At 36.5% G+C, this 72,089-nt stretch overlaps 2 protein-coding genes and 1 pseudogene across 7 annotated transcripts; all 3 read left to right on the top strand.

The window, feature by feature from the left end:
• Window positions 1-693: 693 nt before the first annotated feature.
• On the top strand, window positions 694-3,284 carry LOC149233031 (caffeoyl-CoA O-methyltransferase-like). Of its 6 annotated transcripts, none has more exons than XM_089376646.1 (6): window positions 694-915; window positions 1,472-1,623; window positions 1,740-1,819; window positions 2,373-2,517; window positions 2,615-2,746; window positions 2,830-3,282. In XM_089376646.1, exons 2-6 carry the CDS (start codon window positions 1,582-1,584, stop codon window positions 3,121-3,123), a joined length of 693 nt encoding a protein of 230 aa, XP_089232772.1. In that variant the 5' UTR covers window positions 694-915; window positions 1,472-1,581; the 3' UTR covers window positions 3,124-3,282. The 6 variants fall into 6 exon arrangements, with proteins under 6 accessions (XP_089232772.1, XP_089232769.1, XP_089232768.1 ...); XM_089376643.1 differs by having other exon boundaries at window positions 694-936; window positions 1,461-1,623; XM_089376642.1 differs by having other exon boundaries at window positions 695-936.
• A 32,062-nt stretch (window positions 3,285-35,346) lies between these two features.
• Window positions 35,347-43,900, top strand: LOC149233030 (caffeoyl-CoA O-methyltransferase-like). Its single transcript, XM_089376641.1, has 6 exons — window positions 35,347-35,493; window positions 35,610-35,689; window positions 37,137-37,281; window positions 37,391-37,456; window positions 43,450-43,521; window positions 43,607-43,900. The coding sequence occupies exons 1-6, from the start codon at window positions 35,452-35,454 to the stop codon at window positions 43,898-43,900; spliced, it is 699 nt and encodes a 232-aa protein (XP_089232767.1). The 5' UTR covers window positions 35,347-35,451.
• Window positions 43,901-53,622: 9,722 nt separating this feature from the next.
• LOC149233029 (caffeoyl-CoA O-methyltransferase-like) lies at window positions 53,623-54,751 on the top strand (annotated as a pseudogene).
• The last annotated feature ends 17,338 nt before the right edge of the window (window positions 54,752-72,089 follow it).

Genomic DNA, 72,089 nt, shown 5'->3' with positions numbered 1-72,089 from the left:
GAACCTTACAATTCTGATCTAATTTCAGTTAAAACTAAAATTATTAAGGAAAAAAAAAGGGAATTGTTAGTAGTGCGATTTTTTGGAAGCTTTTCTGGCTTTTTCCGGTCTAATTTCTCTAAAATCTGGGAGGAATTCATTGAAATCACAAGCTTATGGGTAAACCATGCACAATAGAAGTGCCCTATGGGTTTTTCATCGTGCTGAATCTATATATATAGTCAAAAAACTAGTTTAAATAACACAAATAAAGATTTCACCTCAATTTTTTCCACTGAATTCGGGCACCGGAACTCCAAAAATGGCACTATAGACAACTCCAATTTTTTTTTTTCTAATTCTATATAGCTGTGTCAATAAATGTGACAATAATTGTGACAGGAAAATAGCTGAATACATTAATGATAAGAAAAAAGGAATACATCAATCAGACAAAGAAACAATCTGTCTTATATGCTACTTCAAGCTATTTTTATTTTAGTGAACATTAATTTTTTTTTTTTCAATCACAGAAATACCCTCACATATCTCACTACGGGTTGCTGTGTGAATTTGACCTGTTACAGGGATACCCCACATATCTCACTACGGGTTGCTGTGTGAATTTGACCTGTTACAGGGATACCACACATATCTCACTACAGGTTGCTGTGTGAATTTGACCTGTTAATTGCATGCACGGATTTCAGAGTTAATGTGTGAATTTGACCTATTACTTGCATGCACGGATTTCAGAGTTAAGTGACCAAGTAGCTGTAGGATTATAGGGAGATAGAAAGCCTATTACATCCAAACTAACAACCCGTACTGCAGTAGGGTTTGATGGTTTTGTGGTCAATTACTATTCCACTTCACATTTAGATCCACCAGTAATATTCCACTACACATTTATTGGGGCGAATTCTTTTCTCAGAGGTGTGAGATTTGCGTTTTAGGGTATGCTGACTTGTATCTTTACAGCAGAATTTTAATGTTCATGTGTTTGATCTGATCCGGCCACTGTTTCGTTCATCGGTTAGGTTGTCTGAGCGATTTTGACCGAGGGTGGATGCATTTTGGCTTAGGCCTTTTTTTTCTTTCATTTCTGGAAATGCTCTGTAGAGGAAGTTACAGTTGTCATTTGGCTAAGGGTATGGACTATTAAGGGTATTTCTGTACAATAAAAATCAAATAGAACATGCACCAGGTTCATTCGTATCCAGTGGGTAGATGTGGGGTTGGGGTTTCGAAGCTATACAAACTTAATCACGTCGTAACTTCCAGTCAGACCACCTGGAAGTTAGACCACCTGTAGGCATTTTCATGTAGATTAGCTTGGATAGTTGGATCTTCAGTGTCTATTATACATACAATATCTAATTTGCAGACCAATTGCATAGAGCCGATTGGGGAATTCCGATGGAATTGTTTTGTTGAGTTTAATTTTATATGGTTTTAGTTGTTATTATATCTGTTTTCAGCTGTGTTGCAGGTGTAAGGAAATAACGCAGGCACAGATGTTCATCACCTAGCTGCAGCAGACGTGCAGGTGGACTTAACCCCCTAGGACAGGAGCAGAGTAAGGTTGGGATCGATCAGAAAATGGATCACAAGAGTCTGTTACAGAGCGATGCCCTCTATCAGGTTACTCTCACCTTTACTGAGCTACATAAATTTAGCAGAGCCATTGATGGATTAAGTTAATGGATTGTATTCATGTACTTGTCATGCAGGAATGGCTAATAATGTGAATATTGCAGTATATATTGGAAACAAGCGTACACCCTCGTGAGCCCGAGCCCTTGAAGGAGCTCCGGGAATCGACTTCCAAACATCCTCAGTAAGCTCCACCTCTCTATTTTATTTTGTATGGAATTTTCTAAATAATTTATTTTATTTAATATGGAGTTTTGGGGTTTGGAATGGAATTGCCAGTGGTTTTAAATGTGTTAAAATTTTTGGAAGCATGAACCATACATTAGTAGTCTAAGAGGATATAATATGAAAGCAAATTTTATCACCAACTCCAGTCTCTGAAATTTTGGTGTTTCCAATTGCAAGTAGTCTTACTCTTCTAAATTCTTTAATTGTTCTAAATTCCTTAATTTATTGGGTGAATTCCTTAATTGTTTTAAATTCCTTAAATTTATTTCTGGAGACATGACCCATACACCAATACTGTAAAAAGATACAAACAATATGAAAGCAAATTCTATCACCAACTTCAGTCTCTCAAATGTCTCTCAAATTTTGATGTTTCGAATTATTAGCTAGTCTCACTATTCTAAATTCTTTAATTGTTCTAAATTCGTTAAATCTAGATACAAATAGGTGTTGTGCTATCAAACCAGTTTTCATGGTGTAAAGCAACTATGGATTGTCTGTTGTGACAGGCATATGATGGCTATTCCTCCGGATGAAGGTCAATTTCTGGGCCTCCTGCTGAAGTTGATGAACGCCAAGAACACCATAGAGATTGGGGTGTACACTGGTTACTCACTTCTCAGCACAGCCCTTGCCTTACCTAGTGATGGAAAGGTACATTTATATGCCTGTATTAACAGTAGATATTCCCAAACAGGGGAATTTAATGTTTGTATGTGGGCCAATTAATTAATGAAGGCTGGCATGGCAGATAACAGCGTTGGACATTAACAGAGAGAATTATGATATGGGGCGACCGATCATCGAGAAAGCTGGAGTTGCCCACAAAATTGATTTCAGAGAAGGCCCTGCTCTGCCAGTTCTGGATGAAATGCTTAAGAATGTACGTAAAATATGAGGGACAATTTAAGGGTTTGGGGATAGCTGATTAAGGCTTAATAAAATGATGAAATGGTTATTGTGCAGGAGGAGATGCACGGATCGTTTGATTTCGCGTTTGTAGATGCTGACAAATGCAACTATCTGAACTACCATATGCGACTGATAGATCTGGTGAAGGTGGGAGGAGTGATTGCGTATGATAATACTCTGTGGCTGGGATCCGTTGCGCTTACTCCAGAAGCTCCCATGAGCGAACTCATGAGATATAGCAGAGAGCATACGTTGGAAGTAAACAAGGCCCTTGCCGCAGATCCTCGTATCGAGATTGCCCAGATCCCAATTGCGGATGGAGTGACGCTGTGCAGGCGCCTTTCCTGAAATTATTTCAGGGATATCATGTAAAATTCGAGGTCACAATTTCGTTCAGAAGATAATCGGTCACAATTTCGCTCATAATTGTGGTGAGATTTTGACAAAATTTTATTATTATTTTCTTTTGATATTTTGATTATATTCATAAATTGTAAGAGGTCACAATTTTCACAATTTCGCTCAGAAAATAATGATAATTAGTGTGAGATTTTGAAAAAAATTAATATTTAAATTATATTAATAAATTTTAAAAACCGATGGATTATTATTTTTTTTATATATATAAATTATACCCCTAAGTTTTAAGATTTTAGAAGTCAAGGGATTCAAGATTTTTTTATATATCTAAGTTATACCCGCAAGTTTCCTTTCCGGAGGGATTCTTGATTGTGCTTATTCCTTTCTATCATTTAAAAAAAAACAATTCTAATACTCCAACCATCAGATTTTCCAAAAAAAATATCCCTAAATTCCTAAGAAAAAATTAGGATCAACGCGAAATTGTAGCCTTAGTACGCCTCTAAAATTGAGTGCATATTAGACTTTTGATACAATATGTTTCCCTTTGTTAATGATTTGGATTTACATTAATGTTCTTTCTGAGCTGGTATCATTTCACGTGATCTAATTTATGGTTCCTATTTACATTAATGTTCTTTCTGAGCTGGTATTATTTCACGTGATCTAATTTATGGTTCCTCTCTGATATCAAATTATATCAATTTGAATGGTAGTTAAATCAAAATAGATAATTTGTTTCTTTAGGTTCGATAGACCATTATTTGGTCTCAGCGGACGTTAACCATCATCATCATCATCATCAGTTAAAATTTATTTAAAGTTGGTACAGTTTCAGTTGTTATCAAGTTTTAGAAAGAAAAGTAATATTAACTAAACTAGAAAGCAAAGTAATGTCAACTAAACTGAGAGCAAAGTAATATCAACTAAATGTTAAATAATATGTTAAATAATCTTAAATAGAAAATACGTTACATAAGTTATTTTAAAAAATATATTTAACATATTTTTTCTTCAAAGAAATTTAGTATAACAAATAAAAAATTATTTTTTGTATTTAAGTTTTTATGATTTATAATGAGTTAAGTAAAGTTTTTCAATAAAAATCATATAAGAGAAATTTTTGATTAACGCGTTTCGAATTAACAAGTATGGTTCATTACCAGGACCATTCTCTGATGGGGTGGTGGAAATTTGGAACTCATCAATGTGCGAAGTATGACATCTCACATTTCGTATGGGTGGAGGATGGCAGGCAATCTGCCTTCTCATTATGCTACAATTAATGATTCTGCCTCAAAACATGTGAAACATCAGCACTTGCTTGTGCGAGAGGGAGTAAGACGACCTCAGGTATTCATGGCGTCCGTGATAAGGTGGTTAAGTAGCGTTGAACATGTAGCATTCCGGATGGTAGTAGGCTCTCTATGGGATGCGAATTTGTCTGTGTTTCCCTCTCTTTGGGTCGTGTGGATATGGTGGAGGACCTCCAACCGTCACTCCTCATATGGGATTATTAAGGTAACAAATCTCTCATTGACATTCTGGGCGAAACTCTCTTTTTCATTCTTTAGTTGGAGGGTCTACTGGTTGGAGAAGTGGTTGGTATTGGGAGTAAATGTCTCGGGCTGGGTAGATTCTGGCATTGGTATTTCAGGTGGTGATGCTTTGGTTCCCTGTGTAAGGTGGTTGGCACTTTTGCTAGTGGTGTCAGGTTTTCTGGTGGCAATGATTTTGCTCGTGCTGAGGCCCTGGAGCAAGCTATATATTGGTTTTTCGTGATTGGCGTTGTCTGGTTTTTCTTTCCTGGTGCTGCTGGACAAAGAATTCCTTCGGGGAAGCCTAGTGGTTTTGGCGTTGATTGATTTTCTGGGAGTCAGGGTGTTTTGCCTTCTCCGTGTTTAGCTGGGCGGTTTTCCTTTAGACCCTCCAAGTTAGGGGTCGTTTGGCAGTGTTAGTCTAGGTCTTTGATATATTTGTGGAGAATTCAAACAATGGAGACTTGTGAGGTTGGAACATTTTGCTTATTCTGGTTGTGGCGTGGAGTGAAGGGTCTCAAGTGACAGCCCGCTGGCTGGTAGGGTGTGTAGTTATTGGTGGCGTGGTTCAGGGCTTGACTAGGTGGATGTTGGCATCGATTTGGGTTCGTTACAAGACTCTAGATTCAACAAGGCTACCAAGATGAAGTCAGTTCCATGTTCCTCACACGCTTCTGTGTTGGATAAGTCAAAATTGTCCCGGCTGGGAGAGGGGACCACTGAGCTTGCTAGTGCTCGGGGTGGTGTTGTGGAAGTTGGTGCTGATAAGAGTAGTCAGGATGTGGAAATAATGTGAGGCAAAGCTTGTGGGGGTCATGGAGTTTGCGGTGGGAGAAGATCGTTGGTTGTTCTTGTGGGTGGCAGGGGTTGCAGGATCCTGACACAGGGCGGTCATGGAGTAGGCAATAGGAGCAGGGGCATAGACCGTGGTCAAAGTTCGAGCTCACGAGGGTGGAGTGGCAGGATGAGAAACGTGGGGTTAGTTGGACGCGCTGCTGCTGGTCGCAATAGGAGAACTTCGACACAACAAGAGATGTTCCAACCATCATGGACACGCTAGAATCTCATGATAGGGTTCGGAAGGAAGAACACGAGGCGGTTATGGCTAAGTTGGAGCAAATCCAGTACTTTCAATGCCACGTTCATGAATGAATTGTGGTTTTTTGGCATGTCCAAAATATGCTAATAGAGAAGCTCGAGAAGTTGGAAATTTGGCTTGCTCACTTTGAACAACATGTCCATTGTCTATACCCGTCCTCCTCCTCTAGGAACAGGGCCAGACAATCTTGCTTCTGTCACTTCTAATAATTGATTATGATAATTGTTGTCTTGATAGTTCTTTTTGTTTCTTGATGTGTAAGACCTATAAAATTATGAACCTCTCAATTAAATATTTTATTTTTTGTAGGTAACATAATAATAATATTAATCAACAAACTCAGTCATAATAAAGCCACATACATTTTGACTTCTCTATACATATTTTTTGAATAATGAAAAAACTTTAACTTAAAAAAATAATAAATTTAAATTAATTTTTAAAAACTATATACCTTCACTAAACCAATTACCCCAGATTCATTCATTACAAAAATAAATGGTTGATGTTACTTAGAAAAAGCTACGAAACTTCGTATTACATCTCATGATTTTGAGGGACTTTCCATTACATGGGCTTGGGATGTTAGTTGAATATGTTTTCTCAAAGTACGTGAGAATTTGCCAACATAATTAAGATTCATAATTTGCCAACATAATTAAAATCCATATTAGATATTATAAATGAAATGGGAAATTTATTTATATGGGAAATATGTTAATGTAAAAAAATTAGAACGTGTTAATTTAAAAAGAACATAGAAAAAGGAAAGGAATGAGACTCAATATAAGTTATTGTGCCGTTCTTTTCCCAAGCACGATATAAGTGTGTCACAACAACGAAAATAGTGAACTTAAGTGATGCACGACGAAAATGGTTATATGTAATTCATGTGAAGTATTTAAGTACTAATATATATGTAAGTATTCAAGTATTATTATATCTGTTGTAGTGATAGGTATGTTTTATGTGGAATGTTTATTTGTTTTTAATCGAAGATTTTGTTAGTTATTTATAGTTTAATATTGGAATTCAATTTTTGTTATTTTTTATTACTATTTAAATTTATTTATTTACAAGGTAATTAGTCAAAGTCTTATAATGAATTATTTAGTAACTTTTATTTTTATTAGTTACTATTTTTTTGTTTTTAAGTTTATTTAACTTTTTTAGTTTGATTTTTTTTCTTTTTTCTATTTTTTCATTTTCATGAATTTTAGTTTTTCCTCCATATTTTCAATTTAAGATTCTTCTTATTATATTACAAACATATTTTAATAAATTTAATTATAAAAATTATATATATATATATATAAAATAAACATATATATTCAAATGTATATATGTTAATATAAACAATATTAGTTAATCATATTTCTTAGTTTTTGGTGATGACATTCAACAGTGCAATATTTTATTAGTTGTTTTATTTTTGTGTTGAAATATTTTTTTTATTATTATTTAGTTTAATTAAGCTATATATAAGTTAAGTGGCAAGTACTAGTTACTATGTAGCCCTTGTTATGAAGTGAGCTCTCACGTTGAATTTATTATAATTTAAAAGATATTTTTTTTAGGTTTATTTATTTTTTTTAAATATTTTTATTTGAAGAGATTTGATTCTTTTAATGTTTAGAGGATTCAAATTTTTAAGTTGCTATTTTTCTCACATATTTTTAATTAAAGAAAGTTTTCATATTGAGTGACTTATTCTATTTTAAGTTTTTCTATATATATAAATGCATGTTGAGTACAAAATAAATTATGTATCTTTATCATATTGATTACACACTATTGAAATGTTTTAATAAAGATCATTGTAACCTGAATCTATCATGTTCTTTACAAGTTTCCATTATATTGAGTAACACATTATTAAAATGTTATAACAAAGAATTATCTTAATATTTAATTTATCAGGTGTTCAGAGGGATCAAAGCTCTCAAGGTGCAAACCGTTCTTCAAAATTTTTAATCTAAAAAAAAGTTTCTACCTCCATTGACTTGATCTCTCTCAATGCATGAAATTAGGAAGGAAGTACACAAGTCCATGTTAAGCAAGAAATACACATCTCCCTCATCCTAAACAACACACCACTGAAATTTTTTAACCATAATTTTTTCTTAACTTTCACTTTATGGATACATATAAAATTGATATTAAAATATTTTATGTATGGTCCATACTGATTTTTTTTTGTTATCAACATTTTTTTAAATTCCATGTGTCAACTTCATATTAGATGTTAAAGGAATTACACATCTCACTCATTATGGAAAGGTGAAAGTAACAATTGGTTTAACTAGAAAATTTTTACATTGAAATACCTTATCTCTCTCTATAAAGTTGATATAAAATACTATGCTGGAGATTGAAATAGTCTATTTATGGTCCACATTGAAATATATGGTAAATTTTGTATTACCTTCTAAATAGGAGTATACAAAGAAATTTTAGATGGCTTAGGCTAGACACTCACTAGGAAGACCAAATCATAACCAGAGGTTCACTCTCTATAGAGAGGCATACATAGGATAATGTAGTATTAAAAAAGACCAAATATGACCATACATACACTAAAAATCAGGCCAAATTGGCCATGAAAAGATAGTAATACCAAAAAGCAATAAAATTATGAGCATATCAAAAGAGTAAGTAACAGGATCAAAATATGTAGTTACGATTTGGATGGGGTCCTAGTTGTTGTTGGGATTGCCACCAACTAGGGGTGGAATGTTGAGGTGCTACTCTATACTATGATGACCCCAACTCAAGTTTCCCTCATGCAAATGCAATGTAAATATTTATACAAAAAATATTAAAAATGGGCTGAGTCAAAGGGACACATATTCCAGAGTTGAGGAGGTTGCTTGCTTGGGATGTATGAGGTTTCTTTGCTGCAAGAAATCTGAACTGTTTTGGAAGCCATTAAAGGCTGGTTGGTGTGTGTGTATGTTTAATGGATTGGTTTTATGAAATTAATGGCACTGAAAGAGAAGGATTAGGACCATGTTGCCTTGGGAAACAATTGCAAGGCAAGAAGGACAAGAAATTTATGATGATGGATAGTGCTATCAGCAAGGACAATGAAAGTCAATCTTTTCGCATGAAATAAAAGAGAGGGCATAGGAAAATAAGGGTTTCGACCCCCATTCGGGAATTTGAACTGGATTCAGACACAAAACATCACAAAAGAGGAGGAACAAGGAGTTTTGCAGAAGAGAAAAGAAGATAGTGATACCAGTTCAGTTGGAAAGACTGGCATGATGAAGGGCTCTCCTTAGTGAGGAACAATGACCTATCGATTCCCTGTATATCCATATGGTGGAGATGGGATTTCTCTGGATTCCCTTGATGGATAGGGTGGAGGCTTGTTCCTTGGATTCTTGGATAGAGGACCTCTAAAACCTTTCTTGTTGTTTGATTTTTATAATGAGTTCTGGATTACCCAAAGTGGGTGGAACCACTGTGTTTTTCTTGAAGGGTGGAGACTTGCTTCTCTAAACAACCTTGTCATTCTTGGGTGGAGGAAGTTGGCCTTTGGATTCCCTGTGTGTGCTTGGGTGAAGGAAGTTGGCCTTTGGATTCCCTATGTGTGCTTGGGTGGAGAAGAAGCCTCTATATTCGTTATGTATTTTTTTGAAAATGCAACAAGAAAATCCTAATTTAATTTTGTCCTTGAATCAGATTAGGAATAAAATTGTAATTCCACATCACAAGACAACTTCTATGAGTTAACTAAGTTAAATTGACTTAGTTGGATAAGTTAATTCGAGTTGAGGGTCTAACTTGAATCATGTAGAGTGTCTCCTACATTATATGAGCCCTAGTTGAGTTTATTTTGAGTTGTAATTAATTAATTTAGTTTAATTGAGTTAAAGTCAGTTAAACTAGTTCCAATTGATGGAGGAACTATAGGAGGTCACACCGTAGGGTGTTGCTTCATGTGTTCAACTAGTTAATTGATCATTCAATCATAAATAACTCATGCATGTCAGATCTGAGAGTTACTCGATTGAGATTGGAGTTCAGGGACAATGTACTATTAGTTGTATAATCATCTAAATTGTACACGTGATGCATGCAGTCAGAGGAAGGCCTATGAGGTTTTCGCAATTCATATTGAGGAATTTCCCTAGTTAATAGGGGGCTAATTCCCAAGGAAACAACGCAAGGAAATAGGGACTTGGGCAAGCCAAAATTTGGTTAAGTATTGACCTGAGATGTCTAAGAAGCGGTGAGACAGATAGAGGTAGTGCAGAGGTTGCTTGGACTTGAGAAAAGCATTGTAATCTTCTCATATTTTCTAACTAATGCAATATACAGATAGCAGGGATTTTTTGTTGTGGCTTTCCCCAAGAAATCATTGTGTAATGTGTTGATCGAATTATTTCTCTTGTATGCTTTGTGATTTCGTGATCGTTGAAATGTTTCGGTTGATGAGTAGAGTAGATTCAAGTCTATTGCTTTAGTAAATTACAATTAGCAGGTTGAATCTACAGAGAATTTCTACATGGTATCATAGCACAAATCACTCTAGAAGAGGAGAATACAAGTTAGTTAAATTGAATTTGCACTATCATTCTTCAAAGCTAGTAGGATGTCATTCTATGGATTGGGACTTGAATATGCCCTCACTAGGGGAATTTTGGGGTCTAAAATGGGCCTCCTAAGAAAAATGTGCAACCAAAATAAAATTTATGAGAACCAATAGAATTCAAGGTGATGATGTCAACCATGGGGGATGATTCACTATTTTTGAGTAAAAAAGAAAAAAATTTAAAAAATAATAAAATAATAAAACTACTTTTTCAACTTGTATTTTCAACTTATGTCCCTAAGGTTTCACTCAAATTTCGAGCAGGAGTACTCGTTGGATGCAAAATTTGATTCCTCATCCAAGGATTACCCATGTTGCATACTTTCTATGTACCCTGCTACACGAAAAATGAGAAATACATGAAAAAATGTGATTGCATGTTAGGTCCCTATAATACTAGTGATTCTTCCATTACTATTGTCATTGTAGCCCTTATTGTTATTGTTGTGCCCCTAATGTCCCCATATTGTTATTATTGTCGACCACAATATTAATGAATTCCTCCCCCTCAGCCTGATGTGGTCCCTCTTCGCTTATTATAGTGTTGCTGATTTGCTCTACTGGCTCTATGGTTGAGGCTGATTCTTGAAGGACAGCCTGGGTCGTGGTTCTAGTGGCCCTTTCTATATTGGCCCCTTGCTGCATCACTTATTCTTCCATTGGTTCCGAGGTCGAGGATGGTTCTTGTGGAGAAGCCTCAACTGTCCTCCCTGGTTCACGCCTCTGATTCTGTTCCAGCTCTTCAAGTTCCATCTCCATTTCTTCTGGTTCCTCTTGATCTATGTATTCATCCTCTGCTCTGGCTCCTTCCTCCATCGCTTCCGGATCTTCCTCTCTAGCAGCTCTAGTAGCCATTATTTCTTCCTTTGTAGAATCCTAGAATGTTTCCCATGGGATTTGAAATCATCCGATTGCATGCATGACTAGTAGTCGGACCAGACCATGGTTAGTAATGACTACTGCCACTTGTTGCGAAAGTTGAGCAGAGTGCGCCATCAGCTGGAGACTTCTTAACAGGAAGAAAGGAATATTTAATGAGAAGGCTTCCACCTGTGGGAACCGGAGGTGAGCCAATATTCTGAAATGGTATTTAAACATGGTGGTATACCTCCCCTCGTAGGTTATGTATCTCATTACAAAACCTGCTACCTCACCCCATGGGTGTGGTAATGAATTTCAGTCGTACCCCCGACCTTTCTGAACAACATTTTCTCCAGCCTACAAGAATGCTTCGAGGAACTCCAGAAGGGCGGTTCTTCGTGAAAACCATTTCTGCCCCTACTGGGGTAGCCCGCTGACCTCTGCAATGGTTTCTTCTGTAACAGGGATTTCTATCCCCCAGACCTGAGAGCTCTCTTCCTCTAAATTGAGTGTGAATTCAATCGAAATTGCCTCATTAAATCCTTGCAACCTGTCGAAATAGATGTTCCATCCTGCATTTCGAAAACTTGCCATACTTCTGAATTGTTTTTGACCATTATCGTGCCCTCTAGCTCATGGCGTACAGCCAGTCCACCCATCGTTGTAAGAACTGGATCAACATGATGGGTACAGTCGGCTGGTAGGGGAAGAGTAACAACGACCCAACTGACGATGACAATATCATTAGCATGGTGGCCGCGGGGTGAAAGGATGATAATAATGACTGGCATGCCTTGAAAAACACAACAATTAATGGCAGGGTGTGGCAGTACAGGTGAATGATTATGGCAATTGAATATAGCGTATTGGGGAAATGACCGGTAAAGTTCTTGGCGTATGATTTCAAATTCCAATGCATGGGAATCATGATTACGAAATCGCACAATTTTTTGGTTTCCATTTTCATTGGATTTGGTAATGATGTGATATGATTATAATTTTAGGTACGTCGTCGTTTCTTTATGACGAGACCCCCCCAACTTAAATGCGGCCGTCCGCGGCACGTACTAGTCCCTTCTTTGGAATATTTTATTTAAATCTGTAAGAGTCAATGAAGGCATATCTGGCGGTGGAGTAGCAACAAAGATAACCGGTGAAGTAATGGCAATAGCGAAGTAATAGCGTCGATGGAGTAACAACATCGGTGGAGTAACAACATGACGGAGTAACAACAACCACATAGTAACAACACCAATGGAGTAATAGCAATGGCAGAGTAACAACAATAGTGAAGTAACAGCACTGGTAGAGTAAAAGCACCGACGGAGTAACAACAATCAGTGGAGTGACAACAACAGTGGAGTAACAGCACCGGCGAAGTAATAACAACCAGTGGAGTAACAGCAACAGTGGAGTGACAACAACAGTGGAGTAACAACAATAGTGGAGTAACAGCACTGGCGGAGTAACAACAACAACTGTTACTTGAAAAATTTCTCTGTCTCTCCTTGTCATAATTCAGTTCTTATTCCTGCAAAAAGACAAACAAGTAAGTAGTAATAGCATATATATATATATATATATATATATATATATATATATATATATATATATATATATATATATATATATTATTTTTTTTAAAAGGCAGAGGGAGCATTCTCTACACCAACAACCATCAAACCATATGTATTAGAAAGATGTTTTATGAAGGCATCTTTAGAAGTTGGACGGTGGTATAACTTCAGACGGTGTCCGTTCACTAGGAAGGAAGTACGATTTTCATCTACTGTAACCAATCTGACTTTGCCATTGGCGAATACAACATCCACTTCATAGGGTCCCATCCAACGAGTGTGAATCTTTCCTTTAAAATCTTTGAACCGGGAGTCATATAACAATGCCCAGTCCCCTATATGAAACACCTTATTCTTGATAAATTTATCGTGCCATTTCGTTCTCTGCTGTTGGAAAACAGTAGTTCTCTGGACAACCACTGAACGAATCTCGTCTAATTCATTGAGTTGTTCCAGCCAGTGTTTCTGGGCCTCTGATAAGTTTAATCATACTTCCAAAGCTGTTCTGAGAATACTGATCTCAAATTCAACCAGAAACAAGGGAGATTTCCTGTAGACTAGCTCAAATGGTGAAAACCCGATTGTATTTCACCATGTCATCCTATACGCCCAAAGAGCTTCTGGGAGTTTCTGTGACCAATCCCAGCGATGACTTGCTACAGTTTTTGTCAAGATATTCTCCAATACCTTGTTTGTACTTTCTACCTGTCCATTCGCTTGGGGATGGTAAGGAGTTTTCACTCTGTGTTTGACCCCATATTTATGCATAAGCCTCTCTATCATGTGGGATGTGAACTATACTCCTCTATCTAAAACAATTTCTCTGGGGGTACCATATCGGGAAAAAATCTCTTAAAAAAGAAAGTTTGCCACCACCTGTTATGTTGCTTTCACAACCGCTCTGGCTTCCACCCACTTAGTCACATAATCAGTAAAGACCAAGATGTGAACCTTCTGATGGGAAGGTGGGTTGATGGGTCCAACAAAATCGATAGCCCATTTCTCAAAAGGTTCCAAGACTATATGGGGCTGTAATGGCATTTCATCTGATTTCCCAGGTTGTCCCATCCGTTGACAATGATCACAGCTTCGGACATAATCTCTAGCATCACGAAAGATAGAAGGCCAGTAGTATCCCATTTGCAGCACCTTGTGGCATGTTCTTTAATCTGAAAAATGTCCTCCACAAGGTCAACTATGGGCGACCTTCAATATCTCATAGATATCATCCTTTGATACACATCACCAAATCTGTTGATCCACCCCCGTATGAAAGAGGTATCCTGCCATCCATGAATATTGGGTAATATGATGAATAATTTCTCGTTGGTCCTTATATGACAAATGACGAGGTACCTTTCCTATAGCAATATAGTTAGCAATATTTGCATACCATGTTGTTTTCTAATCTAGACAAAAAATCAGCAACCACGTTGTCCTTTCCTGGTTTATCTACTATGGTAATATCAATTTCTTGAAGTAGCAAAAGCCATCTTGTAATACGCCTAAGACTAATGGGTTTATTCATCAGATACCTGATGGCTGCATGATCCGTGTGTACAAAGGTGGGGTAACCAGTGATATAGTACCGGAATTTGTTGATGGCGTAGATGACAGCAAAGAATTCGTTTTCAGTCACTATGTAGTTTAACTCAGCAGGGGCCAAGTTCTTGCTAACATAGTAAACTGCATATGGTACCTTATCCATATTCTACCCCAAAACTGCCCCAACTGCTATCTGGGAAGCATCAGCATGAATATGGAATGGTAATGCCCAGTCTGGTCCTCTAAGGATCGGAGCACTACAAACCAGTTCCTTGATCTTCACAAAGGCTGCATCATAGTCATCTGTCCACACAAAGTCTGCATCTTTTGTCACTAATTGAAAAAGCGAATGTGTTGTTTTAGCAAAATTTTCTATAAAGCACCTGACACAACCGATAAATCTACGTACCTGAGTGGGTGTTATGGGTATTGGAAAATGTTGTATTACCTTTATCTTGGCTGGTTTTATCCGGATTCCTATAGCCGAAAGCAAGTGTCCCAGGACTATTCCTTCATTCATCATCATATGGCATTTCTCCATACTTAAGGGGACATGCGTCTGCTTGCATCTGTCTAGAATTTTTTCTAGCTTCCCCAATGCTTCTTCAAATGAATCTCCATATGCCATGAAATCGTCCATGTAGATTTCAACACTATCATCCATCAGACCAGAGAAAATCCCCAAATTTCCCTTTGAAACGTTGCAGGTGCATTACAGATACCAAATGGGAGGAATCTGTATGCAAACGTTCCCCAGGGGCATGTAAATGTGGTCTTATCCTGATCTTCGGGAGATATCTGGATCTGGTTGTACCCACTAAATCCATCCAGGAAGGAAAAAAACTTCTTCCCTGCTAATGTATCCAAGACTTGGTCAATGAATGGTAACGGAAAATGGTCTTTCTGAGTTTCCTTGTTTAATTCTCTGTAGTCCACGCATATTCACCATTTACCATTTTTCTTAGGGACCATTACCAATGGGGAAACCCATTGGCTATCTAAAATGGGGTAGATAAATCCCACATCCAGCAGCTTTTGGAGCTCTTCCTTAACAATGTTTTTCAGGGCAGGGTTCATTCTTCTCTGGGGTTGCCTTACAGGACGACAATCCTCCTTAATGTATATGTGATGAGTGCACAAATTAGCAGGAATTCCCTTCATATCTGAGTAGTCCCAGGCGAAGGCTTCTTTGTGTTTCCAAAGAACATGCAAGAGTTGTTTGATAGCTGTGGATTGATATTCAGGGTTTTTCCCGGTTCTATTTCCATGGAAACATTGTCATGGGATGTAGCTGTAGGTAGCTCCTCGAATCCATCTACTGTTCCAATACTTTCCTAAGTCTCACAGCTCAAGACAAACTCCAGGATTTGCTGATTCGAATCTGAAACAGAACAAGGGTCACTGATAAAGGTAGTAATTGCGTCATCTTCTGTTTCATCTTTCAACTGGAGGGCCTGCCCAATAGTGAGAATTGGTCTTAACTCCTCATTTTCTGATTCAGACTCTTTCTTATTTACAAATTTCTTGTGGCCTGCTGATTTTGCTAATGGGTTAGGTTCTGCGAGAGGATATAACACTAAATTCTTAGTGTTTTACCCATTTTAGATGATCATATGCCCAAACCGACACCCAATATAAGCGTCTGCAGTTGCCAACCACGGTCTTCCCAAAATCAAGGGATGGCCTCCAGTTGGGGATTGCATTTGGAGTACTAGGAAGTCCACAGGGTAGTGCCATGAATCAACTGAAATCGTGACATCTTCTAACTTCCCTACTAGTTTTACTATAGATCGATCTGCCAGTTCTAACACCGTAGGTGTATGTTTCAAGTTACAAAGTCCTAATGCATGCATGGTTTCAGCAGTGATGACACTTATGGTAGCGCCCAAATCTACCAGTACATTTGGAATTTCTACCCCATTAATGTGCATGGTCAAAATTGGGTTCCTAGGATCCCCATTCTTTACAGGCATGGTCCTTCCCATCATGAAATCTGATAGTTTCCCCATTACATGAATGGTGAGCGGGTCTCTTGATTTATTTTTAGGCTTCTTAGCACAATATTCCCTAAGAGTTTTTGCATATATAGGTACGTCCTTCATGGCTTGCAGCAGGGGAATCTTGACAAATAAATTTTGTAACTCCCCTAACAAGTCAAACTTAATTTGAGGGTTTGGTTTACTCACAACCAACCTTTATGGATAGGGCGGGTCGGCTTGGTGTTTTTCAGTAGCTGACGGTTGAGGAGGTGTATGATTTTTGTTAACTTGGTTTCGTTCCTCTCCGACCATTTTTGGTTCCTTCCCCTCACTATCAATCTGCTCAATGATAACTGGTGAGGGCTGAGTGCCGACAGGCCACCCAGATTGTAAATGCATCTCATAGAATTTTGCGGTGGAGATGTTGTATGAAGGCAGGTTGAGGGTGTAAGCTTGTTGAGCCCCTTTATTGTTAGGATTCGGATTGGGTTGGATAGGGAGTTGAGGACGAATAGGTTCATAACCAGGGGGCACATTAGAGGGCAAATGAAGTTGTTGTTGTGGCATTGATTGGGAAAACTGACCAGGAGGGGAAGGTCCCCGCCAGTTCGGAGCCCACGAGGAGCTTGAACTAGCTTGAGGAGCCCACTACTGCCAAGGTGGAAACTGGTATTGGGGCCATATGGGAAGATAAGGCATGGTCTAGGGACCCATATTGAAATTACTAAAATATTGAGATGGATATGGAAACATACCTTGATTTCCCATTGACGGCCGAGGTTGCCATGGCTTTTTAGGTCCCATGAAGTACAACTACTCCATATCTTCTCCCGTCCCTTGAAAAACTGCTTTTAGCCCCTGCAAAGATGGACATGAACTTGTCGCATGCTTCAGTTCATAGATTGCACACTCCTCTACAGAGTTCAATGGACATTCCCTCTATGGGTGTTTCTTCCTGCATGTGGGGCAAAATACGACCATAGTTCTTTCCAATTCTAGTTGTTTCTGTTTTACCTGTAGTGTGTCTATCTGTTCAGACAAGGTACTGAGGATATCAGTCCTCAGGCTGTCTAGCAGGTTCCCAATTTATGCTTTTGTAACACCTCCGCCAAATACCTTCATTGATCGAATCCCTTGTTTATTTCTTGCAACTCCTCTTAAGCACTGAATACACAACTCACAGATGGTATCAAAGTCCTCCTTTGATATATCTCCCTTTCCGACTATATTCAACAATTCCAAAGAGTCTTCTCAGAAGGCCCGAAGAAGGATAATTTTCAAAATGTCTTTATCCAGGTTAGAGTGACCTGACCTCTGCAATGTGTATTTAAAGCGTTCCACACAATCTTCCATATTTTTGTCCTCTTTCTGTATAAATTTAAAAAGCTCTTCTTTAATATCCCGTGATTTACAGCAGTCTTGGTATTTCTCCAAGAAATCAGTTCTCATCGCTTCCCATGTGGTGATAGACCTTCCCCCAAGACCCATAAACCACCGTAGGGCTAGCCCTTTTAGCATAGCAGGGAAGATTTTCAATTTCTGAGCATTCGTTATGTAATCATACCCTCGACACACAATGTCAAATTCAAACAAAAGCGTGTCAGGGTCTTCTAAAGTAAGCCCATGGAAACTGGGTAAAGCTGTTAAAGGGATGGGCTTTGTTGGTGTACCAGTCCCCAAATCCCCAATTGGGAATTCAATAGTAGAGGTTGTAGGTGCCATGAATATCCTCCAATACTCACTAGGGACTTCAGCTGGCTCCGCAGGAAGGGCTTTTATCACAAGGGCTCGAGTTTCCTTAATAGCGCTTCCTCTATCTTTTGGTGATAGAAATGTTTCTACAATCTCTTCCTCCCTGTCACAGTGGTTGAACCCTTCGGATCTCCTCTCTGCAATTCCTTCTTCCCTACTGGGATGGACAGTTCCTCTGGATGCTTTACTTGTAACTTCTTCTTCTTCTGTTACAAGCAACGGGATCCCTTTAGTAGGCGTACTGTTGCTTGTCTCTCTGGCTGCTGGAAGGGTCTGTTGTATTGAACCGACAGGGGGTGCTGTGAATAGCACTGGTTGATCTACAGATTGTCCCTCCGATTTTTTTCATGCACCTGGCCTCACGGCTGCATGGGAAGATGCCTCCAACTCATCTTTTGCAATGATTTGCTGGATGTAGGTGTTCCTTCCCAAATCCTGTCTTCCCTTCTTTGGGGCTCTCCCTCTGCCCCTTTTATTTGGCTCTCTATTCATACAAGTTGGTGTGGTGGCAGAAATCAAACCACAATGCTCAAGGCCTGGAGTAGGGTGTCAAAAGACCATTCCCTCCCCAGGACAAGAGATCACGTTGAAGAGAGGGCAGTTAACGAAAGAAAAAAAAAAGAACACAGGAACCTAGGGTTCAGGACCTGGAGCAGGGCGTCAAAAGACTCCTCCCTCCCCAGGACAAGACCCCAATCAAGAAATAACACACACACGAGAAAACCTTAACACTTTAAGACCTGAAGTAGGGCGTCAGAGGACCCGTCCCTACCCAGGGCGACAGATTGGGTTTCTCGAAATCAAAACAAAAAAATGCTAGGGAAAATCTAAGCTCAGAGCCTGGAGCAGGGTGTTAAAGGACTCCTCCCTCCCCAAGGCAAGAGATCGACCCTACTAAAATAGGAAAACAATAAAAGCTCAAAATAAATGAAATACCTACGCTCAAGACCTAGAGCAGAGTGAGAAATCTCGTTCTCTCCCCAGGATGAGAGATTGACCCTCTGGTTAACACAGATCGTGTCTTGCACCTCGTTAGCCTCCCCGGAAACGGCGCCAAAATGTTGGTGTCCAGTTAAGAACAAATTATCGACTCCTTTCCCTACATTAATGTATCAATCCGGGTGCGTATTCTTTTCAAGGCAACACGCAAGGTATATGTAGGGGCAAGGTTATGATCTATCCTCAACCAAGGGTTTGTGATTAACAATCAAAACATTGTTAAAACATAAGTAAAAACTCAACTGTAGAACGTAAAAGGGTATTCACAGTTATATAAGAGATCTATAACAGTGACAAGAAATAGACACACCAATAGAAAATACACACAGCACCTAATCAGAAGAGCGGGCCCAACTCTCTGATCAGGGTTGCGTTACTCACAGCTAGCGATAGATCAACAAAAGGGTTTATATCTTATTAATCTGAATAATGTTGTTACAATACCATACATGGTCCCCCCTTGATGCAGGAATGACCCGTCTTTTATACAATACAAAGGAGAGTAACTCTCCCTCAAAACCTGGCAACTATATGCCCAAAGATATACATCAAATCTATCGCAGCACTAACGCTGAGAGAGCAAGAACAAGAATGGTCAAAACTAATTTGAGAGAAGCTGCAATAAGTTATGTTGTTTCGTCATGGTCGATGAGTTGCTGTGAATTGCAGAACTGTTGCGATATGCTGTGCGGTCAACACCTGCTCTCCATGATCTGTGGTCATCACATGTTTTAGTGGTTCGCGTAGGTAGAAACCTTCATGAATCTACTTCACTAATTAAATATCCTAAGAGACGATAAAGGGGAATTACCACATAGTGTTACACAATAAATATATGCGAATGAATGCAAAAAGGATGAAAAGAGGAGTGAAAATGTAGGAAAAAGATAGGTCAATTTGGTGCCCAACACCACCTACTCTAATCGGTTTTCTATTTTCGATTAACCCTTTTCAACTCAGTCAGGTAGAGTAAAGTGAGGGGAAAAACCTTAACAAGTATGTCATAGGTATATATAACATCCTTCTCTAAAGGGAAAACCTCTTATGCTCTCAATAAGTCGAGATCGCTCTTCCGCCTCATGAAATAAATAAGTGCCTATGCATAGTTCTTTGAAAAATGAAAAAAATGAAAAAAACAAAATAAAGTTGAAAGAAGAGAAAAGCTTCCTACGCAGAGAGGGGAAGCAAGTAACTCCACCAGGGTACTGTCCAGGCTCACTGGCAGCGGAGTGATGCTTTTGTTCCTGAATTGACTCCCTCGAGGTATTGTCCAGGCCTGCTGGCAGTAGAGCAACACCAGAGATGAAACTTAAACTCTAACAATCTATATTACTTGTGCATCAATATACCCCTCAATCCCAAATTGAAACAACTAATTTGACTTGGCTTGGTATGTGTGCTGACTGATCGAGAGAATGGTAGGAACCGTATCTTTAACTCAAGCTAATGAAGGAACCATGATGATCAAAGAATCGAACAATACTTCTGGAGGAGTTAGACTCGCTTTACACAAGACAAGGTCCATACAGAGAGCTGAAGTTCTACCAGTGTGTCACCAATGTTGTAGCGGCTACAACCACCCTCCAAAAAAATTCCTTCGCTTCGTTTTGGAGCCTCCCTACTAAAATATCAACAACGTGTATTACACTTCCCATGTACTTGTGCTTTCATTTGAGTTTTATCTTTCGTTGTACAACTTGTGTTTTCTTACTTTGTTTTTTGTCTAACCACAAGCTAACCTCCTTTCACTTGGTTGCAAACCGGTTCTAGAACTTCTTTTCTAATCTGTGTAGTCCTAGAGGGAAAAAAACCTTGCTCTCAGGAAATACACAGTTCAAGCCAACAATGATCTTCGGCTCCAGAATTTCGTAGGCCCCGCTGGCAATCTGTCTTCAACTAGGAAACTACGCAAAGCAGTCCAAGGCAGCAAGTGAGCCTTCAGCTCCAGAATTGCACAGAGCCGGCTGATAGCCTACCTTTAGCTACGAAATTACACAGAGCCTAAGAGGCAACCCAGAGCCACTCAGCCTAGAAATTGTGCAAAACATACTATGCTCAAAAACTGCTCAGTGCATGAACCAGAGAGTTGCCTAGTCCTTCCCAAAATTGTGCAATCTTTCTGGGCAGTGCATGACAGTTTTCTCAAAAAATAAGGAAGCTAAGAGGAAAAGCATCCCTAGGAAGTAGGGATCTATTATTAGTTTCCTGAAGGTGACCCATTGTCATCTTTAAAAGTTTCTTCCAAGTGGCTTTGTTGTCCTTGATCTCAAGCCTACGAGTCATGGACTCCATTTTTATAAAATATATGTAATGGACACCTCTAGAGCTCACCTATACATTCGATCATCAAGCTCTAGATTTCCTAGGAGATCAAGGAGCCTTCGAGGCGTTATCATCAGTTTTCAGGGTGAGTTTTGCTTTTATCGCCTTTTGCTTCTTTTTCTATTGCTTTTGTTTGTTTAGTTTGTGAGAATGTTGTTTCACTCATTTTGTTGAACGATTGCTAGCATTTCAACTTGTAGAAGTGTTGTTTAAAGTTATAAATTGTCTTTCTCAAGTGTCGCATGAGTTTTACTATTTTTTCACCAACGGTCGTCGTTGCGGCGACTCCCTTCAAATGCTTCATGTTCCTTCTATTTGATCCATTGTTGCACTTGTTTACATGCATACATCTACACTTCGTCAGATATGAACTCATCCTCACATCATCCTTCATATCTACTTGTTTTCACACTCCCCATGAACCGGTCTAGGCTCCCCTGGCCCAGCTCTCACATTCACTTACATGTACTATGCAATCTGGCAGCTCAAGGCCTCTGCCTTGGTTTCTGGTATTGCATAGAGGTTGTCCTGGGCTGGCTCCAACTGCGCACTATGCAGTTCCAGGAGCCAGTCTCCTAGCTTGGTCACTAAGACTGCGCAATGTGCAGTCTCTCCGAGGCCTTGACCCAAACTGAACTACACATTGTGCAGTTCCAGTCATCAAGCTTCCACATTGACTATCGGGACTACGTAGTGTGCAGTTTCCACAGTCAGTTAGTCACCCCTGTCAATCAAAATTGCGCAATTCCTCTCATTAGATGCCCTGGTTGTTGCTTGATCATAATGTGAAGTTATATTTGTAAGAGCTAATGCTTGCTCTCCATGTGTGTCCTTTCCGTCCAACAGGTACCACACTCGTGAAGTACTTCTCTCTAGTAGTCATTGTACCATGACACCAAAGAGAGATGATTCAATAGAGACTACCGAAAGAAGTACCGAGGAAGCAGTTGACAAAACAACATTTTACTTGCCAATAGATGTAGATGCCCAACTGTTTACATAAAAGGAATCAACACTAACATGGTAGTAAAACCAACCGCAATGGCAAAAGGCAGCGAGCCAATACAAGATCAGGGAAAGAGGAAATTGTTGATATAATAAAGGGAGAAAAAAGTTGTAGAGAGAAAGTGAATTCATCCTCATGCAAGCAGCTTTGAAAACAAAAGCAGAAGGAAACATAGGACATAGATAGAAGAGCAAAGGAAGAGAGAAGAGCAGATCTTACAGGTAATAGAAATGAGATCACAACAAGAAAAACAAGAACTGAAGGAAGAACAAGAGCCGAGAAAGAAAGGACAGGGAAAGAAGCAAAGACGGGAAGAAGAAAAAGGCAAGGCGCAATGACAGAGTAAGTAACGACAATACAGGTTGATGAGCTGGAACAACCAATCGCTGAGGAAGAGAGTGAACAGATGCAGGTTCCCTCACCAAAGTTAAGCACAAGAACCAAGTCCGGTTAGAGTTCGACAGGTACATGGAGCAACTAAGGTGAGAGGCCACCAAGGATGACTTGGAACTGAGCGCAGCAAACATGCAGAAGCACACTGGTGTTCCTGCCATGGTCTACACCACGTTGCACATGCTTCAGGACGAGACAGACATAGGTTCCAAGACCATATACTCGGGTGCTATGAACGCAAGAGTCTGCTACCAGGAAGACACCATCAAGCAATTTGGGGACATCATTTCGCAGTACCAAGCTTGGCATCAGTACATGACGGAGTAGCATCAAGTGGAGGTTGCCAAGTTGGTCTTTCCCTAAACTCTGCATTCATATTATTTTTTCTTCTTAGGTTGTCTCTATCCTATTTTGTCTCACATGGGTACATGTGCAAAATGTATATTATTAGTAAATACGTTGTAAGTGAAATTCCAAGTGTCACTAGTGGATTGTGAACAATCACTATGTAATGTAAAGAAGTTGAAGAGTCATGAGGGTAGTCAAAGAGTCAAGGGGGAATGTCAAGGGTCACCCCACCCTTTGTTATAAATAGAACCTCATAACTCATAGAACATGCTTTTGGGAGCCAATATTTTGGCTAAGCATTTCTTAGAGAAGGCTTGGAGAGTATTGTGACGAGCCTTGGCTTCTCCACAACGTAAAGCGTGTACATCTCTTTGGAGGAGCAGGCGACATTGACTGATATGTTCCACTATTGGGGCTAGTGGCTGTCAATAGTGTATGTATGGATGGAACTTTCACTTAATTATATAACTAAGCCAACATGTTTTCATGCATATGTTGTTATTATAGTTTGACTATTCTGGTTACTTTAGCAATGTATTTTCTTTAACTAACGCATTTGTGCATGAACTATTTTGTATTAAATTATATGAATCTTGTTGAAGATGTGTTGTTGTATTAACCCGTCACATTGGATTGTGGACTATTCTGTTTCCAGCCTGTGATGTCATTCCTCTCATGTGTTCCTTTCAGGCTGCGCACTATTACAGGCTTCTAAGGGACACACTTCATTTTCTCCTCTGTGTGTTATAACCCCTATGCATCTCACTTGACTCCCTACAAGGTCACACACTTGCTTTCGACAAAGTTATCATACTTACCTCTGCATGCTACTGTAGTCAAGGCACTACTTTACTACCCACTGTTGGGACTCCTACTCCAAATGGTCTGAGGTCTAGTTGGGACTCCTTACCGGGGAGATCCCATGACATGTTGGTGAGCTCGACACCGTCAAAAAAAAGTTAAACATATAACGTTTAAAAAAACTTAGAACACAATTCTTAACCATAAATATTTATTCTCACTTTACAATGGAGATTCTTAATCCGTAAATAAGTTTTGTTATAATACCATGGTTTATTAATACGACAATTGAAAAAAACCATAACTCCCTTCATATACAAACTTGTTAATATGACAATTTCTTAATTAATCAATTTAATTAAAAGATAAATGAGGGCATAACTACCTTGAGAATAAATTTCAACCTTTAATTTGTGTATACGACATGTCCATGCCTATCACCATAAATATGTTATATTTTTTTATTAATTTTTTTAATGGATGTGTTACATTGGTGGTTGAGAGAGCGTATTCTTGTTTGCACTAAATCTTAACTAACATCTCTCTTTTCTAACACAATCTTTGTGGAAGTTTTGAAGTCACACTCTCACCATCTTAAAAATTAAATTTCATCTTTAGAATGTCTAGATCTATCTAATATACATGGAAAATTTTAGGGGCTAATATTCGCAAGTGGGCTAATTTTCCATGCTCTTTCCAAGAAAAAATTCGTCAATTTCTATTTTTTATAAAAATGATTCGCCTAAATTTTATTGCATAAAATTATTTTTCCTTAAATATCGTAAAATTTTATAGACACTATACAAAAAACAACAAAAATTTGAATATTTTTACAAAGATATTTCCAAATATTTTATAGTTTGCATATTAGGGACTAACTAAATTCGCCAAGTTTTCTATACTTTAATATAAATTTCCATCCTTAAAATTTTCCCAGATAATATACTAGTATAGATCCATTTTGAATCAATAATTTACATTCTCACAACCTTAAAACTAATGCAATTAATACATATATCAAGTTAATGCAATATAAACAAGGAATTGACCACTTTACAATATTTTCAAAGAGGTAAGTATGACTATCATGTATTTATGTTTACACTAAATCTTAACTAACAACTCTCTTTTCTAATAATTTTCTGTGGAAGTTTTGAAGTCACACTCTCACCATCTTAAAAATACAATTTCATCTTTAGAGTGTCTAGATTTGTCTAATATACTAGTATAGATCCATTTTGAATCAATAATTTACATTCTCACAACCTTAAAACTAATGCAATTAATGAATATATCAAGATAATGCAATATAAACAAAGAATTGACCACTTTACAATATTTTCAAAGAGGTAAGTATGACTATCATATTACGCATTGTGTATTTAGATGTATATATCAATATGTGTATATATCTATGTACATTATTAACTAGTGTAACCATATAAAATAAATAGGTGGTAAATGTTGTAAGACATCAATCTATAATAAACATCAAAACACTTATTATTATTATTATTATTAATTATAAAAAGAATTGATTACAATGTGATGTTTAATATTTTGACTAAGTCAAATTACATAAAAATAAAAATTTAAAAATAAAATTAAATAAAAAGATTAATGTAATGTAAATATTTTAACTCGTTCAAAATAAAATAAAAATAAAGAAACAAAAATAATCTTATAAAAATAAAAATAAAACTAGCCCATGGTATTGACCTGTAGTATTAAGAACCCATGTTATTGACCCATGGTATTGACCTATGGTATTAATGTGGAATGTAGCCTATTTAAAGGGGGAAATTAAACTAGATTAAATCCAACTTAACTCTGGACAAAGCACTTAGAGAGATCAAATCTCTTGATATGAAAACCTAATTTTAGAGTGAAAAGATATTTGATCCCTCTCAGTAATTGGTAGATCAAAGTCAAGATAGATCTAGGTTGGTATATGAGTTAAACATATATACATTTCAAAAAACATGGAATGAGATTCTTAATCATTGATATTTATTCCCACTTTACAATGGAGATTCTTAATTTGTAAATAGGCTCTGTTACAATACCATAATTATCAATTTCACATGTTGAAAAACCATAACTCATTTCATATGACATTTGTTCATATGGAATTTTCTTAATTAATCAATTTAATTAAAAGAGCTTGTTCATATGGAATTTTCTTAATTAATAAATTTAATTAAAAGAGCAATACGGGCATAACTACCTTGGGGATAAATCTCAACCTTTGATTTGTGTATACTACTAAGAACATTTTAGAATATTTTGCAGATGCTAAATATCTACCAATCATCTAATAATTACTGATAAGTACATTAAAATTTTGGAAGCCCTATTCTAAAATAAACATGCCCATGCCTATCAATATAAACATGTTATATTTTTTTTATTAATTTTTTTAATGGATGTGTTGCATTGGTAATTGAGAGAGGGTATTCATGTTTGCACTAAATCTTAACTGACATCTCTCTTTTCTAACATGATTTTTTTTGGAAGTATTGAAGTTACACTCGCACCATCTTAAAAATACAATTTCATCTTTAGAGTGTCTAGATCCATTTAATATACCAATATAAATATGTTATATTTTTTTTATTAATTTTTTTAATGGACGTGTTGCATTGGTACTTCAGAGAGGGCCTTAACTAACGTCTCTGTTTTCTAACATTATTTTTTGTGGAAGTATTGAAGTTACACCCTCACCATCTTAAAAATACAATTTCATCTTTAGAATGTTTAGATCTATCTAATATACCAATATAAATCCATTTTAATTCTAGAGCTACAAGTGTCTAGAAAGATCAAATGTTTCAAGATCCAAACCTCTTATGGAATGGAAAACTTGAAGAAAGGTTTGCACCTCAAGATATTTGATTCATAGCGTTGATGATCTATTTTTTTAATGTGATATGCCTAACACACACACACACACACACACACACACACACACACACACATATATATATATATAACTTAGAAGGTAATAGTTACATCTTGTAAACAAGGTGCAAGTGCGTAGGCAGTTTGGCTGGGTTTCTGGGGGTTTCTTGGCAACTTCATGGAGTTAGACTTAACATACTATACTCTCAGCCCCGATCACATGAATATTTTTCCATCAGAATTCCAAAGTATATTAGACTATCCAAGGCAGAAGTGAGAAGGTTGTGGGGGTTTTGAACGGGGGCTTGTTAACCGTAGGTGCATTCACTTTGAGGGATTTGTTGGTTACTTGTTGGGATTTTTGTAGTATAGGTCCCATTTCTTTTGGTGTACCATCAGGTTCTCAAATTTACTCACATTCTCTAACAACATGTAGCAGTTTGGAATTGGTGGTGACAGATCAGGTTAATGTATTAGTTACTCCATTCTTGAGGGTTTAAACTTCCCTACTTCAGGGTCATTCACTGGTGGTTTTCAGACACTAGAGTTAGATTCTTTTATGGCTTTTACTCAAGAAGGGGAGAAACTTTATTTTTCGTCTACAGTAGGGGTTTTACTTGTCAGCCGCTAGTTTGGTTTATGAGGCTGAGATGGTGTCCAAGGTTTTTCAAATGGCTTCGAGTGGACTTTCGAAGATGTTCTTGGTCGATGGGTATAGTGGTGGTCTTCCTATGGGGACAATAGTATATGAATAGCAAGTTAGGGGTGGTGAGGGCAAAGAAGCTTCTCACTTGCTAGTTAAATATTTGTTGGGTTTGGGCTCTAAAATAAAGAAGGATGGGGCCTTACGAAGTGAAAAGTACCTAGCCGCTTATACCCTCAATTTGGGGTTTGACGTTGAAATGGAGGAGGTTGAATATTTAATGAAGAAGAATTTGGTCAACTAGGCCAGAGGGAGAAAATTCAGTATTGGGAATTTGCATGAATGACTTCAAGCAAATATTGCCCCTAAGGTAAATTCCCCTCCTAAGATATTTATGTTAGCTAAAGGGTGGATTCAACTCAACTTTGGTTCTCATGAGGAGGCGAAGGTTATAACCAAGAAGGTTTGGTCTAATGACTCTGCCCCTTTTGTGTTTAGGTTTTGGTCACCACTTTTCGATGTGAGTAAGGAAAGGTTAGATGTGGTGTCGATCTGGTTTCAATTTCCTAGGCTCCCATCAAACATGTGGAACAAAACGAGATTCAAGGATATTGGAAACAACATTGGGGTTTTCTTGGGAGTAAATTATTCATTCAAAGAAACAAGAGATGTGTTAATTGCCTAGATTTTGGTCAATCTAGGTTTGAGAAAATGTCTCTATGAAACTATCAATATTGATAGAGGCTATGAGCATCTTTAGATTCTCAACTATGAAGGGGTAGCGTTTAGTTGTAAACAATGCCAAAAATATGGGCACATAGTCTACCTCTATTCACTCCCCTTCAAAAAAGGTTTGACACATGAAGGAGCTAAGAAGAAAATGAAGGTGGATCAGGGGTCGGATTTGGGGGTTAGCTCGATGGAAGGGTTGGCTGATCATAGGTCAAAGGATATTAACATGGAGATTCCTTCTGCTTCAAGCCTACCAGTATCAAAGTCGTCAGATCCGAAACAATGCATGGATGTTGAGCTCTCTTCTAACGCTCCTGGTGAGATATCTTCTCTAGCTGCACATCTTGCAAGTTTTCTTTCTCTCCCTCTTACTGTCTCTTCCCTTGCTATTTCTTTTTTGAATCTCAGGTTTGATTGGAATCATGAGTCTGGGGGTTGGGTTCTAGTGTGTCACTATTTGTAATTAGGGTTTCACCTACTTAGGTCAATTTCCCTGTTCCCCTTTAATCGTTGGCTTTTTCCTCTTCGAGATCCTCCACTTCCTCTAGAAAGTCTGGTTTCTTGGGGATTTCGATGTTGGTGATATCCTTTATAACCTCTATTATCATATGATTTCCCCCATTTTTAAAGCCTTGTCTAGGGGCTTAGGTCAAATTGGGTTATCTAATCCAAAATATCATGGGAGAATATCATCTTTATCCAAGGCCAAAGAAAGAGCCAAAGAGGATCTAGTTGCTTGTAGGAAATTATCTATCATTGGGGTGCTAAGAGCATTGAACGCCCAAGGCAAGGCATGGTGTCTTAATGAATTTTTAATATTTACACTGTAGAGGCTTGGAAAGTGCCTCTCAAAAAATTGCTCTGAAGAGATTGGTCAAGGTCGAGGGACTGAATGTCATTTTCCTTTAGGAAGACCTAGGGGTTGGGGAGGCAGTCTCTAAGGCTTTGGAGTATATGTTGGGAGGATGGTGTTTCATCTCCTTGAATTTTTGTGGCTGATTTGAAGGTCTTGCAATAGGTTGGGATACTCAAAATGTTTTTTTTTTTTTTTTTCCCGAATTTCTGGAGTGTTAATTATAGATTGGGGCTTGAAATTGTTTCTTCATATTGGGGAATACCTCCTTTGTATTAATATTTGTGGGCCATGTGAAGGTTGTCTGGAGTTTTGGAACCACCTTTTTGAGCTTAAGATGTTGGAGGTTGATAATCTAATCATCGGCGTGCATTTAAATTTTTCTTTGGGTTTTATTAAGTCCTGGGGTCCAAGAGCCATAGTAGATAGTCTTTCTGATCGTAGATAGTCCTAAATGGTGCACATTATCGTTACTATCATCGTCCTTTTATGGATGACCTTGATGGTCAAATTTAGTTCCTATTTCTCTTTGTTATATCTTTAATTGCATATCATTTGCATATCATGTTGTCTAGTTATGAATTTGTTGATGTAGCCAATATGGCTAGAAACTGTGTATTTATGTAAGATTGATGTTGAGTATTGCTACTTTGATCTTTTTTTAAGCTATTTGAGAGGGCCTGTGTTTGATGTAAGTTGGCATATATTTTGTCCGGGAAAGTTTAGTTTATTTTTTTACTTGGCCATTGCTTGGGTTGAGGCAAATCCATCTTGAATACATTTATGTGTATTTGTAATTTTGTTTACATTGATAAATGAAATTACGGTTTTTCCTCAGGCAATTTTTTTTATTGTGAATATTGAATTATTTTTATACTTCTTAATTAAATTTAAGTTTGAAGTTCTAAAATATGGTGGATAGTAATATGAATCATTGTTTTAATTTATATAGTATAAATCTTAATTTATAGTTACTATTTATACCAATATATATTTCATATTTTTATATTTGGATTATTTTTATTTTTAATTAAGTTTATTAATCAAATGTAAAACTTTATATGTTTATTAATCATATGTTATGAAATATCATGGTTACAAACATGAATCATTATTATTTATAGTTCTTGAAAATATGTTTGTAATTTTGTCAATAAAAACATAATTACAATATAATAAATTGGATTGAATCAATTTTGGATTTTTTTAATTGAGGTGACATTATATTATTATTATTATTATTTGATCAAAAGCTTCATCTATGAACACTACAATATCTCTCTCATATTGAGCCAACATTTACACTCATTTATGAACACTATAATATCTCTCCAGCTTGAAAAGTGTCTCATGGCCCAATTAAAAAATAATAATTTATAAAAAAGATATATTAATTTTAGAAGTTTTTTCATCTACCAAATTCTCATAAATATGTACCATCATAAATAACACCAAATACATAGATGCATTATTTTTTTATTTTTTATTTTAAATGTGTTATATGGAATAATCCCTTGAGAGAGAAAGTATTCATGATTACCATAAATATTATTTTGGAACATGCTTTTTTTTAAGATGTTAAGTTTTATTCCCTTCATTTTAAAATACAATTTCATCATTTAAAAACTAAAAATGTGATTGGAAAGTTGATGATCATTGAACTTTGATGGAAATAAATTATCATATATCAATGTTAAGCAAAGGTGTCTTTTATTCTCTATTTTTTTTAGCATATACATTGATAAGTTAGAAGAGTATTTGAAAGAAACAAGTTATGTTGGGCCTACTCTCATTGACATAGTCATCATTCTTATTGTTTACGATGAATAATGTCTTTTATTCTCTATTTTTTTAACATATACATTGATAAGTTAGAAGAGTATTTGAAAAAAACAAGTTGTGTTGGGTCCACTCTTACTAATATAGTCATCACTCTTCTTGTTTATGATGGGTATCTTGTTCTGTTCTTTTGGCAAGAAGTCCTTTACCATCTTTGACAAGTAACTAAGAATCCTATAGAATGGGTATAACTATTAATACTAACAAAATGAATGTCATGATAATTAAATTCATAAAGATCACATATGATACTTTCATATCTGACAACAATAACTTGGAGATAGTTCCTACATACAAATATCTTGGAATTGATATCCATCACAAACTCAAATTATTGAGAATATAGTATTGATAAAATGATAGATGGAGTACGAAAATCCTATTATGGACTTGAAAATAATTGTAAGGAAGTGGATCTTTAGATATGAGAATAAAAAAATTCCTCTTTGGATGTGATGTTTAGAGATACAATATCTTCATAAAGTTCTGGAGGAAGATAGAACATATCCAAAAACATCAAGTATAACCTATAATCTCAAGATTAAAGGAAATGCACTCTATCCTATCTTTCTCATCAAGGCAAGCCTTTATTCTATTGAAAGCATGACTATTACTAGGTATCTTACGTATGAGAAGAGGTTAAACAACATGGAAGACAAGAAGTTCCTAAAATTGTTTCTAACTCTAGCCAAAACCATGTTTGGCTCAAGAGGGGATGACATAAGGATACCCAATCTTAGCTAGGCCATTAGGGGATAAAGGAGGAGATCATTTTGTAAATTAAGGACAATAATAAAAATATTATTACCTCAAAATTTAAGGAGAAATCATGGGTGATAAAGTGTAGAAAAAGGTAACTAAGCTATTATAAGGAGGTGATGAATTCAAATCTTGAAAATCAAATGTATTTCTTTGTCTTGGCTAATATAAGAAGAAAATAAAGACGGTTAAAATAAGAACAAATTCTCATGAGCTCCATGTCAATTAGCAAAACATCATGGGATGAGAAGAGAGAATCACTAATCTTCTTAACCTTCTAACTCAACAAAATTATGGTGATCTTGGAATTTTTTTAATACTTTATGAGCATAGAAATAAAATTTTAAAAAATCCAAACAATTTCTTACATTGTTAAGATAAAAAAAGAAAAAAAAAGCATATTTAATTTTAAGAAATTTTAAACATCATCTTAATTATCATAAATTAATATCTAATTAAATTCGTTTTTTTGAGGTAAAATGTATTTCTTTCAAAACTAGAAATTACAGATAAACTCAAAAGTCAAGTCAATCTCTCACTAGGGAGATCTAACCAAATCCAAAATTTACTCTCTATAGAGAGGTGAGAGGTATCTAAGCCCTAGGAGATACAAAATTTAGCATACAAAAAAAGAATTTGGCCTAAGCAGAAATGGAGAAAAGCAACAATAACAAAGGAACCATAAAGCATAGACATGGTAGAAACTAGGAAGAAGGGTCCAAGTCTGAGACAACAATCTAGGTGGGGTCTTTAGTATCTCTGGAGATGCCTCCTGCTAAGGGGGGGGATGTCGAGAGCTATTTAATTCGTTCCATCCTTCAATCTAAGTCCCTCATATGCCGATGCTAATGCTAAAGGGAACTGAGAATATCTGTGTGATGCTTGTGCTGGTCTAAGAGAGTGCACCCCAATAGAAATTTCATGTGCCAGTAGAGATCAAGTATTTGCATGTACTGATTAAAATTACCTCTCGTATGCCATGTGTCCAAAATCTAATCCACCCACTCATTAAGAACCTCCGTGTTAGATAGGGGTATTTTATGAGGAAAAGCTTCCCCCTCAACAGGGATGAGCTTTTCTTGAATGGGTCTTGGCATGAGGTCACGAAAGTGAGAGGCATCATCCTCTAGATGATGTTGCATGTGTGTACTACCCCTGTGGGCCCGCTCTTGGTAATAGGAGGCACCCCTCTAAATTTGCGCCCACTGATGAGACATGGAGGAAAGGTCAAAGAATAGGTAAGGCTCGACCACAGACTAGAACAAGCTCATGGATTCAAGGAACCCGGAGGAGCACCACGTAAATCGAGTACTAGCAAGAGAATCACCAAACTAAAGGGACCTACAATGAGATACACAGGTTGCGTCGACACGAAGGGACAGGGAGGATAAAAAGAAAGTCTAGACAAGAAACAAACTAGAATACATCAAAGCAGGAGCTTGCGTTGAACAAACTCATAAGTCAGATCATTCAATGATATGAAGTAGGCTTATGAGAGGATTTTCGGCGTAAATCACAAGATATTTCATTTGTCGACGCGTTTCGAACCAATCAGTGTGGTTCATCGTCAGGACAAGTTGAAAGAACAGAACATGCTTTGCATGTTAAATAGATAGAGTAGAACCTCCAACGACTATATTTCTTGACTAGGTAACGGCTATATTGACAATGGCTAGATTTGACTAGCTAGTTAGGATAGGATTAGGGGTATAACCATTATATTAATTAAATAAGCTACCTTGGTTAGTTAAATTCTTATTAAAATAATAGAAAATGGACCCTTTTTATCCACTTACAATTATAAATATATATTAAAAAATAAATTGTAACTTAAAATTAATAAAATTAATAGTTAGTTATCAAAGTTATTATATTTAACTATTAGAGTAATTAATAGTTAGTTATAAAAATTATTAAAAATATAAAATATTAGAGTAATATATAAATAGCTAGATATATTTTTATTAAAATAAAAGTCAAAGGAACTATTTCATACACTAATTTATAAATCAAATTAATTATAAACTAAATTAATTTTAAATTAATAGTTATTTATAAAAGTTAAATATATAAATATTAGAGTGATTTAAGGGTATCATAATAGAGTAATTTAAATTATAATTAAGATATTATAAATATATATCTAACTAAATCAAAAAATAAATTAATATAAATTAATAGTAAGTTATCCAAGATATTATATTAGAGTAGTTAGTTATAAAAGTTATAAATATTAGAGTAATATATAAATAGTAAGTTATAATTTTATTAAAATGTAAGTTAAAGGGACTGCTTCATACACTTATATAATAAAATAAATTAATTTTAATTCAAAAGTTATTTATAAAAGTTAAATAAATATATAAATCTTAGAGTAATTTAAGGGTTAGAAAGAATATTTTAATATTTAAAATTAATGGTTTAAGTGTTAAAATTATCATAGATTATTTTCTTTATGTTATTAGCCTAAATAAGTGCTATTACAATACCTCCAACAAAATCAACCTCAAAGAACAAAGGCCACAAGAAACAAGAAACCAGGGGAAAATTTTCTTAAAAGACAACAAGAAAAAACAATAAATAGGGAGGGGAAGGCAGGAAGACAACGCCTAGGAGGAGAGGGTTGGGACCCAACAACTACTGATCTTCTAGCCATCCTCTCTATTGAGATTGTTCAACATTTTTTCAATCTCAAGCGCTTCCTTAAATTTCCGATGATGGAATTGGGACACTCTAGCAATCACACTAGCCTCCTCGATGTAGACATGATGATTGGTTTTCTCCACATGTTCTGCTAAAGTAGAATACTTGGCTCTCCTATGCTTAAGGTCAGTTGGTGCTCACTAATCCTTTGATTAATGGAGCGCCCAATCTCACCAATGTAGGGGGTCCCACAAGAACAAGGAATAATATAAACCCCTTTCATGTCCTTCACTGATCTGAGGGACTTACGAATGGTGTTAAGAGGTCTAAAGGTCAAGGGGACATTATGCTTCTTAAGAATCCTCGCAATCCTATCCGTGGTCCCTTGAACAAACGGAAGATGGACACCGGGAACCCTCTCCTTCTTATCTCTTTTAGTCAACGAATTCCTAGCAGCTTTGAGGAAAGCCCTCTGTCCCACTACACATTTATTCTTCTTCTCAGAGGTGTGAGATTTGCGTTTTAGGGTATGTTGACTTGTATCTCTACAGCAGAATTTTAATGTTCATGTGTTTGATCTGATCTGGCCACTGTTTTGTTCATCGGTTAGGTTGCCTGAGCGGTTTTGACAGAGGGTGGATGCATTTTGGCTTAGGCCTTTCTTTCTTTCATTTCTGGAAATGCTCTGTAGAGGAAGTTACAGTTGTCATTTGGCTAAGGGTATGGGCTATTAAGGGTATTTCTGTACAATAAAAATCAAATAGAACTTGCACCAGGTTCATTCGTATCCAGTGGGTAGATATGGGGTTGGGATTTCGAAGCTATACAAATTTAATCACCTCATAACTTCTAGCTAGACCACCTGTAGGATAGTTGGATCTTCACTGTCTATTATACATACAATATCTAAGTTGCAGACCAATTGCATAGAGCCGATTGGGGAATTCCAATGGAATTGTTTTGTTGAGTTTAATTTTATTTAGTTGTTATTATATCTGTTTTCAGCTGTGTTGCAGGTGTAAGGAAATAACACAGGCACGGATGTTCGACACATAGCTGCAGCAGACGTGCAGGTGGATTTAGCCCCCTAGGACAGCAGCAGAGTAAGGTTGCGATCGATCAGAAAATGGATCACAAAAGTCTGTTGCAGAGCGATGCCCTTTATCAGGTTACTCTCACCTTTACTGGGCTACATAAATTTAGCAGAGCCATTGATGGATTAAGTTAATGGATTGTATTCATGTACTTCTCATGCGGGAATGGCTAATAATGTGAATATTGCAGTATATATTGGAAACAAACGTATACCCTCGTGAGCCCGGGCCCTTGAAGGAGCTCCGGGGATCGACTTCCAAACATCGTCAGTAAGCTCCACATCTCTATTTTATTTCGTATGGAGTTTTGGTGTTTTATTTTGTATGATTTGGAATTTATTGGTGAGTAGTCTCAACTGCTCTCTAGAGTGTAGGAGGATAGCAATATGAAAGCAAGTTCTATCACCAACTCAAACATAACGTTTGGAGTTTTGGTGTTATTAATTAATTAGAAAGTACTCTCACCAGTGTTATAAATTTTTTAAAGGGTTTTGATATTTTATTTTGTATGGAGTTTTGGTGTTTGGAATTGATTTGTTAGTAGTCTCAACTGTGTTAAAATCTCTAGAGCGTAGGAGGATAGCAATATGAAAGCAAGTTCTATCACCAACCGGAACATCTGAAGTTTTGGTGTTTCGAATTAATTAGAAAGTAGTCTCACCAGTGTTATAAATTCTTTAAGAGTTTTGGTGTTTTATTTCGTACAGAATTTTGGTGTTTGGAATTGATTTGTTAGTAGTCTCAACTGTGTTAAAATCTCTAGAGTGTAGGAGGATAGCAATATGAAAGCAAGTTCTATCACCAACTCGAACATCTGAAGTTTTTGTATTTCGAATTAATTAGAAAGTAGTCTCACAGGTGTTATAAATGTCTTAAAGAGTTTTGGTTTTTTATTTCGTATGGAGTTTTGGTGCTTGGAATTGATTTGCTAGTAGTCTCAACTGTGTTAAAATCTCTGGAGTGTAGGAAGATAGCAATATGAAAACAAGTTCTATCACCAACTCAAAAGATCTGAAGTTTTGATGTTTCAAATTAATTAGAAAGTAATCTCTCGGGTGTTATAAATTCCTTAAAGAGTTTTGGTGTTTTATTTTGTATGCAGTTTTGGTGTTTGGAATTGATTTGTTAGTAGTCTCAACTGTGTTAAAGTCTCTAAAATGTAGGAGGATAGCAATATGAAAGCAAGTTCTATCACCAACTCGAACATCTAAAGTTTTGGTGTTTCGAATTAATTAGAAAGTAGTCTCACCGGTGTTATAAATTCCTTAAAGAGCTTTGGTGTTTTATTTCGTATTGGAGTTTTGGTGTTTGGAATTGATTTGCTAGTAGTCTCAATTGTGTTAAAATCTCTAGAGTATAGGAGGATAGTAATAGGAAAGCAAGTTCTATCACCAACTCAAACATCTGAAGTTTTGGTGTTTCGAATTAATTAGAAAGTAGTCTCACCGGTGTTATAAATTCCTTAAAGAGTTTTGGTGTTTGGAATTGATTTGTTAGTAGTCTCAACTGTGTTAAAATCTCTATAGTGTAGAAGAATAACAATATGAAAACAAGTTCTATCACCAACTTGAACATCTGAAATTTTGGTGTTTCAAATTAATTAGAAAGTAGTCTCTGCCAGTGTTATAAATTCCTTAAATCTAGATACAAATGGGTGTTGTGCTGGCAAAACCGGTTTTCATGGTGTAAAGCAACTATGGATTGTCTGTTGTGACAGGCATATGATGGCTATTCCTCCGGATGAATGTCAATTTCTGGGCCTCCTTCTGAAGTTGATGAACGCCAAGAACACAATAGAGATTGGGGTGTACACTGGTTACTCACTTCTCAGCACAGCCCTTGCCTTACCCAGTGATGGAAAGGTACATTTATATTCACATTTATATGCCTGTATTAACAGTATATATTCCGAAACAGGGGAATTTAATGTTTGTATGTGGGCTAATTAATTAATGAAGGCTGGCATGGCAGATAATAGCGTTGGACATTAACAGAGAGAATTATGATATGGGGCGACCTATCATCGAGAAAACTGGAGTTGCCTGTCAGAAGACTAATAAACTTAAACAGCGATTCTGCATGCGGAAAGAACTGAAAAGAATCATTGAAACTTAATGCCCAGGGATACGAATTACCTCCAGCCATTGGTGAAACTCTTGATGCAACTTCTTTCTGAAAAAACCACGCTCCAGCTGCCCAAGCAAAAGGAAAAGAATGCAGAAAATCTGAAGGCACTTCCAAGCTCTACTATCTCAGCTAGATGGTGTAGAACTGAAGGGGATTGAGATACAAGCTTGGGGACCAAACAGATGAATTTATAGCTAAGCTTCCATCAAGCTTCTGATAGCTATGTGTCAGATGTCCCACAGATCAAGGCAGAGAACTCCAGATGGGAGTAATGGACCACTTCAGTAGCTCCTAACAATAAATTTATTAGCTGTAGTTGATTTCCTTAACTTAAGGAAACTACTGCAGTTGGTTTCCATAAGTTAAGGAAAGACTGCAGTTTAAATTCCATAATTTTAGGCAGCAATTTTGCATAAACTAATGGAGCTTAACATTCTCCCACTTGGTCCATACTTCCAAACTTAATGTCTCAACTTAAAAAACCATTGATAATCTGTATTAAGTAATAGATACATGAATCATGGCGATAAGTCCTCTTATGACGAGTATTATCTTCCATGTATTACTATGTATTTATTCTTATTATAATTTATGTGGCAACAATTTCTTAATGAATAAACCCTATGTTTATTCTTGGTGCTTCTTAAATGAATTTTATCAAATCAACTTAAGGTGCACATAAATATGAGAAAAAACATCACAATAATTAAGAATTTCATTAACATTGTCCATACAATGAAAAACTGCATAATGGAACCAAGTCCCATATTCAATACATGATCCTTGAATTTAAACGGTGGCATGCCCTTAGTCAAAGGATCAGCGATCATTAACTCAGTGCTGACGTGCTCAATGACCACTTTATTTTCTTTAACACGTTCCCTTATAGCTAAATACTTAATGTCGATGTGTTTATTTCGACTCCCACTTTTTTAGCCATAAAACCAGCAGCTGAATTATCACAATATATTCTTAATGGCTTAGATATAGAATCCATAATTCTAAGCCCAGAAATGAAATTCTTAAGCCATACACCATGTAAATTAGCCTCAAACAGGATATACATAAGCATGTAGTCTTTGGTCCCTTGAAGGTACCTCATTACTTTCTTTGCAGCTCTCCAGTGGTCTAAACCTGGATCACTCTGATATCGTCCCAACATTCCCAATGGGAGCTACACTTGGTGAACAATCCTTCATCCGAAATCTCTCTAAAATTTTATTAATATAGGTTTCCTGTGACAGACCCAAGATGCCTCGAAATCTGTCTCTATGGATCTTAATGCCAATGACATAAGATGCCTCACCCATATCCTTCATATCAAAACTTTTAGAGAGGAATTGTCTCACCTCATGTAGCAAACCCTTATCATTGGTTGCTAGCAAAAGGTCAGCCACATATAAAACAAGAAAAAAAATTTTACTCCCACTAACCTTCAGGTATATACATTGATCCATAATGTTTTCTACAAAACCAAAAGAAGAAATTACATTATGGAATTTCAAATACCATTGGCGGGATGCTTGTTTTAAACCATATAATGACTTCTTGAGCTTGCAAACCAATTGCTCACCATGACTAGAGGGGAATCAATGAAGATGTGTTATTAATGAAGAAGTGTTGTCAATCATTAATGACGAAGTGTTATTAATGAAGAAGTGTTAATAACCATCACCCTTTAGTGCCAGTGTGAACATGCATTGAATCATATGTGACATTGTTTTGTAAATTAATGCAGTAAAGACCATTAGACAAAATACCATTCCCAACATAATCAGATTTATAGAATAGACTGAAAAATTCTTTTCTGAAAAGTTTAAGGAATATCCAAAAGGTACAAGCCTTAAAACTGAGATCAAGTTTCTAGAAAAACTTGGAACATAAAAGGTCTTTTCTAACTTCAAAACAAAACCACTACTTAAAGCTAAATAACATGTTCCTATAGCTTCCACATGCGAGCCCATCTTGTTTCCTGATAAGATGCTTTGCTCACTTCCCACTGGCTTCCTTAGGTTCTGCAAACCCTTTGTCTGCAAGCCATTTCTGATATTTGGCGCATTCCTTCTTCATGTGTCCCTTCTTCTTACAGAAAAAACACTTGGAAACCTTATTGATAACAGCTTGGGGAGGTGCTTTACCTTTCCCTTTCCGATTGGCTTGAGATTTGCCCTTTCCACGCGTTGCCAGCATTGCACTCTCTCCCAGTTCCATCACCAGTCTCTCTTCCTCTTGAACACACATAGTCATGAGTTCATTAATTGACCATTTATCCTTATGTGTGTTGTATGAGATTTTGAAAGGTCCATATTGGTGCGGAAGGGTGTTCAGGATGTAGTGCACTAGGAAGGACTCCGATATTTCAACCTCGAGTTTCTTCAATTGAGCCACAGTGTCCCTCATCTGCATGATGTGCTCGCGCACACCTTTCACACTGGTGAGCCTCAGGGATGAGAACTTCATGATTAGGGTGCTTGCTAGTGCCTTGTCTGAAGAGACGAATTGTTCATCAATGGCCTTCAACAAGTCTCGGACCTTGTCATGCTGATCAACGGAACCTCGAATACCAGCTGAAATTTTAGTCTTAATGAACATCATGCTTAGACGATTGGATCGCTCCCATCGTTCATAAAGCGCGACGTCCGTTGTAGTGCTGGTATTAGTAAGTGCCGATGGTTCTTCTTTCCTGATAGCATAATCTATGTCCATCCACCCTAAATGAAGGAGAATCCTCTCCTTCCAAATCTTGTAGTTATCTCCCTTAAGTTCGGGAATGTCACAACGAATTTCAGAGAAATTTGCAGGTTGTATTGCTGCATCAAAATAAAGAATCACATGCTTATGTTAAAATTGAGGCTTAATAACTTTCATGTTTTACCAATGTAAATCATGCAAAATTGCTTGTGGGCTAAATTTTCAATTCAAACAGACTCAATAAAACTTTATGAACTTTCATGTTTTACCAATGTAAATCATGCAAAAAAGAATTGAATCAAATGACATGAAAATTGCCTGTGGGCTAAATTTTCAATTCAAACAGACTCAATAAAACTTTATGAACTTTCATGTTTTACCAATGTAAATCATGCAAAAAAGAATTGAATCAAATGACATGAAAATTGCCTATGGGCTAAATTTTCAATTCAAACAGACTCAATAAAACTTTATGAACTTTCATGTTTTACCAATGTAAATCATGCAAAAAAGAATTGAATCAAATGACATGAAAATTGCCTGTGGGCTAAATTTTCAATTCAAACAGACTCAATAAAACTTTATGAACTTTCATGTTTTACCAATGTAAAACATGCTAAAAAGAATTGAATGAAATGACATGAAAATTGCCTGTGGGCTAAATTTTCAATTCAAACAGATTCAATAAAACTTTATGATAAAACTTATTAATTCATAACTCCTGTGGGTAGGTTATGAAATTTCATCCTAATTAATCACATAAATATAATAAAAATTCCTGTGGGATAAAATTTATTATATTCAGTGTAATTAATTACAATTTAATGTCTAAATAATCTTTATGTGATCTTGCCAATCAATATATAATTTTATTTAATTAAAGATGTTGTGGCTATTCTCTAATTACTTAAAATCATATGGATCACTAGACATTATTTTGTTGCATAAACAAAACTTAACCAGAGAGAAAAATAATGTTTACTGAAAGGAGTAAGTCAAAATGACATTTTAATAAACTCCATATAACATAACTGTAATAATTCTTCACAAAATCAAAATTAAAGTTAAAGCAGTCAGCATTACCGTAAATGACTGCAAATTGATTGTTCAAATTAAATTTCAACAATGCTAAATCTAAACTTCATGCGGAATAAACATGGAATCAAAAACTGATTGCCCGAATGAGAAATAAAGACTCGGTATGGCATACAAGCAGAATTTCAATCTCTCAAAATCCCGCATACATAGAATAGCAAAAACCAGAATACTAATATAACCAACGTGGAAACAAATTAACACATATGCCATGGGTTACATAACCACCGTTGGAGAGTTTAAAGCCGCAGTAAGTGAAGTTATAATATTATTCCAATGTTGATTTTAATAAAAATCGAATAAATATGAAAATGTATATAGTATTTTAACATTCCTCTTCAAAGCATTGCGTTTCAGTTGATAATTTTCACCATATCCGAGGCTCAAAATAATAAAACCTTCACAATTACATAAGCACTCTTTAAAATGTCTCTTTATGAAACATACAAAGTCCAATTCGTTTAAGCGTTTTTAACAAACCACTCCCAAAAAAAAAAAAAAATCAGAATACCAATACAACCAACGTGGCCCATTATGGTAAACCATATGATATTACAACAATACGTGTATTGTATTCCAAAACTAAAGTTGAGCAAGCCCCACATAAATAAAGCAGATAAGTAATAATAAAATATCATTAAATTTCCAAAATGTTCATATTTCACCGAAAACATCATTATGGTGAAACACAAAAACGTTGCAGACTTGATTATTTTCAAAATAAAGGCAGTATGTTCAAATCAAAAGAGGTGCATTAAAACATATAGTATATGGTATAAATGACTATGGGTTGGCGTTTCAGTGATGAACCAGCCGAGCGCGAAGAAGGAAACACCGGCCAAAATGGCAGTAACAGCAGGTGAATACGTATTTTCAGGCATGGTCATAGTTTTAGAATTTTATACCAACAGAACTCATAGTCATAGTTCTATGAAGGCAAAACAAAAACAAATTCCTGTAAAACAGAGTGATTTGCATTAACAATGAAGTCGTCTTATAAAAACTATAAACGTTTTATTTTATACCAAATGTATTCTAATACCTTGAAGTTCCCGAGTTGGAACCTGTGCGGCAGCCCATTATAAATACATAATTACTAATAAATGTGGCATATTATTGATGTAAAACAAGGCTTGCATTCACAATGGTCCTGTTAACAGCGAGGAAGAGACGATTGCACAGGTTTCGGTGGATTGCGAAACAGCCATGAAAATGAAAATTCTGTGCAGGAAAAATCGATGGGGTCTCGCCACCATGGGACTTCTAACTGGAAGTAAAAGATCGGCCAGAAATCTTAATAGTCTAAATGAATTTGACCCCAATGACACTTGGCTTCTAGCGGGCGATTTAGTCGATCAGTTGGGGTGTTGTAGTCCAGGAGCCACAGAAAACCAAAATTGACAAATACCCTCCAATTCGAACGCGGATTCAAATCAAGAAACCTAGCAAAAATCAGAACTATGGTGCTATGGCCAACTACACACAGGTCATGTATTCGACCCACGGTTTGTGCAAAAAGAAATAAATTATGGAACGAAACGGTGGATCGAAATTCGTTTCTTGGCCAACACACAGCAAGGCAGAGGTAAAAGGGCTCTGATACCAACTGTTAGAAAACTAATAAACTTAAACAACGATTCTGCATGCGGAAAGAACTGAAAAGAATCGTTGAAACTTAATGCCCAGGGATACGAATTACCTCCAGCCATTGGTGAAACTCTTGATGCAACTTCTTTCTGAAAAAACCACGCTCCAGCTGCCCAAGCAAAAGGAAAAGAATGCAGAAAATCTGAAGGCACTTCCAAGCTCTGCTATCTCAGCTAGATGGTGTAGAACTGAAGGGGATTGAGATACAAGCTTGGGGACCAAACAGATGAATTTATAGCTAAGCTTCCATCAAGCTTCTGATAGCTATGTGTCAGATGTCCCACAGATCAAGGCAGAGAACTCCAGATGGGAGTAATGGACCACTTCAGTAGCTCCTAACAATAAATTTATTAGCTGTAGTTGATTTCCTTAACTTAAGGAAACCACTGCAGTTGGTTTCCATAAGTTAAGGAAAGACTGCAGTTTAAATTCCATAATTTTAGGCAACAATTTTGCATAAACTAATGGAGCTTAACATTGCCGACAAAATTGATTTCAGAGAAGGCCCTGCTCTGCCAGTTCTGGATGAAATGCTTAAGAATGTACATAAAATATACGAGGGAGAATTTAAGGGTTTGGGGATAGCGGATTAAGGCTTAATAAATTGATGAAATGGGTATTGTGCAGGAGGAGATGCACGGATCGTTTGATTTTGCGTTTGTAGATGCTGACAAATGCAACTATCTGAACTACCATATGCGGCTGATAGATCTGGTGAAGGTGGGAGGAGTGATTGCGTATGACAATACTCTGTGGCTAGGATCCATTGCACTTACTCCAGAAGCTCCCATGAACGAACTCATGAGATCTGGCAGAGAGCATATGTTGGAACTAAACAAGGCCCTTGCCGCAGATCCTCGTATCGAGATTACCCATATTCCTATTGCCGATGGAGTGACGCTGTGCAGGTGCCTTTCCTGAATTGCCTCTAAAATTGAGTGCATACTAGACTTTTGATACAATATGTTTCCATTTGTTAATGATTTGGATTTACATTAATGTTCTTTCTTAGCTGGTTTCCCTTCGTGTGATCTAACTCATGGTTCCTCACTCATATCAAATTATATCAATTTCAATGGTAGTTAAAATTTATTTACAGTTGGTACAGGCTTAGTCGTTATCAAGTTTTAGGTTTAAATTTTACAGGGTAGATTGAACTTTACAGGAGCCATTGAAGACGGAAACCATTTTTATAAAACATAAATTATTTTTAAAAAAACCAAGTATTTTAGAATTATTATTTATTTAATTAATAAATAATTAAAATAAATAAATATGGGAGAGGATTTGTATTGGGGAATAAAAAGATTTTGTAATTTATCTAAGGTATGAGTGGAGACTTTACCCATTACTGAAAACTAGAAAGCAAAGTAATATTAACTAAACTAGAAAGCAAAGTAATATCAACTAAACTAGAAAGCAAAGTAATATCAACTAAATGCTAAATAATCTTAAATAGAAAATATGTTACATAAGTTATTTAAAAATATATATTTAACATATTTTTTCTTCAAAGAAATTTAGTACAATAAATAAAAAATAAATTTTCGCATTTAAGTTTTTATGATTCATCATGAATTAAGTAAATTTTTTTGGTAGAAATTATATAAGAGAAATTTTTGGGTAACGCGTTTCGGATCAATAAGTATAATTCATCATCAGGACCATTTTCTGATAGGGTGGTGGACATTTGGAACTCATTGACGTGCGAAGTATGACATCTGACATTTTGTATGGGTGGAGGAGGGCAGGAAATCCGCCTTCTCATTATGCTACAGTTAATGATTCCGCCTCAAAACATGTGAAACATCAGCGCTTGCTTGTGCGAGAGGGAGTAGGATGACCTCAGGTATTCATGGCGTCTGTGATAAGGTGGTTAAGTAGCGTTGAACATGTAGCATTCCAGATGGTAGTAGGCTCTCTGCAAGATACGAATTTGTCTGTGTTTCCCTTTCTTTGGGTCATGTGGATATGGTGGAGGACCTCCAACTGTCACTCCTCCTATGGGATTACTAAGGTAACAAATCTCTCCTTGCCATTATGGGTGAAACTCTCTTTTTCATTCTTTAGTTGGAGGGTCTGCTGGTTGGAGAAGTGGTTGGTATTGGGTGTAATTGTATCGGGCCTCGGTAGATTCTGGCATTGGTATTTCGGGTGGTGATGCTTTGGTTCACTGTGTAAGGTGGTTGGCGCTTTTTGTAGTGGTGTCAGATTTTGTGGTGGCGGTGATTTTGCTCGGGTCGAGGCTCTGGAGAAGGCTATATATTGGTTCTTCATGATTGGCATTGTCTGGTTTTCCTTTCTTGGTGCTACTGGATGAAGAATTCCTTCGGGGAAGCCCAGTGGCTTTGGCGTCGGTCAAGTTTCTGGGAGTCAGGGTGTTTTGCCTTCTCTGTGTTTAGTTGGGCGGTTTTCCTTTGGACCCTCCAGGTTAAGGGTTGTTTGGCAGTGTTAGTCTAGGTCTTTGATAGATTTGTGGAGAATTCAGACAATGGAGACTAGCGAGGTTGGGACATTTCGCTTATTCTGGCTGTGGCATGGAGTGAAGGGTCTCAAGTGACGGTCAACTCGCTGATAGGGTGTGTAGTTATTGGTGGCATGGTTCAGGGGTTGACTAGGTGGATGTTGGCATCAATTTGGGTTCGTTACGGGACTCTAGGTTCGGCAAGGCTACCAAGATGAAGTCTGTTCCATGTTCCTCACGCGCTCCTATGTTGGATAAGTCAGAATTGTCCCAGCTGGGAGAGGGGACCATTGAGCTTGCTAGTGCTCAGGGTGGCATTGTGGAAGTCGGTGCTGATAAGAGTAGTCAGGATGCAGGAATAATGCGAGGCAAAGCTTGTGGGGGTCGTGGCGTTTTGGGTGGGAGAAGATCGTTGGTCTTCCTTGTGGGGGCCGTGGATTTTTGGGTGGGAGAAGAATGTTGGTCAACCCTGTGGGCGACAATGGTTGCAGGACCCTGACACAGGGCGGTCGTGGAGTAGGCAGTAGGAGCAGAGGCACAGACCATGGTCAAAGTTCGAGCTCACGAGGGTGGAGTGGCAGGACGAGAAACGTGGGGTTAGTTGGACGCGATGTTGCTGGTCGCAACAGAAGAACTTCAATGCAACGAGAGATGTTCCAATCCATCATGGACACATTGGAATCTCATGACATGATCCGGAAGGAAGAACACGAGGCAGTTATGGCTAAGTTGGAGCAAATCCACTACTTTCAATGCCACGTTCATGAATGAATTGTGGTTGTTTGGCGTGGCCAAAATATGCTAACAGAGAAGCTCGAAAAGCTGGAAACTTGGCTTGCTCACTTTGAGCAACATGCCCATTGTCTATACCCCCCTCCTCCTCCTTTAGGAACGGGGCCAGACAATCCTGCTTCTATCACTTCTAATGATTGATTATGGTAACTGATGTCTTGATAGTTTTTTTTTGTGTAAGTCCTATAAGATTATGACCCTCTCAATTGGGTATTTTGCGTTTTGTATGCAGCACAATAATAACATTGGTCAACAAACTCAGTCGGAGGAAGGCCACATACCTTTTGACATCTCTGTACATACCTTTTGAGTAATGAAAAAACTTCAACTTACAATAATAATAATAATAAATTTAAACCCGTTAATTTTTAAAAACTATTTACCTTCACCAAACCAAATACACCATATTCGTTCATTACAAAAATGAATTGATGATGTTACTTGGAAAAAGCTATGAAACTTTGTATCACATCTCATGAATTTGAGGGACTTTCAATTTGAGGGACTTTCCATTACATGGGCTTGAGGATGTTAGTTGAATATGTTCTCTCAAAGTACGTGAAAATTTGCCAACATAATTAAGATTCATAATTTGCCAACATAATTAAAATCCATATTAGATATTATAAATGAAATGGAAAATTTATTTATAGGGGAAATATGTTAATCTAAAAAAATTAGACCGTGTTAATTAAAAAAAAAAAAAAAAAGGAAAGGAAATGAATGAGACTCAGTTATTGTGTCATTCTTTTCCCAAGCACGATATAAGTGTGTCACAATAATGAAAATAGTAAACTTAAATGATGCTTGACGAAGATGGTTATATGTAATTCATGTAAAGTATTTAAGTATTATTATATCTGTTGTAGTGATACATAGGTGAGACTCTTTGCAAATCGATTCCAAACACCAAAACTCCAGAGGCTGGAGTTGGTGACGGGACATGCTTTTTTATCTCTTGTATCTTCTTACACTACGGGCGTATGGGTGACGCCTCCAGAGATTTGAACACGGGTGAGACTCTTTGCAAATCAATTCCAAACACCAAAACTCCAGAGGCCGGAGTTGGTGATGGGACTTGCTTTTTTATTTCTTGTATCTTCTTACACTACGGGCATATGGGTGATGCCTCCAAAGATTTGAACACGGGTGAGACTCTTTGCAAATCTATTCCAAACACCAAAACTCCAAAGGCCGAAGTTGGTGATTGGACTTGCTTTTTTATTGCTTGTATCTTCCTACACTACGGGTGTATGGGTGACGCCTCCAGAGATTTGAACACGGGTGAGACTCTTTTAGGTTTATTTTAGGTTCATTTTTTTTTAATATTTTTATTTGAAGAGATTTGATTCTTTTAGTGTTTAGAGGATTCGAATTTTTAAGTTGCTATTTTTCTCACATATTTTTAATTAAAGAAAGTTTTCATATTGAGTGACTTATTCTATTTTAAGTTTTTCTATGTATATAAATGCACGTTGAGTACAAAATAAATTATGTATCTTTATCATATTGATTACACACTATTGAAATGTTTTGATAAAGATCCTTGTAACCTTGAATCTATCATGTTCTTTAAAAGTTTCCATTATATTGAGTAACACATTATTAAAATGTTTTAACAAAGAATTATCTTTATGTTTTATTTATCAAGTGTTCAGAGGTGTTCATAGGGATCAAAGCTCTCTAGGTGCAAACGGTTCTTCAAAATTTTTAATCTAAAAAAAAGTTTCTACCTCCATTGACTTGATCTCTCTCAATGTATGAAATTAAGAAGGAATTACACAACTCCATGTTAAGCAAGAAATACACATCTCCCTCATCCTAAACAACACACCACTGAAATTTTTTAACCATAATTTTTTCTTGACTTTCACTTTATGGATACATATAAAATTGATATTAAAATATTTTATATATGGTCCATACTGATTTTTTTTTTGTTATCAACATTTTTTTAAATTCCATGTGTCAACTTCATATTAGATGTTAAAGGAATTACACATCTCACTCATTATGAAAAGGTGAAAGTAACAATTGGTTTAATTAGAAAAATTTTACATTGAAATACCTTATCTCTCTCTATAAATTTGATATAAAATACCATGGTGGAGATTGAAATATTCTATTTATGGTCCACATTGAAATATATGGTAAATTTTGTATTACCTTCTAAATAAGAGTATACAAAGAAATATTAGATGGTTTAGGCTAGACACTCACTAGGAAGACCAGACCATAACCAGAGGTTCACTCTTTGTAGAGAGGCATACATAGGATAATTTAGTATTCCAAAAGACCAAATATGACCATAGATACACTAAAAATAGGCCAAATTGGCCATGAAAAGATAGTAATACCAAAAAGCAATAAAATTATGAGCATATCAGAAGATTAAGTAGTAGGATCAAAATATGTAGTTGCGATCTGGATGGGGTCCTAGTTGTTGTTGGGATTGCCACCAACTAGGGGTGGAATGTTGAGGTGCTACTCTATACTATGACGACCCCAACTCAGGTTTCCCTCATGCAAATGCAATGTAAATATTTATAAAAAATATATTAAAAATGGGGTGAGTCAAAGGGACTCAGATTCCATAGTTGAGGAGGTTGCTTGCTTGGGATGTATGAGGTTTCTTTGCTGCAGGTAATTTGAACTGTTTTAGCAGCCATTAAAAGTTGGTTGGTCTGTGTGTGTGTTTAATGGATTGGTTTTCTGAAATTAATGGGACTGAAAGAGAAGGACTGGGACCATGTTGCCTTGGAAAACAATTGCAAGGCAAGAAGGACAAGAAATTTATGATGATGGATAGTGCTACCAGCAAGGACAATGAAAGTCAACCTTTGTGCATGAAATAAAAGAGAGGGTAGAGGAAAAAAAGGGTTTCGATCCCCATTCGGGAATTTGAACTGGATTCAGATACAAAACATCGCAGAAGAGGAGGAACAAGGAGTTTTGCAGAAGAGAAAAGAAGACAGTGATACCAGTTTAGTTGGAAAGACTGGCATGACGAAGATCTCTCCTTGGTGAGGAACAATGACCTGTCGATTCCCTGTATATCCATATGGTGGAGATGGGATTTCTCTGGATTCCCTTGATGGATAGGGTGGAGGTTTTTTCCTTGGATTCCTCGATAAAGGACCTCTAAAACCTTTCCTGTTGTTTTATTTTTACAATGAGTTCTGGATTACCCAAAGTGGGTGGAACCATTGTGTTTTTCTTGAAGGGTGGAGACTTCTCTAAACTCCCTTGTCATTCTTGGGTGGAGGAAGTTGGCCATTGGATTCCCTTTGTATGCTTGGGTGAAGGAAGTTGGCCTTTGGATTCCCTGTGTGTGCTTGGGTGGAGAAGAAGCCTCTATATTCCTTATGTATTTTGTTGAAAATGCAACAAGAAAATCGTAATTTAATTTTGTCCTTGAATTATATTAGGAAGAAAATTGTAATTCCACGTCACAAGACAACTTGTACGAGTTAACTAAGTTAAATTGAATTAGTTGGATAAGTTAATTCGATTTGAGGGTCTAATTTGAGTCATGTAGAGTGTTTCCTACATTATAGGAGCCCTGGTTGAGTTTATTTTGAGTTGTAATTAATTAATTTAGTTTAACTGAGCTAAAGTCAGTTAAACTAGTTCCAATTGATGGAGGAACTAGTAGGAGGTCACACAATGGGGTGTTGCTTCATGTGTTCAAACAGTTAATTGATCATTCAATCATAAATAACTCATGCATGTCAGATCTGAGAGTTACCCGGTTGAAATTGGAGTTCAGGGACAATGTACTATCAGTTGTATAATCATCCGAATTGTACACGTGGTGCATGCAATCAGAGGAAGGCCTATGAGGTTTTCGCAATTCATATTGAGGAATTTCCCTAATCAATAGGGGGTTAATTCCCAGGGAAACAACGCAAGGAAATAGGGACTTGGGCAAGCCAAAATTTGGTTAAGTATTGACCAGGGCTTGTTTATGAAGTGGTGAGACAGATAGAGATAGCACAGAGTTTGCTCGGGCTTGGGAAAAGCATTGTAATCTTATCGTATTTTCTGACTAATGCAATATACAGATAACAAGGATTTTTCGTTGTGGCTTTCCCCAGGAAATCATTGTGTAATGTGTTGATTGAATTCTTTCTCTTGTATGATTTGTGATTTCGCGATCATTTAATGGTTTCGTTGATGAGTAGAGTAGATTCAAGTCTATTGTTTAAGCAAATTACAATTAGCAGGTTGAATCTACAGAGAATTTCTACATGGTATCATAGCACAAAGCACTCTAGAAGAGGAGAATACGAGTTTGTATTTTGCAAGTTAAATTGAATTTACAGTATCATTCTTCAGAGCTAGCAGGATGTCGTTTTATGGATTGGGACTCAAATATGCCCTCATTAGGGGAATTTTGGGGTCTAAAATGGGCCTTCTAAGAATAATGTACAACCAAAATAAAATTTATAAGAACCAATAAAATTCAAGGTGATGATGTCAACCATGGGGGATGATTCACTATTTTTGGAGTAAAAAAAGTAAACATTTAAAAAATAATAAAATAATAAAACTACTTTTTCAACTTGTATTGTCAACTTATGTCCCTAAGATTTTACTCAAATTTCGAGCGGGAGTACTCGTTGGATGCAAAATTTTATTCATCATCCAAGGAGTACCCATGTTGCATACTTTCTATGTACCCTGCTACACGAAAAATGAGAAATACATGAAAAAAACGTGATTGCATGTTAGGTCCCTATAATACTAGTGATTCCCCCATTACTGTTGTCATTGTAGCCCTTATTGTTATTGTTGTGCCCCTAATGTCCCCATATTGTTATTATTGTGCCCCATAGAAACCCACTATTGTTATTGTTGTGCCCTTATATTATTATTGTTATGTCGGTTTTAATTATATTGTGACCTCTTAGACTCCTATATATAAAAAAGGACATTTTGTCATTTGTATCATCCAATAATTGTTCATTTGTGTAATGTAAAGAATCTTTCCCCCTTGAAGAGGCTAATTTTTAAAGCTTTGATCTTTCTTTTCTATCTTTTTGTGAGCTAATTTCATAACATTTGGTATCAGAGCTTTGGATTCTAGGGTTTCGCTGCTCCAAACAGATCATCGTGGAATTTATGCTATAATGTTTGTTCTGCACAAAACTCATTTGCACCGAAATCATTATGAACCTCAGGTCCGAATTTCAGATCTTGTCTCACTATATTTTCGGAGATATGATCTGAGGAAGTTAGGGTTTTTGCAGACTCCCGAATTACATTCCAAATAGGTGATCTTGAGAATATCGTCATAAATTTCTCTTTGAGTAACATATTGGAATTTTGTCAGAAGTTCCAGAAAGAGGACAGACTGTAGTTTTCTGTGTCTCTTTTTCAGATTCGAAGGTCGAAACAGTGACACATGGCATGTCGTACAATTTTGTGCTACTGAAACATTATATAATCAGGGCATCTTGGGAGATTGAGACAAATTCTTTCTTGTAGAATCCAATTTTTATTAGACTGGTGGCATTAGAAAGAGGACTCAGAGGGCTACCGTAGGAAGGAATTTCAGACCTTAGATATCTGCAATTACAGAGATATAACAGATTCAATATAGAGCTTCTACAAAGAGAAAAAAGGTGGGTAGTCTTTTTAAAATTTTGCATAAGTTTGGGTTGAAAAACTAGGTTGAAGTTCAAAGGGCATAGTGAAGCATAATCATCATGAATTGATGCCCAAAGAAAGAAAATGGAAACACCTAGTAAGCAACCTGAAAACTCTAGCATGACTCATGAAGAAGAGGAAGAAATGCAACATGATATATCAAAATTACGAGACCATGTGCAACAAATTTCACTCTCACAAGAGGTAACCGAAGCTAAGATCAATGGTTTAAAGAAAGGTGTGGAAGCTAAGATGAATGACGTGGAAGCTAATATATATGGCTTGCAAGCTAAGATGGATGGCATGCAAGCTAATATATATGGCATGCAAGCTAAGATGGATGGCATGGACGCTAAGATGAAAGATTTGAAGATAGATTTGACTAAATTGCTACAAAAAACGCTTACTGATGATGAAAGGGTAGTAAATGAAACTCATGATGAGAAAAAAAGAAATGTTAATCATGATTTCATAGACTCTAATGTTGGATTGAAGACCCACCATGTTCCAAAGATAGATATGCGGAAGTTTGATAGCAAGGATCCCGTAACATGGATACTACAGATGGAGCAATATTTCGATCTCCATAATGTGAAAAACACAGAAAAGGTACACATTGCAGCTTTATATTTGGAACCAAATCAGTTTGTATCGTATCGATGGTTTTGCTCTCATAAACAAATTGTCACTTGGGCAATTTTTACAGAAGAAATGATAGCACATTATGAGGATACATAAAGCAACACTTTTTTTAGCCAATTGACAAACTTCAAACAAAAGGGTTCAATGATGGAGCACATTGAGGACTTCCAAAAATTGAATATAAAGGTAAAATATATTCTAGAGGAGCATAGGATTGATGTGTTCATAGGAACTTTAAAGAATAACATCCAACATGAGGTTCACCTTTGGGAACTTGACTCATTGGAGAAGGCATTCAGGTTGGCAAGAAAATGGAAAGCAAAATTATGGCAACAAGGAAGCCTACCACTCACAACTATAAGGATGGAAGTGTTGTTTCCCCTAGCCTTCCACAACCTACAAGGTTGACACTCCAACAATTGGAAGAAAAAAGAGCAAAAGGGCTTTGTTACAGTTATGATAGCAAATACACTAAAGGTCATAAGTGTGCTGAGAATAAATTATTTTACATAGATTGTGAAGAGGAGGAAGAAAATGAACAAAAAACGTCAAAAGAAGAGGATATACACCAAGAACAAACCCTAGAGAAAGAATAAATGAATCTAACCATATATTGTAATGCATTGGCCGGAATTACCACTCCTCAAACTATCAAGATAGAAGGACATATCAAGAAGAAAAAGGTAATAGTGTTGATTGATTCGGGCAGTACCCATAATTTTATTCATTATAAGATAACCAAGGAATTGAATTGTTTTCTATATCCAACACCAGAGTGTCAAGTGATGATTGCAGGTGGAGGAACCATAAATTTCTTTGGAAAGTGCCATAATATCAAGCTATCCATGGGATAATATGTATTGAATAGCCCAATGCTTTCCATTCCAATGGGTGGTGCTGATGTTGTACTAGGCGTCCAATGGATACAATCCTTGGGTACAATAGCTTTTAATTTTTAAGAACTTTTCATGATATTTTCTTCGGAATGAAAGGAAGTAGAATTAAGAGGTATCACAGGGAAACCAGGAAAGATAATCATCTCTAATGGAATGACAAAGTTTCTAAAGAAAGAACAATGAGGTGTAATTGCATAATGAAGGAGCTTCGGGAATTGACTTCCAAACATCCCGGTAAGTTTTACTTTTCTAATTTTTTTATTTCTCGTGGAATCCATTTGTAAGTAGTCTCACTTGTGTTTAAATCTCGGGACGCGTCACCTATAAACCCATAGTGTAGGAGGATACAGGCAATATGCCCGTAGTGTAGGAAGATACAAGCAATATGAAAGCAAGTCTTATCACCAACTCCTATCTCTAGAGTTTTGGTGTTTAAAATCGATTGGATAGTAGTCTCACCAGTGTTCTAAATTCCTTAAATCTAGATACAAATGAGTGTTGTGTTTGCAAAACTAGTTTTCATGGTGTGAAGCAACTATGGATTGGCTGGTGTGACAGGTATGGCTTGGCTACTCCTCCAGATGAAGGTCAATTTTTGGGCCTCTCGCTGAAGTTGATGAACGCCAAGAACACCATAGAGATTGGGGTGTACACTGGTCACTCACTTCTCAGCACAACGCTTGCCTTACCCAGTGATGGAAAGGTGCATTTATATTCACATTTATATGACTGTATTAATAGTAGCTTTTCCCAAACAGGGGAATTTAATGTTTGTATGTGGGCCAATTAATTAATGAAGGCTGGCATGGCAGATAATAACGTTGGACATTAACAGAGAGAATTATGATATGGGGTGACCTATCATCGAGAAAGCTGGAGTTGCCCACAAAATTGATTTCAAAGAAGGCCCTGCTCTACCAGTTCTGGATTAAATGCTTAAGAATGTATGTAAAATATACAAGGGAGAATTTAAGGGTTTGGGGATAGCATATTAAGGCTTAATAAATTCATGAAATGGGTATTGTGCAGGAGGAGATGCACAGATCGCTTGATTTCACATTTGTAGATGCTGACAAATGCAACTATCTGAACTACCATATGCTGCTGATAGATCTGGTGAAGGTGGGAGGAGTGATTGCGTATGACAATACTCCGTGGCAAGGATCTGTTGTGCTTACTCTAGAAGTTCCCATGAGCGAACTCATGAGATATGGTAGAGAGCATACATTGGAACTAAACAAGGCCGCCCTTGCCGCAGATCCTCGTATCAATATTGCCCAGATCCCAATTGCCGATGGAGTGACACTGTGCAGGGGCCTTTCCTGAAAATTATGTCAGGGATATCATCTAAAATTAGAGGTCACAATTTCGTTCATAAAATAATAATAATAGGTCACAATTTCGCTCAAAAAATAATGTTAATTATGGTGAGATTTTGACAAAATTTTATTATTTTTTTGATATTTGGATTATATCCATAAATTTTAAGATTTTGGAAACTAGGGGAATTCATTTTTTTCCTAAATTATACCCATAAGTTTTAAGATTTTGTACTCATAAATTTTAAGATTTTGGAAACCAAAAAATTCTAGATTTTTTTTTTAATATCTAAATTATACCCATAAATTTTAAGATTTTGAGGAAGAGGGATTCAAGATTATGGGAGCTTAGGGATTCTTGATTGTGATGGATTCCTTTTCATAATTAAAAAAAACAATTCTAATACTCCAACAATCATATTTTCCAAAAAAATGATCCCTAAATGTTGAAAATGGCAATAAGAAATGCTATAAATAGCATCTCAGGTACCAGTGTTGGATATAGCAACAAGGAATGAAAAAATGGAAATGTTATAAATAACATCGCTATAAATAGTATTTCGAGATAGATTCAAATTTTAGTTAGTCCTTGAACTAAAATTGAGAAGTAAAATTCGAATTTGATCTTAGCAGTTGTTTGTAAAATAATTAATTAATTCATCTTGATTTAATTAGTTGTAGAAAATCAAACATGAAGTCTATGTGAAGACATGCAACAATTTCTCCATTGGTTAAGGAAGTTATCCCTTGATTAAATGAGATCAGGATGAGTTGTACTTTGAGTTGTAATTAGTTAGCTCAGTTAATTGAGTTAAGTCTAGTTAGATTAGTTCCAACAGTTTGTGGAATTGATTGTGAGTTCAGTTAGTTAATGCATGCATGCATGTAACTGCTGCACTTCAGATAACTGAATATTCTTTCATAAATAACTCATGCATGTCAGTTCAGTCAGAGACCCAATTGAGATCAAAGGAAGGGATAATGTACTATCAGTTGGAGGATTTTTCCTATATAGGAAACTCATCCATGCTGAAGTAATTATCTCCTTCAGGACTATGCAGTTACTATTGAGTTTAATGTGTTGTGTGAGAGGTGAATTCACACAGGTGGCAGCATTGGACCCCAGGAGAAACTGCGCAAGGAAATAGGAGGCTTGGAGGGCAAAGGAGAAGGTTTGTGAGAAGCCTTTGACTGTCTATGAGCAACAGAAGGATTGTACTGAGAGCATGATAGCTTTTGAGCTAATGCTTTGTGTAATCCAGACATATTTCCACTTGTCTGATAATACAGACATCAGGGTTTTTCGCTGATGCTTTCCCTAGAGTATTCTTCTGTGTTCATGTGTGATTGCTTTCTCATTCTTAGTTATATGTGTTCTATTTGATCCTTCTCATAATCGATTAAACTTCCGCAAGTTTGTTGTAGAAGTAGATCTTGTATTTTGCTTTAGTATATTGCATAATATGTTGATCTACAACGGTGAAATTTATACATGGTATCGGAGCAAAGGTGATCAAAGCGAAAAACAATATACGACGAAGGGAGAAGTTTCAAGTTTCAAGTTCCTGATCATAGAATTTGAATTCTTATCACATCTCAAATTTCACCAATGGTGTTCAACGGTTTGAGGCTCGAGTATGCTCTTGATGGCAGCTCGAATTATATAGCCTGGAAGGATCGTATGGAAGCAGTATTAGAGGACAACGGTCTAAAGGACTTCATTGATCAAGAAGTCCCCAAGCTAACAACAGCTAATGCTACAGAATTAGCGGAATGAAAGAAATGTGTGGCTAAAGCGAGGAGAATCCTCCTGAAGGGAGTTCGAGACCACATTGTCTCGAACCTCCGTGGGAAGGAGACACCATTTTCAATGTGGAAAACATTGAAAGATCTATATCAGAACAACAACGATCAGAGGAAGCTGGCACTAAAAGACAAGCTTCCGAAAATAAAGTGTGAAAAGGGTGACACGATCTCTACATATCCAAACAAGCTCACAACCTGTAGGGATGAGCTTGGAAGTGTAGGGATCGCGATAGCCGATGATGACATGGTGAGTCTTGCTCTCCTCGGTCTTCCTAAGAGCTGGCATAGCTACCAAGACTCGGTTAATGGAAGAGAGAAACTGCTAGATTGGGAACAACTTTGGTCGGATCTGATGCAGGTGGAGATAATAAGAAGCACCAGAGATGGTTCTTCATCCAAGGAGAATGAAGAAAACTGTGCCTTAGCGAGTAAGGAAAAGAAAGGGAAGGATAAGGATTCTCATCCCAAATCGAGTTCTTCCTATGGTGGGAAGAAGTTTGACAAATCGAAAGTGCGATGCTTTCATTGTCATAAGGTGGGCCATTTTGCTACAAATTGTCCACTAAAGAAATCCAAGATGGGATCCAAGGAAGGATTTGAAGGTGAGGCATTGGCCTCACAGTTCGAGTTGCATTTCACCCTCTTCGCATGCATGGTTTCATCCATGGTGGGATGTGGTTGGTTTCTTGACAATGGAGCTTCATTCCACATGTCTGGCGATAAGAATTTGTTCAGTACCTTGGAGCAGAAAGATCTCCAGATACTCATATCGATGGGTAATGATGAAAAGTATAGTGTCTCAGGAGTAGGCACAATTGTTTTTCAAAGGGAGCGTGGAGCTCGCATTACCTTGACAGATGTGAAGTATGTACCAGGACTGAGGAAAAACTTGGTATTCATTGCAATGCTGGAAGACAAAGGCTATGATGTAGTCTTCAGTAAAGGAAAGGTTTTCCTTAGACACATCACCACGAGACAGGTGAAGCAGATCAGTTCACGAGTCAAGAACCTGTATGCTCTTGAGGTTCAAGATGCATGCAAAGCTTTGAGGAGCAAGGGAACTGATGGAGACTTGGTGGTTGAGAGGGAGAGTACATTACCTCTCATAATGCAACACCAGAAGAAGTCTCAGACAATTGTGGAGGAGCCATAATTGGTGAAGCAGCTTCAGGAAGTTGTGGAGCAACCACAACTGGAGAAGCGGAGAGGAGATCAAGTGGAGGCATCCACTCATGCAGAGACATCTAGTAGGGGGGAATTTCGAGCCAAGTGGGCAGAGGGATCACATGCATCCATACCTCCAGGTCGAAGGTGGGGCGATGTGGAGTGACAGTCCCAAGAAAGTTGGAATAAGGGTAGGATCATTGAGGTACCCAACCTGTTTGATTGGACCTTGCTACGAGAGCCCTGACGAGGAGTAACAGGATTGTCTGAGTGGGTAGAGGCAGATGTGGATGGAGCGACAGAGAGAGCTACAGTGCAGGAATCTCAGGACAGCGCAGAGCTAGCAGGCTGCAACAATGCGAGAGGCATAGGAGTGTTGCACCAATGCAGGATGGCACAGAGAGGTGTGCAACGGTGCGAGATGCATGGAGTGTTGCAGCAGCTCAGAGGTCACAGAGGGAGCACTTGTCAGTGGCAGAGGGAGCTTCAGCATCAGAGGGTGTTTCTAGCCCAACAGGGAGGTCAGTTGGGAGATTATTTTTGTTTCTAGAGTTGCTGGAGCAACAACACTAGGGAGAAGTGTTGCATGCAGAACATTCCAAAGGTTCAGGATCGAGTTCGAGTTGAATGCTTTTCTTGTTGAGAGGGAGTGTTGAAAATGGCAACAAGAAATGCTAAAAATAGAAATGCTATAAATAGCATCTCAGGTACCAGTGTTGAATATAGCAACAAGGAATGAAAAATTGGAAGCGCTAAAAATAACATTGCTATAAATATTATTTCGGGATTGATTCCAATTTTAGTTAGTCCCTGAACTAAATTGAAAAGTAAAATTTGAATTTGATCTTAGCAATTGTTTGTAAAATAATTAATTAATTAGTTATCCCTTGATTAAAGGAGATCAAGATGATTTGTACTTTGAGTTGTAATTAGTTAGCTCAGTTAACTGAGTTAAGTCCAGTTAGATTAGTTCCAACAGTTTGTGGAACTGATTGTGAGTTCAGTTAGTTAATGCATGCATGCATGTAACTGCTGCACTTCAGATAACTGAATATTCTCTCATAAATAACTCATGCATGTCAGTTCAGTCAAAGACCTAGTTGAGATCAGAGGAAGGGATATTGTACTATCAATTGGAGGATTTTTCCTCTATAGGAAACTCATCCATGCAGAAGTAATTATCTCCTTCAGGATTGCGCAGTTACTATTAAGTTTAATGTGTTGTCGGAGAGGTGAATTCACACAGGTGGCAACATTGGACCCCAGGAGAAACTGCGCAAGGAAATAGGAGACTTAGAGGGCAGAGGAGAAGGTTTGTGAGAAGCCTTTGACTGTCTATGAGCAACAGAGGGACTGTACTGAGAGTAGGATAGCTTGTGAGCTAATGCTTTATGTAATCCAGACATATTTCCACTTGTATGATAATATAAAGATCGGGGTTTTCAGCTGAGGCTTTTCCCAGAGTATTATTCTGTGTTCATGTGTGATTGCTTTCTCATTCTCAGTTATATGTGTTCTATTTGATCCTACTCATAATTGATTAAGCTTCTGCAAGTTTTTTGTAGAAGTAGATCATGTATTTTGCTTTAGTATATTGCATCATCTGTTGATCTACAGCGGTGAAATTTCTACACTAAATTCCTTAAATTTTTTTAGGATCAATGTGAAATTGTAGCCTCTCTATGCCTCTAAAATTGAGTGCATATTAGACTTTTGATACAATATGTTTCCATTTGTTAATGATTTGGATTTACATTAATGTTTTTTCTTACTTGGTTTCCCTTCATGTGATCTAATTCATGTTTACTCTCTGATATCAAAATTATATGAATTTGAATGTTAGTTAAAATTTATTTACAGTTGGTATAGGTTTAGTCGTTATCAAGTTTTAGGTTTAAATTTTACAGGGTAGATTGAACTTTACAGGAGCCATTGAATACGGAAACCATTTTTATAAAACATAAATTATTTCAAAAAACAAGTATTCTATAATTATTATTTATTTAATTAATAAATAACTAAAATAAATAAATATGGGAGAGGATTTCTATAGTTATTTATCACGTTAAATAGATTCGGGGAATAAAAAGATTTTGTAAGTTATCTGAAGGTATGAGTGGAGACTTTACCTATTATAGAAAACTAGAAAGCAAAGTAATATCGACTAAATGTTAAATAACCTTAAATAGAAAATGCATTACCTAAGTTATTTTAAAAAAATATATTTAACATAATTTTTTTTCCAAAGAAATTTAACATAATAAATAAAAAATAAGTTCTTTGATGGAGTGGTGGATATTTGGAATTCACCGATGTGCGAAGTATGATATCCGATATTTCGCATAGGTGGAGGAGGGTAGGCAATTTGCCTTCCCATTATGCTACGGTTAATGACTTTGCCTCAAAACATGTGAAACATCAGCACTCACTTGCGCGAGAGGGAGTAGGATGACCTCACGTATTCATGGTAACCATGATAAGGTGGTTAAGTAGCATCGAACATGTAGCATTCCAAATGGTAGTAGGCTCTCTGTAGGATGCAAATTTGTTCGTGTTTCCCTTTCTTCGGGTCGTGTGAGTATGGTGGAGGACCTCCAACCATCACTCCTCCTGTGGGATTATTATGTTAACAAATCTCTCCTTGCCATTCTGGGTGAAACTCTCTTTTTCATTCTTTACCTGGAGGGTCTACTGGTTGGAGAACTCGCTAGTATTGGGTGTAGGTGTCTCAAGCCTGGGTAGATTCTAACGTTGGTATTTCAGGCGGTGGTGCTTTGGTTCCCTATGTAAGGTGGTTGGTGCTTTTGTTGGTGGTGTCAGGGTTTTTGGTGGCAGTTATTTTGCTCGAGCTGAGGCTCTGGAGCAGGCTATATATTGGTTCTTTGTGATTGGCATTGTCTGGTTTTTCTTTCTTGGTGCTGCTGGACGAAGAATTCCTTTGGGGAAGCCCAATGGCTCTGGAGTCAGTCAGGTTTCTCAGAGTCTAGGTGTTTTGTACGCTTTAGGTTCGGCAATAATAATATCTCCCAACATGCCAAAACTAGCAGTCACTCCACCAGTTGTCGGTGACGTCGTTTGGCAGTGTTAGTATGGGTCGTTGATAGATTTGTGGAGAATTCAAATAGTGGAGACTAGTGGGGCTAGGACATTTCACATATTCTCGCTGTGGTGTGGAGTTGAAGGGTCTCAAGTGACGGTCGATTGGCTGGTAGGGTGTGTAGCTACTGATGGCGTGGTTCAGGGGTGGACGCTAGCATCGATTTGGGTTCGTTACGGGACTTTGGGTTTTGGCAGGGATACCAAGATGAAGCCGATTCCACGTTCCTCATGCGCTCCTGTGCTGGATAAGTCAGAATTGTTCTAACTGGGAGAGGGTACAATTGAGCTTGTTGGTGCTCGGGGTGATGGTGTGGAAGTCGATGCTGATAAGAGTAGTCATGATGCGGGAATAATGCGAGGCAAAGCTCGTGGGGGTCGTGGAGTTTGCAGTGGGAGAATATGATTGCCCATTCTTGTGGCCGACAAGGGTTGCAGGATCCTGGCACAGGGCGGTAGTGGAGTAGGTAGTAGGAGTAGGGGCATAGACCATGGACGAGGTCCGAGCTCACGGGGGCGGAGTGGCAGGACAAGAAACGTGGGGTTAGTTGGACGCGTTGTTGCTGGTCGCAACAGGGGAACTTCGGCGCAACATGAGATGTTCCAATCCATCATGGACACGTCGAAATCTCATGACAGGGTTTGGAAGGAAGAGCACGAGTCAGTTATGGCTAAGTTGGAGAAAATCCACTACTTTCAATGCCACGTTCGTGAATGAATTGTGGTTGTTTGGCGTGGCCAAAATATGTTAACGGAGAAGCTCAAGAAGCTGTAAACTTGGCTTGTTCACTTTGAGCAACATGTCCATTGTCTATACCCCCTCCCCCCTCCTCCTCCAGGAACGAGGCTAGACAATTCTGCTTCTATTACTTCTGATGACTGATTATGGTCGCTAGTGTCTTGTTAGTTATTTGTGTTTTTTGGTGTGTAAGGCGTATAAGGCTGTGAACCTCTCAATTGGGTATTTTGCTTTTTGTATGTAGTATGGTAATAACATTGGTCAACAAACTCAATCGGGGTGAGGCCACATGCATTTTGACATCTCTGTACATACCTTTTGAGTAATGAAGAAACTTCGACTTACAAAAAAAAATTAAACTTGTTAATTTTTAAAAACTATATACCTTTACCGAACAAATTGGATGAGATTCATTCATTACAAAAATGAATTTGATGATGGGAAAAAGCTATGAAGCTTTGTATCACATCTTCCCTTAGATGGACTTGAGTATGTTAGTTAAATATGTTTTTGTCTCTCAAAGTATGTGAGAATTTGCCAATATAATCAAGATTCATAATTTACCAAATTTGCCAATATAATCAAGATTCATAATTTACCAACATAATTAAATTCCATATTAAATATTATAAATGAAAGAGAAAAATGATTTATATGGAAAATATGTTAATTAAAAAAAAGAGGAATGAGCCTCGATATAAGTTATTGTGCGGTTCTTTTCCCAAGCACGATATAAGTGTGTCACAACAATGAAAGTAGTAAACTTAAATGATGCTCGATTAAGATGGTTATATGTAATTCATGTGAAGTATTTAAGTATTATTATATTTGTTGCAGGTATTGTATGTTTTACTTTGAGTGTGTGGTTATATGTAATTCATGTGAAGTATTTAAGTATTATTATACGTGCAACAGATATTGTATGTTTTACTTTTAGTGTGTATTTGTTTACTTTTGACCAAAAAGTTCGGTAAGTTATCCATAATCTATAATTTAATTTTGGAATTCAATTTTTGTTATTTTTATTATTATTATTTAAATTTATTTATTTGTAAGTTGATTGGTTAAAGTCTTATTATGGGTTGTTTAGTAACTTTCATTTCTATTAGTTATTATTGTTTTGTTTTTAAGTTTATTTCCTTTTTATTTAACTTTTTTAGTTTGATTTTTTTTTCCCTTTTTTTCTAGTATTTTCATTTTCATGAATTATAGTTTTTTCTCCATAATTTCAATTTAAGATACTTATTATTATATTAAAAATATTTTAATAAATTTAATTATATATATATATATATATATATATATATATATATATATATATATATATATTAAAGTGTATATATGTTAATATAAACAATATTAGTTAATCTTATTTCTTAGTTTTCGGTGATGGCATTCAATAGTGCAATATTTTATTAGTTGCTTTATTTTTTTGTTGAAATCTTTTTATTTTTATTTTTTAGTTTAATTAAGCTATATATAAGTTAAGTGGCGAGTACTAGTTACTATGTAGCCATTGTTATTAAGGGAGCTCTCATGTTGAATTTATTATAATTTAAAGGATAAATTTTTTTAAGTTTATTTATTTTTTTAAATATTTTTATTTGGAAATATTTGATTCTTTTAGTGATTAAAGGATTCAAATTTTTAAGATGCAATAATTCTCTCAAGTCTTTTTAATTAAATAAATTTTTCATATTAAGTGTTTTGATTCTATTTTAAGGTTTTCTATGTATATAAATCCATGTTGAGTACAAAATAAATTATGTATCTTTATCATATGGATTACACACCATTGAAATGTTTTAATAAAGATCCATGTTACCTTGAATCTATCATGTTCTTTACAAGTTTCCATTATATTGAGTAACACATTATTAAAATGTTTTAACAAAAAAATATGTTAATTTTTTATTTATCAGGTGTTCGGAGGGATCAAAGCTGGGATCAAAGCTCTCTAGGTGCAAACCGTTCTTCAAAATTTTTAATCTAAAAGAAAATTCTACCTCCATTGACTTGATCTCTCTCAATGCATGAAATTAAGAAGGAATTACACAACTCCGTGTTAAGCAATAAATACACATCTCCCTAATCCTAAACAACACACTATTGATATTTTTTAACCATAATTTTTTCTTAACTTTCACTTTATGGATACATATAAAATTGATATTAAAATATTTTATATGGTCCATGCTAAAAAAATTTGTTATCAACATTTTTTTAAATGCCATGTGTCAACTTCATATCAGATGTTAAAGGAATTACACATCTCACTCATTATGGAAAGGTGAAAGTAACAATTGGCTTCATTATAATTTTTTTACATTGAAATACCTTATCTCTCTCTATAAAGTTGATATGAAATACTATGGTGGAGATTGAAATATTCTATTTATGGTCCACATTGAAATATATGGTAAATTTTGTATTACCTTCTAAATAGGAGTATACATAGAAATGCTAGATGGTTTAGGCTAGTCACTCACAAGGAAGACCAAACCATAACCATAGGTTCACTCTCTGTAGAGAGGCATACATATGATAACATAGTATTCAAAAAGACCAAATATGACCATACATACACTAAAAAGCAGGCCATATTGGGCATGAAAAGATAGTAATACCAAAAAGCAATAAAAGTTTGAGCATATCAGAAGAGTAAGTAGCGGGATCAAAATATGTAGCTGCGATCTGGATGGGGTACTAGTTGTTGTTGGGATTGCCACCAACTAGGGGTGGAATGTTGAGGTGCTACTCTATACTGTGACGACCCCAACTCAGGTTTCCCTCATGCAAATACAATGTAAATATTTATACAAAATATCTTAGAAATGGGCTGAGTCAAAGGGACACAGATTCCAGAGCTGAGGAGGTTGCTTGCTTGGGATATATGAGGTTTCTTTGCTGCTAGAAATTTGAACTATTTTGGTAGCCATTAAAGGCTAGTTAGTGTGTGTGTGTGTTTAGTGGACTGGTTTTTTTAAATTAATGGCACTGAAAGAGAAGGACGAGGACCATATTGCCTTGGAAAGAAATTGCAAGGCAAGAAGGACAAGACATTTATGATGATGGTGTTGGCATTATGATACATGTGTTGTCCTTGATGGAAACTCACTTATAACATAATTCATAGGTCAGTTCAGAGGTGACAGAATGAATACAACAGAATACCAGAATGAATAAAAATGTGACAGAATGCATGACATTTCAGAGGAATCAGTTCGGAAGAATGATAAAGTTGGAAGTTCAAGAACTATACATGGGTTATATTAAGCCAAGTCATGTATGCACACGAGTTCAGTGAAGAAAAGTAGCGTATGGTTTTTGTACCATGGTATTGGCCTAGAGTAATGAGCGCGACAACGAATATTGATCCTATCAAATATTACCACCGGCACTAATATTGTTTTGACCCGTGGCATTGGATGAGAGCTAAACTATATAAAGAAGTGAAGATCAAAGGGCTAAGTGTGCAAAAGAAAGAGTTTTTGATGAATACTTCAATCTGAAGTATATTTGCATTGTAAGGGCCATAATTATCACGTTGATCTAAAATAATTATGCACCGATGAATACAATGATGGATCAAGATCATGAGACCTAAAATGACTGTTCATTGTATGATCTGTTCAAGGATTGACTGGATTTAAGTACTGACGCATGTTTTTATCTTTGATTATTATGATCTGAGTCTTTCTGAAGTTCTGAAGAGTTACGCAATTTTAGGTCAAAAATTTGCATATCTATATGTTGGTTGGTCTAGGGAAAAGCGTGTATACACACAGGTTCACTTCTACAAAGTCGCGTATATAAACTAAGGGGTTTTTGTTCATAAATGACTGATCAACTTGATCAGTGCTTCTATTTCTCTCATGCATGTCAATGATGTCCTCATGTTGATCTGGGTTGAGTGATAATGTCTGAAGTAGATCTAATTGAATGATGAAGTTGAATTTGGGTATTAATTGATTGATGAATGTTAAGATTACTTGCTGATTGTGATTGAAGATTAGAGACAGTTCTGTGATTGGTTTAGAGTGTTGTAGTAGATCTGAGTGTGATTTAGTGTTCTTTTCAGAAATTGCAGTGGTCAAATTTTCAGTTTTCAATATATTAAGATCTATACGCGGGTTTCTCTCCAGAAAAGTGTGTATGCACATGGGTTGCCTTAAGTGAAGTAGCGTATACATTTTGGCAAATGAATGATCAGGGTTGCAGTTGATTTTGTGTGTTGATGCAACATTCTGAGTTCAGTTCTGTGTATTGGTTATAGTGATCTGACTATTCCAGTTGATTGGTTAAGTTTTGATTATGTATCAGTTGTTTGGGTTTCAGTGATTGGTTGATTATGTGTCAGAGATTGATGATTGTTTTACAGTGATGATTGAGCATAAGTATTGATATTAGAAGTAGTCTGAAAATTTGATGAAACGTGGTCCATGGATGTTGCTGAGGGTTGGAGCCTTCAGTGAGGAAGTCAGAGCTTCCTACGAGTAGTAGTTGGTGGTCAAATCAGGGGGTTGGAGCTCCCTTCCAGTAGGAGTTGGAGAACGAGTGAAGTTTGTAGCCTTTAGCAAGTGGGTGTTTGTGTACAGTATGAGTTTGCAGCAGTACAAGAATGTAAGCAGTTTTTGATACTAATAAGTTTTGAAGACTGAAACGACAACAATGGTGGTTTTCTCCCACATTGGGTTTCCACCTTAAATCCTGGTGTTCATGTGTGTTTAATTATGTGTGATACTTTATTCTGTTCTTACTGCACCTGTTTACTGCTTATCAAATGCTTGATAAATCTCTTACATTCTGGTTCAAAGTTTAACAGATAAAGAATTAGCTATTTTACAAAGTTTACTGAGAATACGCTAGTTTCTTTTACAATAGTTGTGTATATACACTAGTTGGGTTCAATTAAGTCGTGTATACATTTAAGAAAAGAAAATTTATTATTGTGAGTTTTAAAATATTGATTCACCCCCCCTCTCAGTATTTTTCCTAACAATTGGTATCATAGCAGGTCCTTCAAAAGAAGCTTGATTGCTTGAAGGAAGATCCCGCAAGATGAGCAATCAAGACGAATCGACATCTATCAGACCACCACTTTTCAACGGAAATAATTTTATATATTGGAAGAAAAGAACTAGATCCTATCTTCAATCTCTTAGAGCAGATGTTTGGGCAATTGTGGAAGGAGGTTACCAATATCCAGCTGTAGTTCCCACAGATGCAGTATAAAAGAAGATGTATGAAACCAATGCCAAAGCTATCAATTCTTTATTGGGAAGTTTGACAGAATAAAAAATTGTCAAAGTTATGCAGCTAAACACAACGAAAGAAATATGGGACATAATCATTCAAAGTTATGAAGGCGATACCAATGTAAAAAGTGATAAACTCCAAACTCTCAGAATTCAATATGAAACTCTCAAAATGCAAACAATGAAAGTATTGCCAATTTATTTCTTCGTATAGATGAGATTGTAAATCATGTGAAAAATATGGGTGAAGAAATAAAGGACACTACTTTAGTAGAGAAAATCTTAATATCTCTAACTCCTAAATTCGAGCCAAAAGTGCCTGCCATTGAAGAGAAGCAGGATCTGTAGACTCTTACTGTTGTTCAACTTCATGGGATCTTGAATTCTTTTGAAATGAGGAAAGGAGTTCCCTCAGAAGTCAGGGAAGCCGCATGTAGAGCATCTGCAAAAGGAAAATAAAAGGAGGAACACAAGGAATCAGGATACATATTAGAAGACGATGGGTGAACTTTGTAAATAAACTTCAACTGGGCACCAAAGGGTTCAGAGGTAAGCTTCCTTTAAAATGTTTTTCTTATGGTAGAGTTGGTCATTATGATGCTAAATGTCCTCATAAATACAACCATGACAAAGGGAAGGATTCTGAAAAAATTAATAGGAGACGATTTGACAGTAGAAGAAGTTATTATACTCATGAAGATAGTGATGGCTTGTCAAATAGTGAAGAAGGCGAGGATGAACCACATTAGTTGGTTCGAAACGTCGACCAAAATCCTAACAATGTGATTAATCTGAAAGACTTTTTTCTATATTATGGATCACAAAAGTCTTAGATCTAATAAGGTGAATCTGATCAAGATCTTAAATTACTCATGGCTTTTGAGAAAAATACTAATGAGTCTAATGATAAATTTGTGGATGCATTAGAAGAAAAGGATTTCTTTGAAGAAATTACTCAACTCAAAATTTTCTTGGAAGAAAACAAAGTAGCCATAGATACTTTGAAGCATCAACTCATAGAAAACAAAAAGCATAATGAGAAGTTAGAATTTGAAGTAGTAAGTCTAAGAAAGGAACTTGAGAAAATAAAACCTTTGAATCTTAGATTTGCTAAAGGATCTGAAATCTTAGATGAAATGATCAAGGTACAACGCTCTCCTCTTATGAATATAGGTCTTGGATACGCTGGAGAAATATCTCAACTAGAAAAGTCTTCAGCCACTACTGGAAGCTATCTAAATGTAGCAAAAACCAATCAGCAAAGCTTTAGTAATACAACAAAAATCAGTTAGCAAAGCTTCAGTAATGCAGCAAAACCCAGCCAGCAAAACTACAATCCTCAACAAAAGAATAAAGGCATTCCACAGGTAAATCATGTTCACTCCAATCCAAGGATGAACAACAATAGAAGCTCCAGTCAAAAGGTAAACAACACTAGAAGATTCTATGGTCACATAAATTTCTTCTTTAATGGACAATGTTTCTCATGTCATAATTTTGGTCATAAGGCTGCTCAATGTGTTGCATAAAAAACTATCATAACTAGAGAAGAAAGAAAAAAAAAGGAATAAGACACGAGTCATGAAGAACTCCTATAATACCTTCTCACCTCTTATAGATGAAATTGAATGCTCATTTTGCAATAACTTTGATCATGAAGAATCTGAATGCAAGAAAAAATTACGACCAACATCTCAAAAGGAGCAACTATCAACAAATTCCAAGGTATGGGAAAGGAAGGAGGTACAATCTGAAAGTTGTGGCATAGCATTGTTTGTAGAAGGACAAGAAAATCAATGGTATATTTATAGCGGATGCTTAAAACACATGACATGTGAAAAAGATAAACTTAGTCCATACAATGATTTAGAGAAAGAAAAGAATGCCACTTTTGGAAATGACTCACCTGTTGTTATTAAGGGTAAAGGTTTTGTTTTTCTAAAAGAAAAAGTTAAAGCTGGTAATGTTATGTATGTTGATGGATTAAAGCATAACTTGTTGAGTGTCAGCAAAATGTGTGATTGAAGAAATGAAGTGGTATTCTGATCACAAGAATGTGTGGTTCGTGAACTTGATATAGGAAAGACCATAATAAAAGGAACAAGAACCCTGAACAATCTGTATATATTGAAAGGTGGCCAAGAACAATGTTACCTAGGAAAGGCAGAAGAAAATTGGTTATGGCACAGAAGGTTGGGACATCTAAGCTTCTCTCAAATAAGCAAATCAAGCAGGCTCAAAGTTGTTCGTGATCTACCCTACATCACCATACCAGAAAGTACCATATGTAAGTCATGCCAATTCAGTAAGCAAACCAAAGTTCAATTCAATGCCAAAGAAGGATCAAAAAGTAAGCCTCTTGAACTTATACATACTGATTTGTGTGGACCAGTAAGGAAAAAGTCACCTCGTGGAGAACAATACTATATATTATTCATTGATGACTTTTCTAGAATGTGCTGGATCGGTCTTTTGAAACACAAAGATGAAGCATTTGATAAATTTAAAGTCTTCAAGGCATTAGTTGAAAATGAAGTAGATCTAAAAATCAAATGTCTCAGATCTGATCGAGGAGGAGAGTACATATCAGATGAATTCTTTGATTTCTGTGAACAACATGGCATAAAAATACAATTTTTTGTAGCTAAAACTCCTCAACAAAATGGTGTGGCAGAAAGAATGAATAGAACTATTCAACAAATGGCTCGTGCTATGCTCGATGAGTCTGGAACTCCTGATACCTTCTGGGGTGAAGTTGCACACATTGCAGTAAATATTCTCAACAAGGCTCGTGTTCATGTGAATAGTGATAAAACTCCATTTGAGCTTTGGTATGGTAAGCCTTCCACTGTAAAGCATTTTAGAGTTTTTGGAAGCAAATGTTTCATAAAAAATATGATGAAAAACGTGGTAAGTTTGAAGCTAGAGAAGATGAAGGAATACTTCATGCTTACTCATCTAGAGGTAAATGATACAAATGTTACAATAAGATACTTCAGAAAATTGTTGAATTCATTGATGTTGTGATTGATGAAGCATGCACAAGGCCTAAATAGGTAACATTAGCAAAAGAGGATGATGATGATGAGTGCTTTCCCACATCAAGTCGCAATGATATAGAAGAAGAAAGTAATGAAGCAACAAAAGAAGACACATCAGACAAAGAAAAGGCTCCATCTAGGTATGTTCAAAAGAATCATCCAGAAACTCAAATTCTAGGAGAAAAGGAATCTGGGGTACAAACAAGAAGAGCTCTTGTAGGATCTTCTATTTATCTAGCTTTATTATCTGCCATTAAACCACAAAACGTAAATCAAGCTAGTAACGATGAAAGTTGGGTTAAGGCCATGAATGAAGAACTTGATCAAATTGAAAATAATGATACTTGGGAATTGGTTCCAAGGCCTCATGATAAATATGTTATAGGGACGAAATGGATTTTAAAAAATAAGCTGACTGAAAATGGAAAAGTCATTAGGAACAAAGCTATACTTGTTTGTAAAGGTTATGCTCAACAAGAAGGTATAGACTTTGAAGAAACATTTGCACCAATAGCCAGACTTGATGCCATAAAAATGTTACTTGCATTTTAAAGTTTTTGAAATTTCAAAGTTTATCAAATGGATGTAAAATCTGCGTTCCTTAATGGAGATATAGAAGAAGAAGTATATATTGAACAACTAGGAGGATTCATTTTAAGAAATGATGAAAACCTTGTATGCAAAGTCAAAAAGGATTTATATGGGCTAAAACAAGCGCCATAGGCATTTTAATATCGTCTTGACAAATATCATCAACAACAAGGTTTCACAAAAGGATCCGCAGACAACAACTTGTACACAAAAATTGAGGGTGATAAACTGCTAATTATTGTTTTTAATGTTGATGATATCATTTTTGGCAGTAATGAAGAATTTATGAGTCAAAACGTTGCTTCTGTTATGCAACAAGAATTTGAAATTTCTTTACTTGGGGAACTAACCTATTTTCTTGGTATACAAGTACAACAAGCAAAAGATGGCATATTTCTCTCACAAACAAAATATCTCAAGCAAATTTTGAATAAATATGGGATGGAAGAATGCAAACCTATATGTACTCCCATGATGACAGGATGTAGCCTCAGTTTTAATGATGTTTCTCATGCAGTGAACCAACTAGAGTACAAGTCTATGATTAGCAGTCTACTTTATCTAACAGGTACCAGACCAAACATCATGTATGCAGTTGGGATTGTTGGATGTTTCCAAGCCAATCCAAAGGAATTACATCTTGAGGCAGCAAAGAGAATATTCAAATATCTCCAAGGAGCCCAAGATTTTGGTCTATGGCATCCTAAAGATGCAGATCTTACCCTTCATGCATACAGAGATGCAGATTGGGCTGGGAATGTTGATGGACGGAAAAGCACTAGTGGCGGTTCATTTAAATGGGGCCCCAATTAGTATATTGGTTTAACAAGAAACAAAGTTCCATTGCCTTATCTAAAGCAGAAGCAGAATATGTAGTTGTTGCATCTTGTTGCACACAAATTCTCTAGATGATGCAAACATTACAGGATATACAACTCAAATGTTCTCCACCCATATCCATCCTATGTGATAATACAAGTGCTATTAGTACTTCGAAAAATCTTGTTATGCACTCCAAGGCCAAAAATATCCCTGTTAAGTATCACTTTCTATGAGAACAAGTGCTTGAGCAAAAGGTTAAATTGGAGTATGTTCCCTCCAAAGAACAAGTTGTTGATATATTCACTAGACCCCTTCCTAGAGAAGCATTTGAATATCTCAGACAGAAACTAAGAGTTGTCTCAGTCTCACTTTGTTGTTAAATCAATTTTCTCAGTCTACAGGTGAAAATTCAGAAAGTTGTTGGCTATACGCGAGTTTCATGAAGTATAGTCATGTATATACGCGTGTTTCTTTGAAAAAGTCACGTATGTTTTTCTCTGATAGAAAAATAGTGGGACAAACTCAAGATCAGCCTCTGACATGCTTCTGACAGCTATGATTTGATTTCTCTTGGTCTGATGATGATGGGTACAATATGTTGATATGGTTTTGAGTTATGTTTTTCTCATTAATATTTCTCTGATTGATGAAGATGCTTTGATGAATGAGTTGTTGAATATGATCAGGTAGCACAGGTTTAGGGGGAGTAGTAGCCTTGCAAAATATAATGCATTGTTGGCATTCTGGTTGCTGAATTATGTTATTTTTAAGATATTTTGGTCTTTAAATATCATGTATATCATTTGATGTAAAGGTCATGTAAAGACC

Source organism: Pinus tabuliformis, chromosome J (assembly GCF_031772625.1).
Source record: "Pinus tabuliformis cultivar Carrire ecotype Pingquan chromosome J, CPIR1, whole genome shotgun sequence".
Classification (NCBI taxonomy): Eukaryota; Viridiplantae; Streptophyta; class Pinopsida; order Pinales; family Pinaceae; genus Pinus; species Pinus tabuliformis.
This window is presented reverse-complemented; position numbering and strand designations above follow the sequence as displayed.

Coding starts and splice junctions, on each gene's coding strand:
- LOC149233030 (XM_089376641.1), top strand. CDS start 35,452: ATGGATCACAAAAGTCTGTTGCAGAGCGATGCCCTTTATCAG. Junction 35,690..37,136: donor TCGACTTCCAAACATCGTCA/GTAAGCTCCACA, acceptor CTGTTGTGACAG/GCATATGATGGCTATTCCTC. Junction 37,282..37,390: donor CCTTACCCAGTGATGGAAAG/GTACATTTATAT, acceptor CTGGCATGGCAG/ATAATAGCGTTGGACATTAA.
- LOC149233031 (XM_089376646.1), top strand. CDS start 1,582: ATGGATCACAAGAGTCTGTTACAGAGCGATGCCCTCTATCAG. Junction 1,820..2,372: donor TCGACTTCCAAACATCCTCA/GTAAGCTCCACC, acceptor CTGTTGTGACAG/GCATATGATGGCTATTCCTC. Junction 2,747..2,829: donor TGGATGAAATGCTTAAGAAT/GTACGTAAAATA, acceptor GTTATTGTGCAG/GAGGAGATGCACGGATCGTT.